The sequence below is a fragment of the Lepisosteus platostomus genome, chromosome 11 (assembly GCF_059453375.1).
Source record: "Lepisosteus platostomus isolate fLepPlt1 chromosome 11, fLepPlt1.hap1, whole genome shotgun sequence".
NCBI lineage: Eukaryota > Metazoa > Chordata > Actinopteri > Semionotiformes > Lepisosteidae > Lepisosteus > Lepisosteus platostomus.
This window is the reverse complement of record NC_142621.1, coordinates 12,948,725-13,020,813: the sequence shown is the minus strand read 5'-3', so window position 1 is coordinate 13,020,813 and position 72,089 is coordinate 12,948,725. Positions and strand designations below refer to the sequence as shown.

At 34.9% G+C, this 72,089-nt stretch overlaps 1 protein-coding gene across 2 annotated transcripts; it reads right to left on the bottom strand.

Moving 5' to 3' along the window:
• Window positions 1–24,388: 24,388 nt before the first annotated feature.
• On the bottom strand, window positions 24,389–48,228 carry LOC148652015 (BMP/retinoic acid-inducible neural-specific protein 3-like). Of its 2 annotated transcripts, none has more exons than XM_088598482.1 (8): window positions 47,640–48,228; window positions 46,884–47,158; window positions 43,033–43,223; window positions 41,102–41,286; window positions 30,919–31,024; window positions 28,817–29,053; window positions 28,227–28,449; window positions 24,389–26,796 (listed from the first exon to the last, which is right to left on the bottom strand). In XM_088598482.1, exons 1-8 carry the CDS (start codon window positions 47,661–47,663, stop codon window positions 25,680–25,682), a joined length of 2,358 nt encoding a protein of 785 aa, XP_088454608.1. In that variant the 5' UTR covers window positions 47,664–48,228; the 3' UTR covers window positions 24,389–25,679. The 2 variants fall into 2 exon arrangements, with proteins under 2 accessions (XP_088454608.1, XP_088454609.1); XM_088598483.1 differs by having other exon boundaries at window positions 47,982–48,228.
• Window positions 48,229–72,089: the final 23,861 nt, after the last annotated feature.

The following is a 72,089-nucleotide window of genomic DNA, read 5'->3' as shown; positions in this document are numbered from 1 at the left end:
AAACTAATCCTTCTATAATTTCAATGGAACATGATCTTTTTATTAGGATTGTGTGCTAGCCACCGCAAACTGCAACTTTAATTATAACAAATTGCATTTACAGTATATAGAGCTTTTTATCCTTAGTAATCCCACAGACTTCATCCACTACTAAACTATAGCACTTGTTGATGCACAGCATCCATTAAGCACCAATAGCCTGAAGTAGAGGTAAGAACGTGCTTCACAAATTAAATAAATGGAGACATTAAGTAAACCAATTTACGCAAGCCCTTAGTGGAACCAAGCATCATAAGGTAAAACCCCATAGCTGCCAATATTGATATGGAATCTTTAATGAAGAAGTAGTCGGGACCCTGGTTTAGCAAGCTCATCCAAAGGAGGGCACCTCCTACAGCACAGTGCGCACAGTCACCTTAATCAGACATTATGAAGAAAGGGAATCCTGAAGAAAGCCACCTTCTTGTCTACCAACACAATGTACAGCAGAAACATGGTTCTTCTTGTAGGCATTGAATTCTAGTATTAGGTCTGTCTCAGGGCATACAGTACATGTCTTTAACTGTATATTTGAATTAACATACATGTAGCAATCCAGTACTTTTCTGATCAATTGCTGCTCAGGTGATTAAAGAGCAACTGCACTATTGATTCTGCAGCCATATTCTGCACATTTCCATCTTAAATGCAATGTATTTTTCCAGTTCATTGTTTTATTTCCTACACATTGAGAAAGTATTTATTATTAGAGACATATCCCGTCATGCCTGATTGGACGCCAGTGATCAGTCCCGCATACAGATACAGGACAGTACACCTCCCGGTGCTGTTAGAAGACACTCGGACAGACTTTCACAGCAGGCAACTAATTAATCTATTACTTAATTATTATTTCATTATTAGTTCCATTTTTTATTAATTAGTCCCTTGCCCTTCACTCACTGCTCTGTCATTAGCTGAGCTACTGTGCATTTGCTACCTCCTACAGTAGTTTCTTTCCACCAGTTTTTTTCTCAATCTATTTGTGATTGCTTGCTTGTTTCAGCCCTTTCCCTGTTCCTTGCTACTACTGCTCTGCAGCCCTGAGTGATGGGTATATTTTTTGTCTTTTCTTTTGGCTCCCACTTTTTTGTGGCAATGTTTCCCACCTCACCACTGCCTGCTGGTGAGCTGCTTGTGAGCTGTTTGTGAGCTGCTTGTGAGCTCTCGATTTCTTTTTCACCTCGCCGCTACATTTCAAAATATTAATAGGACAGCAAAAAAGTACTGTACTCTATGTAACAGCCATTATCCCTTAGAGTCAATGATACAATATGCCTATGAAATATTAACAGAATATATAAGCAGACACTAAATATATCCAACAGGTTTCTATCTCACTATTTGCAAAGGATATTTTTCATATATCGTTCTTAATGTGTCAGTTCATAATTGAAGAACTTGCAAGTTATCTTTGTCTCTACCTTGTCAATGAAATAGAAAATAATTAAATGTTAAGATGTCCATTGCCGTACTTAAATATTAGAGAATGACATACTGTATGTTCTATAGGAGTCACACCTCCTTTCTGGAGTAATGGAAATATCCACGATTTCTGAGCACTTCTCAGACTTTATATCAATAACTTTATGTCATTATTATTAATTCTTTACATTTACAGTATATAGCACTTTTCTGGACATTCCACTCAAAGCCATTACAGGTAATGGGGACTCCCCTCCACCACCACCAATGTGCAGCATCCACCTGGATGATGCGATGGCAACCAAAGTCCACTAGTACGCCCCCCAAACATCAGCTATCAGTGGGAAGAAGAACAGACTGATGAAGCCAATTCATAGATGGGTATTATACATGCCATGATTGGTAAAGACCATTAAGAAATTTGGAGGAACACCCTGGGATTTTTAATGATCCAGAGAGTCAGGACCTTGGTTTTACATCTCATCCGAAGAGCAGCAACGTTTTACAGTATAGTGTCCCCATCATTATACTTGGGCATTAGGACCCACACAGACAGCAGTGTGAGTGCCCCCTACTGGCCCCACTTACACATCTTCCAGCAGCAACCTTAGTTTTTCTCATGAGGTCTCACACCCAGGTATTGACCAGGCTCACACCTGCTTAGCTTCAGTGAGCTGCCAGCAAACATTTAAATAACTATATAGCAAGAAGACAAAAAAAAGTTGTTGCCCTTTAATATATTCACAGTGTTAGTTTTCCATTGTTTAATTGAAGGCAAAATAAAGGACATGCAATTTATTGTTCATTTAGATGTTCTGTATGAGGTATACCTATACCCACATACTGTAGATTCAGTCAGACTTTAAAAAAAATGTGAGATATAATAAATGAAACATCTTTTAACTCACTCCTTTGTATGCCTGGACTCAGAGGAAAAAGCAGGCTTTGATTTATTATATAAAAAAATGCATCAAAAGATATGTATTTTCCTGACTACATAAATAATAAACTGAAAGATGTACAGTATGGATGTTGACAAGTTGTGGTATTCAAATTTACCTTATATTCTCTGGGTAAAAAATATAATGTGATAAGTGCAGGAATAAAATTAAAACGTTAAATTTTCCTACAGAAATCTACAGCATTTCTTCAAAATAATTTTAAAGGAAAAAAAATATTATGAGTATAATCTTCAGGAGATGATTTCATTTAAGACATTTTTCTGACCCAGCTATAACTATCAGGAACAACATTTCAAAAAACAGTGTTGTTCCTACAGTAGGAGGGGTTAGGAAACAGCATTAGATATGACTCTCACTTGTACCATTAGTTAAAAAACAGAGCACTTTTTAAGAAATGTTTTTGTCATTTGTCAGTCCAAAGTGTCTTCTCATGCTTCCAAAAAACATCAATTTCATGCGCTTGAGCACTGTCAGCCTTTTATTATCCTACATTCTCACATGGGAATCTTAGCTGGAAACTCACTCCCATCCCCCCTCACCACCAATCTTGTTAAACAGAGCCCACATTAGTCTAACTCTTTCCTCCTCGGAGGTTTGGAGGCCTGTCAGCCTTAAGGTTTAGTTAATCACTCAGTGTGTGAGTAAGTCCAAGTGTTCAAATCTCTGTCCCTAGTTGCTAATAGAGAGACAAGTGAGACTGAATCTGTAAAGAGCAGCTCGTTAGGAATCCAGGTATTTAAGGAAACAGTCTATTCCAATTGAAGGGATAATTTGTCTTCTATTCAACTATATGGTTTTGAAACATGCACTCACATTATTAGATTTCGTATGTGTACTTGGAACATGATGCCATTTGCTGTATGTGGACAGAATCAATTTATAGTCTAATCATTTTTCCCAGCGTTTAGACAGCATGTTTTAACCTCAGAATAAAATGTTTTGTAATGCTATGGGATCCAGCTTTCTGATCTCTTAAGAGCATCGAAAACAGAGATACAAGAGATGTTAAATATACAAATATTACAAAGGTATTAACCTATTTTTCCTTATACATTCCTATGTATTTAAGGCAAAAGAAAAGCAATGCCAATAGCTACTGTACAGTATATCAATCATAACCTTTTGATCAATTATAATTCAAATGAATTTCAAAGCCTTAAAAATATTAATAAAATGAAAGTGAAAAGTTCAATTACTAACACTAGCATTAAACGAAAAAAAAAGTATTTGTTTTACAGAAACAATCTTCAAGTGTGCTTCTTCACACTGTACCCATTACAAGTACAATCTCAGCTGTCCATCTTCAAGCTTTCTTTTTGAATAGTTTTAGACCTGCCTAATTTAATACTATAGTACCAAACAGCCATCTGTTATGATAGTCATCTGTTCAACAGAAACTTGCTTTTCATTTCATGAACAGGGAATTTCTTCTCCATCCATTTGTCACATTTTGGCAAGGACAATAGATTTCTAACAGAAAAAATACATAGTTGAATTTGTTTATCAATACTCAGAATATGCCTCTGCTTTTTTATGATGTCTTTTTAGCTAAAACTGTCACAGTTCCAGAATAAAACCCAGCATATCTCAACTTTTTTTCCCCAAAACTTCATGTGTGCTCTAAATCTGTACTGTTCTGTATTTGCAGTCACTTACCTCATTAGCTGTGGCATATATCAGAATGCAAATAATGAGGAAGTGCCGCAAGGCAGGGAATATGGATAAAAAATAAAGAGTTGTGAGTGAAAACCCAACATTAATTGGAAAATACCCTGGAGAACAGTCAAACCTCAAATGACTGAAGGAGTGAATAGTGACACAAATGTGATATCGTTTAGTTTTAATGTAGTGGCATCCCTTCCAGCATGATATGCCAGTCACTATGTAGCCCTCTGCATTTTCACAATGGTTGTGAGACAAAACGACAGCATTGCTATTAAATATTAATAGTTTACTCATGCTAGAAAAAAGATTAGATTTAGTTTAAAATCAAATTAAAAACACTGCTATTAAAAAAATAACCAAAAGCATTACGTTGTACATCTATAATATTCAGTACATGTTGGTACGGTATTTACTGTATGTATAATTCAGTTTCGTTTTGTTTATGACATCCAAAACTAGTATTGTACCATTATATACAAAGAGGTCTCCAGAGTGGCTCAGCTTGTAAAGATATTTCACTCTGGGCTAACACTGAGCCCTATGGCTTGAATTTCAAAAGGTCTTGTATGAGTAGCCAGCTTGTGACTGGGATTCAGCAGCTGGGGGCTTACAATTTACAGAACATGGCTGGGGTAAGGTGGTCATAAGCTAGTCTTGGCTTTCAATGAAACAGCACCTCCTGTGACTTGCTGGGCTCATAGAGGCTTGCAGTCAGTGAGAGATGGGTTGTTACTCCGAATGGCGCCAAAACTCTGAAGATGCACAGTTCCGGAACAGTATGTCTGCAGTACTGCTTACAGTGCAGGAGCTGCATCTGGCACTTAATTTTTTACCCTAAATTGGATAAACAAATAGTGATTGCAGTTTTCTAAACAAATATATTCAAAGTCTTTAAGGCAATTTAGTCTCTCCTTTTTTTCCCCTTTGCATCTAAGGAGACCATTTTTCATTCTTGCTGATTTCAAATCAAAGTACAAACTTCATAGAAACTTTCTTAATCTATTATGAAAGCTACTTACCATATGTGAATTGACTTGGTAGCCCAAGTGAGACCTACTGCCTCCACTTTGGATCCTGTTCCTATGCTTCCTACTCAATTTTAGTTTCTCTGTTCTCTGTGCCCATTGGTTACCAATCTCATCGAGGAATCCTTGAAATTTAGTCTTCTTCTTGTAGGCTTAAAGTTAGCTTCTATCACATTCTATACAGCTTAGAACCAGGCTAAGATTATTTTGTTGTTTTTCAAATATGTCCCATCTAGATAGCTGTTGGATTTGACATGAAATGAAACTGCAACAGAACCAGTTTCCAGTCAGTGTTTAGACAAAGACATACCACTGAAATTGTCCTTGTTATGGTAGATAATGATTTGCTGATGGTTTCTGGCACTGGATCATATAATATAATTCTCATTCTGGACTTCAGTGCAGCTTTTAATCAATTTAGTCAATCACAGCATTTTACTGAATTGTATGGAAAATGCATTTCATTTATTTTCTGTGAGCTTTACTACTAAACAAATTAATATCACCTCTTGGTCAAATTATTTGCCATCATGGACTTATATTTCACTATTATGTTTATGACACTGAGGAACTAAATCAGTTATTATAGCTGTGTTTTCTGCACTTTGTAACTTTTATAACTGTCTTTCTGATATAAGAATTTGATGCAACACAGTGTGAGATTTTTTGTTTGTTATGTGTTCGATACATAAATTACTGCATGGTGCCCTACATTTGAAAAAAAAAATAATTATAAAATATACATTTAAAAAATATTATAATCATATTTACAGTAATACTACTAGTTTAAAAAAATATATTTTTACCTGTCACATGAAGTGTCATTTGGCAGCACACTCATAAAAAAATCCATAGTTTTGAACAAGCAGAATGCTCTGCAAAACAAAAATAAACTAACAGAGGTTTTATAATATTCAGTAAGGATGTATATTAATGAGTTTGAGGTATGTGATTTTAGTAAAATAAGGCAACATGCTGTGATTTCCACTGACTTTTATTATCACCCCAGTCAAGAAATTAATGAAGTCTGAGTTCCAGATGTCCAAGTACATAGTCAACAGGCTCAAAACACTGCAGGCCATAAGCATGTTGAGCATATTAATTGTATCAGACCTTTTATTTCCAGCTTTGGCAAAACAAACAAAAGAATTAAAAATAATGTGTGTGAGATAATATACTGTAATGAACTAGTAATTATTTCAAGAAAACAAATATCTACATGTACTGTATTCCATATAAATTAATTTTCAGGCCCTATACACCAGATTCTTTAAAAAGGTAAACCTTTACGAAATGAACTAGTAATAAGGAAGATTTTAATAATAAAAACTTTGAATATTGCAAAACTGGAAGAAGTAAATTGAATACATCACCTTCATTTGCTAACAGTGGTCTTGCTGTTTGACCCATCCTTTCTATTGAGTATTTTTTGTCACATTGAATCTAAAAAATTTCAATTAAAATTGAAGATGAGTTATTCAGTCTGAAAGAACAATCAATAACACAGAGTAAAGGTATGTGGATTAAGAATGCTGTGTTCCAAAACCTTAATAAAACTCAAGGTGACCGAGGCACTTTTACCTCAGGGCATGGACACTGTTTTATCCAGAGTGTTTAGAAAATTGTGAAAGGTCTGTAGAAATTTAATCTGGGTAGTGTACAGCCTCAAGGGTCAAAACAGGCCCACTGGCCTTTTGTGAAAGATTGCAATCATTTTTAATGTATTGAAATTAAGTCTTGGGGTTAAATCTGATACTTAAACCTGTCATTATCTTTGACAAATTACACCATTTGGTGTGGCAAATGACTAATTTAAAAAAACATTTTTATGCTTTCATTGCAAAGGTTCTGTACAGCATGTTTATTTCTGTTATGTGTATATGTAACAAACTTGCTTACTTGCTTAACAAACAAACAAATAAATAAAACAATACATTTACAATTAATTCAATAGACAAGTACCAGTAAAGTAACTTCATTTAAGGCTAACAAACTTTGAAAATCATTTTTAGCAAATGCATATTTTCCACACAGCACTTTATTTTCACTGCATATTTAATAACATACAGTGCAGTGTGGTGACATTGTCAACCACATTTAGTTGGCGCTTGGAAGTTGTTTTATTGTAAAACTATGAATACATCTTGAATCCTTTTAACTTCAGTGTGGAAGTGACATGTTTTTATGTGTAAAAGCCTCTGAGGTCATTTCCTGAAACAAGGGTCTATCACACTGATTTCTGGAGATATTTCAAGACAAACAAATGTTGTCTTGTTGCAGTTCCTGGAAGAGTGATATCTGTATACACTTTGTATTTTTTCCACATGGAACAAAATCAAGATCATCATCAGTTCCCTCTGCCAAGCCCACTGAATAGAAATAATTTCATTTTTAACAATATTCCAGACTTGCCAACTTTTCTGAGTGAGTATTCACTCAGTACGTTTTGTGTACCCATCATTCATATGACATAATCCAATTTTAAGATCAATTGCTGAGCAGTTGAAAGTATTTCACAGCCTTAGCAAGAATTTGGGAGCTCACAGCCATCAGCTCCATTTTTGAAAGTTGCATCTGCTGCTCTCAAGCAGATTGCAATCTTATTTTATGTCAGGAAACTGTTTTCATTTTCTTCTTCTGGATGAAACAGGACTGGAGTCCAACATTCTTGTCCCCACTATGTGTGCTAGACCAGGGCTGGAAGCAAGATAAAAAGGGGGCTAGAAAAAGTCAGCTTTAACCTTGGATTTCCATCCTGGCGTATGATTCACTCTTGCTTTTCTTTTGACACTTTCCCAATTTGTAGTCAACAGATGCTAATTTCAGATTAGTGATACTCATACAGATGCAGCCATTCAAAATGCGCGGTACAAACCCGCGGTACGGTAAACTACCCACAAGCCACCGCGGGGTACCGCAGGGCACCGCGGTGAGTGATTGGCTGGCCAAAATGACCGACACGGGCACTCGTGGTGCATTGGTTGGTAGTGAAAAGATTTAATCATTTAATGTCTTTACTGTGCACATTTTAACCCGCTTAGTTTTGAATATTTATATGGAATTTTACCACTAAAGTGAAATTTTAGTAGCTGAGCATAAAAAGAAGAGGAGCATAACGCATCTGAAGGTCATAAACGATATTAATTTAGGAACATAAACATTACTGTATGTACGTAAACTGTACTGTGTATGGCTGGTCTTGGTAGTATAAAGAAAAAATACACACCAGTTTTCCATTTCTCCCTAAACATTTTAAGCATGAAAGTTTTATGAAACGGTACCCAAATATGCGATTGCTGTATAGAATGAATTTTAATTTTAAAAAATTATTTAACACGAAAATTAAGCTGTTTACATCTTCCGCCTGAGAACAGTCACCTGTTGCTACCCAACGCAGAAACACAGCCACTAACTAGCAAAGAGAGGACATAAGCTAGCCAATATGATAAAGAAATAAATTATTATTTTGTTTATTTCTTTTGCACATTTATTTGAACATTTCCATCGATTGTACAAGTACTTGGAAACTGTCCAATCCCTAGTTCATCATGCATTTTCTTTTACGCTGCGGGCATTCTCCCGGTCTGGCGCCGGTCTGTGTCTTCTAGGATATAATGCCAGCGAACTCTTGTTTTCATGTCCACTATAACAGACAATCTCCTTTGCTTTTAACCGAGCGTTTAATAATTTCCTAAAATGAAAATAATTTACTTTATTTCCCTCACGGGATCAATAAAAGTATCTATCATCTATCTAAACTATGGGACAGAATTCTGGGGTCTCCCCATACCAGAGATTATGGTAGGGCTTCAGAATGGTGATTGGCTGACACCGTCTGACACCCCTCTGATTGGAGAAAAAAGACATGCTGGTTTGCTATACATACTGTACCAGGAAGAGGATTTCTTTCTATTCGAAACATGTATTTTAAAAGTTTAAGAAGTAAAAACCTTACAGCGTACACAGATTTCTAAACTGATCAGGATCGTTATCTTTGTCTGATGCATAATAATGTTCACCGCTCTGTCCAGCAAATTAATAATAAACTTTATTTTATATAGCCTTTTAAACGAATAAGTAATTAGATTGCTCATAAACCTAATCACTTATTCTACATAAACACAGCGTAATTGCTCTCTGAAAATGCTTTTTCTTTTTATTTAGGCTCAGATTTCAACTATAGATCGTATTATTATAAACTTTCTTGGGAAAATGTATTTTATGTAAACCATGTTTGCTATTGTCATTGTCTTCCAATGAAAGAAGTGTTCCTTTCGCCGTAGAAGAGTTGACATTAGAAGCTTGCCACGCCCGGACTGTTACACCAATGCATTAGCACGTTAAAGCGATTTCATTGAGGAGCCTAGCTTTCTTAACTAGTAAGTACTGTACTTCCTTGGTTTTGGAGGGGGGAGGTGTCTTTCGCTGGAAATCTCGCCCCCTTCTACTTTGAAAATACCTGTGAAACCGGTTTAATTCGTCACAGCCAGCACTCCCGCAGAGAGGGGGTTTGTACTCGTTAATGTCTAAGCCGGAACACATCATTATATCTCATTTTGTATTTCTATAAAAAAATCGTTAAAAAAAACACTATTGTTGTTATTGTTTTTATCCTGTAAAGCGCTTTGAGGAGCAAAGCTTTCTCACCCCTTAGATTACTTTTTGATACCATCCTTACACAAAGCAGAAACCTCTTGTATTTTCCGATGACATACAACTGGAAAGATTACAGATTTTAATTGTCTTTTTTCTGAACCAGGGAAAATCTGATCATGTTTCTCTAACACAATAATAAAAAACTTAATTTTACATATCACCTTTAAAAGTGGCATCTCAAAGCAATACAGTAGATGTAAACCACAGTAAATACCCAGACAAATGCAAACGCATTTTTAATAAAATGCTTTGATTCATTCAGTAGAGAGAGAGCGTAAAACCTGGGCATAACAGCTGTTCCTTTTTCTGATCACTCGCTCTCTGGATAAACGTCTCTCCTGTCCTGTTCTTTGTTTTCCTAATTTGCTGATTATGCCTTCTGCGATCCACTCCTGCCCTCACACCTAAAGAAGACTATTTTAAATTTCTTTGCGTGGTCCATTGTGCAATTAACCCTTGTATGTGCTGTCCTTAAGGTGATATCACATAAGGGTGATATGTAAAATAATGTTTTTTATTATTAAATCAAAACGCGATTTAAATCAATATAAATGTTTATATTGTAATGCCTAGGTTACTATTCATTGTTATTAAAATGACTTAAATTCGATCATGTTGTGATATTTAGAAATATCAATTTGTTTGGTGCGAGTGAGGTTTTATTTAATCTCTGACTCAGGGAAACATTTAATTTTTTCAAAGAAATGTTTGTTAAAAAAAATTCATGGCTCCAGCAGGATTCAATCACAGACCATGTGATGTGGGAGTCAGGAACCTAACCCACAGCGCCACCGGCAAGGTCACATACAGAGTGCTGAAAAAGCACTACAGAAACATTATCAACAGACAATGTACAGCATGTACAATTCTTGTGTTGCGGTACATAAATATAATTATATCGTTATTAATTTCTTTAGATACGCGATTCCATATTATATTCCCTTTTAATCAAATTCTAAAAGTATGCTTGTTGACTCCGGTATCACGTTAGTTAAAGACTTCGATGCTTAAAATGTTTAGGGAGAAATAGAATACTGGTATGTATGTTTTCTTTAAAGTACCGAGACCAGCCATATACTGTATGTTTAAGTTCCAAAATTAATATTGTTTATGGCCTTCACACGCGTTACAGTATGCTCCCATTCTTTTTATGCTCAGGTACTAAGATTTCCCTTCAGTGGTAAAATTCCATATAAATATTCAATACTTAAACGGGCACAGTTAAGACATTAAATATACATATACATACTGTATACAGTACAGTTTGCATACGGTAATATGTTTATGTTCCTAAATCAATCTCTTTTATGAGCATGTGAAAGGCATGGTGAATCGATTCTCAAAAATTACTGTACTTTGCATGATTGGAAACAAATGTGTGATTGCGAAAAGCTGTGGTGTTACTTTTACAAAGACGGTCAATGAAAAAAAGAACGTGGACCAGGGCAATACTTTGAGTTTACAGCTTGTCCAAGGTCATTCATTATTAATACTATTAGTAATATCTTCGTTAAAGACTTTGATGGTGACAGCTCAAACATTATTAGCTCTACCTTGCGGAAATTACGGATACTATTATTTTACTTGCGGTATCATAGGAGAATTTACTGTAACTCGCGGTAGACTGCGTAAAGTGCACTGCAAAATAATGCGGTATTGCCTGCTCGTTTTGAATGGCTGCATCTGTACATGCATTGTGGGAATACAGCACACATCTAATTCTGAAACACCTTCTCCATGAGCTGTTTGCATATCTGTCAAGCCATTAGGTGTCATGCAAGGAGTTACTCTTACATTAAAATGAAATCTTGCAAGGGAAGCAAATCCAATACACTGTACTCTTCTTGTTTTTCCTGGAAATTCCCATTCTGTCATCATTTTGGAGTGAAAATTAAAAGATGAATTATGCAAAATTGATAGTTCCAGGCCAGTGAGGTTAACCATCTACTCTCCAGAACAAAGCCCATCACTCACAAAGGCAGACTTTCTCTGGACTACTCTGCTGCTTGTTGAAGTGTCCAACCTATACCTTTCACATTAAAACCATCTTCAATCCTAGTAACCAGGAGATCTTCATACAGTAGGTCTTTATCAATTTTACATTCAGATGTCAAAAACTGCAAACTTGGTGTTTTTATGGTATCTTATTTTCACTGTACTAACAATTCTACTCAAACAACCAACAAACCTGTCTGCTCACTATTTATGATGCAAATAACACTACACACTGTGCCCCAGGAGCTACTGATGTAAAAAATAAGACTGTGCCATTTTCCTGGTGACTCAGTCAATACTGTATATATAGGCTACATAATTTATAGAATACAGCTAGATAAAGGCAGGCATACTTTTTCAGTACACAAACAATGTTGCAAGAAACAATCTACATAAAAAAGATCTGACAGGTGTAAAAGAGCAGTTTGTTAATTGAATCAGTAACATTTTCAACTCTCCTGGGCACCATGGCTCAAAAGGAAATACTCAAAAGGATCTACTGAATCAAAAATTGAGGTTGGCAACCTTGGTGTGTTTAAAGGTGATTCTTCAAATGAGCATTGCTGTTCCCAAAAGAATGTTATGGCTTTTAATATCATAAGGAATAAAATTAAAGTAGACAGAAATGTACTCTCACAATACAAATGTAGGTTGTTTCACCATAGAACAAGCTGGGAAGTGGCTGGTAAATAGAAACAAAAAAGAAACAGCAAGAAACAAAACAGAAACTAGACAATATTACAAACTCAAACTTTAGAGGAAACAATTAAAACAAAAAATAAAAAAACAGTCAAATTCAAGTTCTATACTGTACAATACTGTGTCAGAATGAAAATAACATAAAATGTTTTCCCAACAACATTTATAATAATAATACACTTCTATTCAGTAATGAATTTTATGTAATGACAAAGTGTATTATTGTACATTATGGACGCCGATTTCTATCTTGTGTTATTTAGTACAGTATTTCCACCTTGTGTTTTTCTGTACAATGTACATTGCTTTGCAATTTGCCTGTCCCAATGGGTTGATGGCCATATGTTCCAGTGCTTCTAATAAAGCACAGTCAGTATTATAATAACACAATGATATGTTTAACATAAAGTATTTTGGTAAAGTCTATGGTAAAAGAAAAAATAACCAATTGTCTCATCACTCTTTCATCATTGTAATTTGGGTAATTAAGACCAATTTACTGTAGGTCAGTTATGTTCATTTACAATGACTTCACGCATATTTTTCTGAACAGGTTTTATTAATTTCTGATGGATCAAAACACAGGAAAATCCCAAAACAAAAGAAATATAGACATCATTGCCACCTTCCCTGGCCCTTGCCATTGTTGGTCTCTTTCTTTAACTTATACAGTAGGCCAGTTTATCCCAATCATAAAATTAGACAGCTGCAATGGATAAGTTATGCAATAAGGCTTTGACTTCATCGACAGTAGTACTCTGGCATTCCACCATTAATCTCTGTGATTTTGTGAATCTGTCTACAGAGCACAAATTTCAGCTTCTCTGGAATTATGTTGATAGGTTTTGCAAATCAGGTACTGAATTGTTTCCCATTAATTCCATTTCTTACAGATACTCCTGAACACTTCCTATTGTATTTGGACTGCTGGATGATAACTGACACTCAACGTTTTTTCTACCAGACTACATCATTAAATATGTTTGCCACAAAGTTATCAAAAATGTATTATGTACACTATTGTAGTTCAATCCAAAAAGGTATTCATTCAAAGTACAGACTGACCCGTTTTGAAGTTGATTGGTATAACATGATATTATCAGTTTACAGTACACCAGCAATGTCTGTGAGCATCTCTGCGTTTTCACCATATTGTCAGAGAGGTCATGGCCCAAGAACAATAATTTGATTTGATTAATAGCTGACATTAATATATATATAGTGTAAAAAAAACATGTCAATGCAGTACATAAATCTTGATTTTGCATATACTATACTACCTAAGTGTATATTATTATGATTCATATGGTATTGCCTCTGTTTTTTAGCTAAATATTAACACATTGTTTAAAGCCATTTAAATTGTCATCTTTATTGTATAAAAGAAATTAAGGCCAAGAAATAAAAACTAAGGCTAAGAATAAAAACATTATAGAAATGAGAATAATTAAGAAATGCTTATAAAGCAACAAATTGCAAAGTACAAATAAAAATGGCTTAATTTCTTGCCTAAATGGAAAAAATAGCCCTTTGTTGCACTTTTATCTATTAATCACAGTAATAGATTTTATACATGCTTTAGGTTTGTGATAAAACTTGTTTTTTTTCCCAGTTGCACCTGCAAGCAGGGAGAAACTATATATATATAAATTCAATACATACAAGGTTTTCTTGCCAAAACTGAATATTGCTTTTGCCTTTTCAATACAGAATTCATTTTCAGCAATATACAATTTCTGATGATGAGGCAATTCCACATTTGTGCTAATCCAATTGAAATGTCTAAGCTTTGATTGAAACTTGGAACCCACCAGTGAAAGATACATTTGCATTTGGCCTACCAAATCAATATTTTTATAGACCCTTTTCACAATTACATACTCTAGATGTTAATATAACTTTGAAAGAGATTTTTTTCTTTATGTGCTCTGATGCTTGTACTCCATTAATTTACTTTTATTGCCTCTAAATTAGTTTCACTTTCCCCCCTCTGGCAGCTGAATTTAATGTGCATAAATGTAATTTATAAATCTAAACATTTCACATTCCAGATATTCAGCTCAAGGAGTTATGCCTGAAGAAAGTAAATTAGTTTACAAACTCAAAATACTTCAATTCCCTTATCTCATCTAACTGGTGTGCTGTTCTGTAATGTGTAAACTGACTGCAACATGGTCAATATGGGCTTTATTTACAATTCCCATAGTGTTCATAAGGATTGCTACTTGTTAGGCTGTGTGCCTGTCTACCATATTGAACTTTACTGATCTTATCATCAGGTTTTTAGGAACATAACAGATATTTAACAGATTTTAAAAGTATGCATATTTCACCTTCTATGTATAAGATTTTTAATATCCCTCAGGCTAAAGGAACATTATGACAATGTGAGTTCACAATGCATTTTTCACATTTTTCACATTTTCTTTCCTAGGATTGTATTGTTTAAAGATTAGATTTATCACACAGTATTTTCAAAGTGTTGATTAAGTTGCCATTTTTAAGACAAATTTTAATAAGATTTTAACCTGTTAGCCTTAATATTATATATCCTTTTACACTAAGATAAAAATATGTTGGGAAATTATCACTTAAATGATAGCATATACAGTACATGGTACCATAATAGCATGTACTGTTCAGGTATTCCTACTTAAATGATAATTATCATTTTTATTTAAGTAAGAATACCTGTACATGCTATTATGATACAATTTAGCACATAAACACAGATACAAAGCAAAAAGCTAAATGTTTTAGATGGAGAAAGAAGTAACAGAGAAATAGGGCAATCAGAATATATTTCTCAAAAAAAGGCCTGTCTCTGGGTTAAGGCAGCTCTTGGAGCTGAACAATGAAAATGTGTAGCATTGCTACAGAATAATAGAATAATATCTACAAATTAATAACATCAAATATGTCTGTCTTTACCCAACCCTACAAGATTTTTTGGTTGCAGTAAAGCATTTACAGAATTAAGCTTATTCTTTGAAAGATATACAGTAGTTTCGTTTTTTAAATACAATAGGTGCCATAATAACAAAAAAACATGACATTTCAATCTTTAAATTCACTTTTTCCCACTTCTGTGAATACAAACATAATTTCAAACCTTTGGAGTGAATTTGAGATACTAGTAACTGCAAAAGTGTGAACAGAAAACCTACTGTACTTATGCATTGTAATAGAACAATTCTTTGTTAAACATTTAAAGAATTATGTTACTGTTTTTTCTGTATCCCAAACGAAATTATAGATACATTATTTTTTGCCAAATGATTCACGGGTAAGTTTATATGAACAACAATACATCTTAAAAAATAATTAATTATCTTTGACCTCACATTTCCTGAATGCATACAGCACAGTGAACACTATCATGATAAGATTTTCTAAATCTAAATGACAGGAAGTTTTGTACAGTAACTCAAAGCAAGTGAACATTATCAAAAGCAAGGCTTATGTGTAGCTCATTTAACTTGGAGTATGATTCAGTCTGTGATCATCTTTCCCAGAGGCAAAGAATTCTTCTTCTGAATGAGCATCCTTCAGTAATGTCCTTATTTTTCAATGATCCCTGAATAATGCAGCTTAACCCATCAAGTGCTTGCAGATTTTACATTCTGGAGCCATAAACTACATAGTTATAAAATTATTGCTATCACTGCTTATTAAAAGTTCAATTTCATTTCAACCAATGGGATATCTGTTGCTTGAAGGTCAACAGAAATCTCTACAGCTTGTGTAAAAGTGGCAGCTGCAGGTATTCATGCGAATACTCTGGAACTATAGGTGTCATGGAAGCTGGGAGCTAACCGTGGAGAGAGACTGGCGAGATGGTAGGACCCTATGCGTAGCGGTAGGAACGGAGCGAATGATAGGGTTTGTCCGGGCTCAAGGTATTGGGTGGAGTCGGGGTGAGACATAAGCCGTCATGTAGCAGACATGGGGTGACCTGGTGAGGCGAGCCTCTCAACAATCGATCCCAATGCCGAACAGGAAGGCGAGATCCGGAAATAAAAAGCCCCAGACACAAGACACACTGGAAGAACAAAGAAAGCACAGGGAAACTAGGAACAGGACAGAGCAGGAGTGCCCTCCAGCTGTGGAGGGTGTGACAATAGGCTCCTGTCGAACATTTTGACTTCCTGAACACACTCTCTTCTTAAAGGTTTCTGCCTCTGTGGGCAGCTGCACCAACTGATTATGCTGTGCATGCCTCTTCTTTAGTGTCCTCTTTATCAGGATGTAGTTCTGAGGTCCCTTATTTAGAAGAATCTCCATCACCCAGGGACATCTGGCACTAATGGACAAGGTTAAGGTAAAGCTGGGAAAGGAGTAATGGTCAGTTCTGAAGCCGAGTGCTCACAATTAGTCTAGGCAGAACGTTTTTTTGTTTATGGGATGACCCCTGTGTCAGGTGTTGCTGCAAAGTGGCTGGTTTGGACCCTGTGTGAGGTGGTAGTAGGTCCTTTTCCCGGAAGGGTTCCTTTAAGTACAAAACTATCCAAGTCCAAAACTGTAAGTGAAGCTGTAGTCGGGGGATAAAGCATGAGTTTCAAGAGCCAAAAAGTTGACGAGAAGAATAGAGTCTTCCCCAAAAAGGTAGGACACAGGTTGAGCTCAGAAGAGGGAACCTTAATATTGAGCAGAGACTGAGTGGAGTGAGAGGGTATTGAAAGGGAAGATCTTATGGAATGATAATTGATTACTTAGTGCGTGACTGTCTACGGTGAGAGGTGCTTGTGGGTATGCGGTGACATCTAAGTACTCATGTTCGGTTCGTGACACCCCGCCCTTGATGACTTTCCTAGTGTGATAAGGTAGCACCAAAGGAGAGTCTTCTTTTGAATAAACATCCTTCATTAATATCCTTATGTCATGCCCTCTACAGCTAGAGGGCGCTGCTCCTCCGTTCTATCCCTAGTTTTCCTGTGCCTTGCTTGTCCTTCCAGTGTGTCTTTGTCTGGGGCTATATATTTCCGGGTCATGCTTTCCTCCTCACTCAGCATTGAGGGTTCGGATGTCTTGAGACCTGCCTAGCACCAAGTCATCTCCTCCGCAGCCTAAGGGCATAGGTTTCTACCTGTTATTGTCTGACCAGCTGAGCCTGGGCTAACTCCTGTCTCACCGCTACGTATAGGGTCTTTTTTCGCTTTCCTGCCATTCCACCGCTTGTCCCTTCTGACATCTGTGACACCTTAATTGTCAATGATCCAGGTGATGCGGGAGGTAGAGGGCCAAATTCAAATTTGTGGTATAATTCTCCAGAGACAGAAATGAAGAATGATTGTAAGATCCATGCAGACAGCAGAAATAAGCAATTGTGAGTATCAAAACATAGAACAGAAGGACAGAGGCCAGGTCAGAGAAGCAGGAAGATTACTAAATATGGGCCTTATTCCCTGCCTTAGCAGGAACACAGGTAAACGAGAAGTGTGCATAAGCTGCAGAATATGTCTGTAGTTACCATGCTGCAGTGGGGCCGATTTCAGATTTGGGGGTATTTTGCTGGGTAATAATTTCTACATGAAAAACCATTACACCACCTAAAGTGGTATAGGACCACAGCCCTCTTCAATTTTAAAAAAGGGAATCATTGTCCAAGAATCTGTTTGAGGAATAAGGTAAAGTAATACCTTACATGAGAATTCCCATACCATGAATTTGATAGGAACAATATAAAAGAGGAGCTCAGGAAGAGATAGCAAGTTAATGTTTAGACCCACCAGATAGACATTTTTCTATGTTTTGCCTGAAAGCCCTCTAATGCCAGAAGGCATTTTTGTGGGAAAGTTTTTTGCAGAGGATGTCTCCAACGACCTCTGTACTGGGACACTGTACTGGTCTAGGCAGTGGAAGATGTATGTATGTCCTTTTAAAACTGATTTTCAAGTGGCAAGTGCACCAGTGACCTGGAGGACAAAGCTGTCTGAGCTGTTGATGCTGTGTATCAGTCAAAGGGATAGAGCTCTCAAACAGTTAATTGGATGGTGATACAACTCCATCTGTGAGTACAACCCTGCATTGTAGATCCACTAGCTTTGGAGTGGAATCAGCATCCTCAGATGGTGAACCATGTTCCCATTATATCTTAAATATAGCCAGTTATTGTCCACTGTATTTTCTCAATAAAGGATCAAAATTGCGTGTAGAGTGTTGACATAGTCATCATGTGCCAGAATGTTTGGCTGAATGTTTTCCTCCTGGGGGCTCTGTGAAAAACATCCTGCTTATTGTACCACATTGACAGTTATGTTAATTTATTTGTACAAGGTACCAATAGTGAGATTAATTCTAAACATGATAAATATAATTATGTTTGGAGATAAACTTTGTAAATACCTGTTTGAAGTTTTATCATATCACTGTTACTTTTGTCTGAGTTTTCTTTTTGTGCTAAAACTTGGATAACCTAATTTCTAACCTAAAACAAAATAAGACCATAGTATTATTAATACAGTACATTCTCAAAATCATCACAAGTTTACAAAATAGAAAGCTAATGTGAAATTTGAGGTTAGAAATCTAGAGGGTATTTATGAATTTGAGCTCTGAATCTCTTTTTTTTCATCTATCACAATGCCCTACTTCCCAGTATTACATCACTCAGTCATGTGTATAGTTTGTACAGAATGTGGCTTAATCCTGCTTGGCTTCACTGCACTGGCTTCCAGTACATTATAAAACTGATTTTAAAATGAATTTTATAGCATAATGAGCATCAAAAGAAATTTCATTTTAATTAGTTGATTAATTCATGACAGAGCTTGATTTACTCAAGGTACATAAATCAGTGTAGATTTGGCACAGGTGATGAGGTGATTTATCTTGTTGAACATCAAACCAGATGAAGATTTAAGAGAGAAAAACTAAAAGGGACCAATCTGCCCTGCTCATTAAGAGTGCAACACATTTGTGTCAATGGGATGTTGGGACCTGGACTAAGTCGGTGCTTTGTCACTTGCCATATGGGGTGTTAACAGCCAGCAATTCCTAATGTGGTGTAACGAAGGGCTGTTGCATGTCTTTCTCGCATGACCTCTAATGAGGTCTCTCATTCTTTATTCACTTAACTGTTTCGTTTTTGTTCTCATTCAGGAAATTGTGTACAAGCAGCCCATTATACAGTATCTTTGTATTTGGATTTTAATTATTGCAATTTTAAGTTCTGTTTATTTAATTTGACTATTGATCATTTGAATTTATGTCTTATCAGTTGTGGATCCACAGTGTTGTCCTTGTTTTCTGTTAGTTCCACCATTTTGAGTTGGACTACAAAACCTGACTTACCTCTGGTTTAAATGGATGCTTATCTGCCCATCAGAAAGGTGCGATGGTGTTTGGTTTTTCGTTGGTAATTTGATCTGTGTGTTTTTGTCATAGCAGGACTTGTGGTATAGTAGGTCAGTATCTTTAAAACCATTAGTGAAACATTCTCTGGTAAAACTACAGTTAAACATTGTGTCTTTTCTTTGCACTAGAGCAATTTGAGTAAATAATAATCACTGGTATTATACTATATTTTTGTGTCTGGCTTATTTTTCATTACTTATGTGACAGCCCCTCTCTGACTTACTGCTAGGTAGTTTAATTACAGTGACAAGATATAGCGGCCACACACAATCTCTTACTGAAAGGCGGTAATCTGGGAGACCACAATTCATGACAATTCTTTAAGATCGACACACCATCATCCAAATGTGATGGTCTGGGTAGTAGATTCTGATGCAACATCATTCCAGAAGGACAATGCACATCCACGTGGTGTTCATGTAACATTGTCTTTCTAATGAGATGAGAATGATTAAACATTAACATCTATGTTTGGCCATGGAAGCCCTATCTGACCACTTTCAGAGCTTGAAACATATTGCACATTTGCAGGACGAGCTAGTTCTGCTGAAAAATATTACTACAACACCACCTTTAAAGGATTTTCAGGAAAATCTAGACTTTTAACAACATAACCTTTGTTTTATATTACTTCCTTATATTTTCTAGAATTTTATTTTTTTGTATTTAAAGTTTTACATTTACAACACCTTAATCAAGTCTTTTTGATTTTTCCTTTGCACTTCTACAGCATTTGCTAATCTATCCATTATTGTGTAATCTGTATTATTAATAGTTATAATAGCTATGCATACCAAAATCTTGATCATTTATACTGTATAAATTAGTTACTACTACTGCTAAATTTATTCTGGATCCATTTATTAGGATATGCCTGTGTAAAGTCAGCTCTTGTGGGTGGCCATTTAAACTAAAACAATCTGATCCCAGCACTTCAAAGTAAAAACCTTTGAATAAATCCTGCAGCATATTAAAAAGGGACTCATTTAAAATGAAAAGCTATATAAAAGCATGCTACTTTAGTATGTAGTATGTTAGTATGTTGGTTGTTTTATGTGAACACTCATTTTTAAACACTTTTAAATTAGATTTGCATATACATTTCATGTCAGGTAAAAAATAATATAATTATAAAATAAGTACTTTACAGTACATCAAAACGTTATGGTTTACTTATTTTAATTTTGTTAGTAACATGCTGAGCAATGCCAAATTCCCAATGATGCAAAATTGCTTTATATATGCTTTTTATATTTTATACATACTAGATGTGTGTTAGTAAAAGGCTGTATTTTTATTTTATTTTGTTTTTAAAGGTATAGTGTTGTGCACATTACTAAGATTAGTATTACAATAGCCTAAATATATATTCTCTCATTTTCATGAACTTACACTCATGGAAATTTTACTTGTTTTCCTCTAATTGATTTAGACATTAATTTCTGATATTCTTATGTAAAACTCTGACAAATGTCCCATAGGGATACACAAGCCACATTCTTGATTAAAACATGTATCCTCCTACTCTGTTTTTGCATTAGACTCCAGCACTTTGTAGTTTAGTTTTTTCCTGCTAGGCTGCAAGTTTGAAATTTCCAGTTTGCAGCCTATAATGCAATAACAGGCCATATGAATTGGCTACATTACTCTTCTCTCCTCCCCACTGATAGCTGATGTGTGGTGAGCGTTCTGGCGCACTATGGCTGCCGTCGCATCATCCAGGTGGATGCTGCACATTGGTGGTGGTGGAGGGGAGTCCCCATTACCTGTAAAGCGCTTTGAGTGGAGTGTCCAGAAAAGCGCTATATAAGTGTAAGCAATTATTATTATTATTATATGCTCTTCTCCAACTCTATACTTGGATTACCTCAAATCTATCCAATAACTTTACAATTATTTTAAAGACAGTCACTGTTTGATCTTTAGACCAATCAATAGATCAGTGAAAAAAAAATCTTACCTTGCATGAATATCAAAAGTGTAAACATAAAATGGAACAGGTTGCAGAGCCCGGTGCTTTTCTGGTCTGCTCACATGCTGCACACTGTCAGTATGGATTGTCAGGAAACTAACAGAATTAACATTGGATACATTTTATATTCCAATATTGCATGCTCACACTTTTAACAACATGTAAAAAATAGAAGAAAATATTGTTTGAGAAGGGAAATCTGGCTAATGCTAGATGATGCTATCAGTTTGAACAAAAAAGTGTCCTGAACAAAAAAGTGTCCTGATTGTGTCTCATATCTGTTTGAATCACGTTGTTTAGGAAAATAATGAAAAACATTAGATTAGGAGATAAGGAGAATTTCAATTTCTTCCTTAAAATATAACAATATGTTTCTGTCAGTGTTGCTGCCCATGGGCTATATATTTTTATCACTTGTAGCTGCCGTTAGCAAAGGATCACAGTTGGTTGTGGGCTCAGAACCACAGTGTTGCTCCCTAGACAGAGGTAAAATGCTCTGGGCCAAAGGAAAGTATTTCCTGCCAGAGAATAAATTTACACTGCCCAGGTTTCAATGACGGAGACTGAGCTTTCCACATACATACTGTGGTAGTTATGTTGCATACAGTATATGTTACATATACAGTATACATTAAGTTAGTGGGAGATCATACAGTCAGATTCAGAAACCATACAGACCTGATGACCAACGCATCAGAATGAAAATGTTTCAAAAATAGAGTAGGCATAATAACATGACATGAATTACCAATTAAAAAGATTTAAGTTGCCTCAGTATAGCATATTATCAGCAGTATTGGCAATGTTGTGTATGATTTTAAGTTAAACATTTGCATTAAAACAAGCAAAATATTAAAATCTATACAAATTATCGGTAGGGTTTCATAGAAAATTTTAATCTGTTTTAACACCAATAAGGCCATACACCTTGTTAAGGACTTCAGCATTTAAAAAAAGCCATTAGGATTTTTCAGATGTGGCAAAATGTTTTATTTTTAAAAATACATTTTAGAGTTACTTCTTCAGGATAATATGAATTTTAAGCTACAAAACAAAATGCCTCTTAATATGTAGATTCGAATTCCATATGTGTGTTGACCAGAAATCTAGCTATCAATTAAATGAAAAAAGTCCACAGATTGTAACTGACTAGACAGTGGCAAAATAAACATCTCAGATAATAGACTTTGATACTCTTCCCATCTTTGTTTCTTCACCACCCATCCATCAGTGTAAATGAAAAAGACAGAGTGGGTTAGAGATAGGTTATTCTCTACCTGTCACTACAAACTGAATTTTCTGAACCTTCCTGACCTTTGGATAAAGTGATTTTCTTTTTATATACTGTTGATGTTTCTTCTGCAAATGTGAAAACAATAAGTTCTCAGTGGAAATCTCTTCAGTAGCTGTGTAAAAAAATGCCTACGTTCACTTCTCCAAGAAATATAAAATGTAACAGAAATAAGTAAATATAACTTCATCATTAAATGAAAATAAAGAACAATAATAAGACATGTAGGAATTTAATTCATATGGATGTGTTCTAATTTTAAATCTCACAACAGCTGACTACCTTGAATACAAAACAAAGTGTTCATTTCAGCATGTCAGTATTTCGCAACAGGTACTCACTGTGATTTAATCGTTAATTCTCAAATAAAAAGAAACAAAAGTACTTTATATTATTATATACTTATACTTTAAAGTATTATATTATGCATATAAATTAGCTCTAATTTTAATTGATATTGAAAGTAGCCTGATATCACTTTTATACTTTATTCAGTGTGCAACTCCAGTAGATATGGTAGATAAGGTCTAGCAGAAGGTTCTTTTCATGGATGGTAATTAAAATGAGAACTCTTAAGTAGAAGAATCTCATAATTTGTCGGATATACCATGTGAACAAATTTTTCTTTAGTATTTTAACTGTCTCTAACCCACTTTAATTGTTGTTAACCCACTCGGCTGAGGGCTAACCTCTTGGCTATAGGTCGAAGAGACTAGAACCCCCATGCAGAGTAAGGAGTGAACAAGGAGTCGCAAAGGTGTAGATGGGATGCAAAAGATGTACTGGTGTATGAGGTAGAAAAGGGGATTGCATTTACAATACTATTTATAATGTTTTAGTATGTAGAAATGTCGTTGAGTTGTCGTGTGCATTTTGACGCAACAAGGATTTTTTCTTCAGCCGGCTTGTTGCGGATGGGCTGAAAGACGACATAGACCTCACAAAAGTCACCTGCCGAGACGCCGCAGACCGTACGAAGTGGAAAAATCGGTGCAAACAAGCAGACCCCACATAAGTGGGAAAATGCGAAGAAGAAGAGTATGTAGAAGAAGAAGAGTATGTAGAAATGATGTCAGGGATGATTATGATTTAGGACAGTTGAGGCTGATTGAACATGGCTATTGTTATCCCTCCTAAACTCTTGTTATAAACTTCAATTATGCTAAAAAGTAGAAAGAATAAACAATGTTTCAGCCATTGAGCCTTCTGCAGGTTCATTTCACACTGAAAAAAAAAGCTTAATCCACAACATTTTAGCTTTCATTGTGTTTTTAAAATAGCTAGTTAACTGTTTCAGAAGAAGTTTAGAAAGCACTGTAAGCAGGGTTTTATTCACATTTAGAAAAAAACTGAAGTGTTACATACTGTACATCAGTCAGATTTCATTTACTACATCACTGATCCTGTAATAGCTATTTTTATATAACTTTAAGGCAGTGAATTTCTGTCTAATCTGTTTAATCCATTCAGCAGTAATCCTTTCTTGTATATTTACATGTACAGTACACTCCTGTGCATAAGTCTTAGAATTAAGGGTTACACTGCATGTGCAGAATGTTTTGAGCTGCAGTTTACTGAAAGCTTCCATTATTTTTTTACTATTATTACTACTTGGACTGTTATCACTATTGCTTAGTTTAAGTGAGAAGAAATTAATCTCTAATTAATTACTTAGCAATATTCAATATTCAAATAATCAGAAACATGCAAGAGTACTACGGATATATTAAAATGGTCAAATTACAGGTACCAATTAAATCTAATTTGACTCATTCTCTTGTGTCATTGATGCTAAAAGATTACAAAAAACTACAAACTTATCAGGATTCTGTGTTACTTTGAAACAAAATAGTTAAAAAAATAGAAGATCACTAAAGACTTACATACTGAGAAAGTAGAAAAATGCAAAAATACTTTTCACAGGTGTGTACTTTTCTGAATATCTACTAATAAAACTATTCAGGTACATAATATTTTCTTTTAGCGGTTTCTTATAACTTTAGTATTGTGAGTGCTGTAGTGTATATTTAACTTATTTTGTGGTACAGTAACTTAATGGTATGTGATATTGTATTAAATATACAATTTCATTTCCTTGACTAACTTAAAATATTTAATAATAAATAATTGAAATTAATTTGAAAACAATCCTATACCATCATCATTTCCTATAATTTTAGTTATTAAATAAAAACACCATGAAAAATTTCAAAATTGTGATTTTTTAAAATATTTATAGACTGCACATAAAAAGACTAGTATATTAATAAATTTAAAATACATATACTCTTCAGATTTTTTGCACAGACTGTATAGAGAAGGAAATTAGACAGCAAAAACTACTCACAAAGTGATTCTCATAAACCTTCTGTACAGTGGTGTACAATGACATTTTTCAAACATTATACTTACAAATATTTGTAAAAAAATATTAATCACCGATGACAATAACTTAATAATTCTAGATGTTGAATGTTTAAAGTAAAACTCCAGAAACAATAACTTAAAAAATTAAAGAACCCTCCGGCTATGTGAAATAATGCAAATAGCATTTCAAAATGTTTCCTAACGGTTATCCATACTGTATGTTTTTACTAACTACATAATTTGGTAGTTTCGTATTCCACAGGGAGAGGTTGCTTGGCACTGAAGGCCTGCAAAGCAGCTAGAATCCTGACCACTTCGCTTGTGGATAACTTAAGCCGATGACGAAGCAAGCAGGAAAACAAGTCCAGTTGCTGTTGACCAGGTGGTGAGAGCCTATTAACACGGTCTCTGATTTCCACAAGCTGCAGAAGTGCAGAATCTTGAGAACCCTGAGTATATGGATAGTCCAGCTGTAGAATCAGATCCTGAATTGCTTCGGGGTCAAAGTGCATACTGTAGCCAAATACCTGTAAACTGTTTATTTTCATATAGCCCAGGTTTTGTGATGGGTCCATAAACTCCAGAGGCTCATAATAGGTGGTATCATTTCCATGAAGTGGTGCAGACTTGATGCGGCTCCTCAAATAGATATGAACAGTTTCAAAAAAGGTTTTCCATTTGTTTCCCAAAGTCAATGTCCAGTTGTAACAGTCAAGAGGTATATCTAACTTAGTCCTTTCCCAGTCTGGGTAGTTGTTTTGATTAATGGGCATAAACCAACTTTCTGAATGGCTACCTCCAAATGGGTTGATATAAACAGACAGCATTGGTTCTAATGTACTGTTTTTGGTCAGGCAGATCTGAACAGACAATCCTAGGAGCATATGGACATGATTAGATTTGTATTTGTTGCTCTTCAATGTCAGAAGCATCCTTTTTCGCCACGTTGGGTCAAACCAGTTGTTCAGTCTCATGTCATTGCTGATGAAGATTGCATGGACTGCAATCCGGCTGTCACGTTTCTGAAGCAGGTATTTCAACTCCAGATCTTGTAAGTCTGTTTCAAAACCAATGTAGTGGTCAGTGGAATCAGGTACCTCATGCCTACACAAACCTTGACTAAGCATATAGCCAGAGTTACAACTTCCACATCGGGTGCGGTTTTCATATGAACAAGAAGCACAATGAGGGCCATCCCCAACTGTACATGGGATAATTCCTTGACAAGTAGGATGATCATAGGTACATGAGCAGCTTTTGGTTTCTTCAGAGAATGTCCCAATTTGATTGTTTTCACTGCAGTACAAAATGGACTGAATATGATTCAGCCAATAGTTTAGAGACCTAATCAAAACAAAACAAAAAGGAATTAAAAACAGAGAAAGATTGGGTTTCGACACTGATGAGGTCTTTGACATGATCAGACTGGAAATAATATGAACTTTTATCATGAATCCCTTTGAGATTTCTCTTGTGTAAGGCATTGTGCAAAGAGAAAATATAAGTAGTTTAACTTATAGAAACATCGAAACCATGTTTGCATAGACTTGATTACTATTAACGTTCAGTTGTATAATACCATATGCATCAGAGTGGATGATGAAGAATCTTCTTTGCTGAATATATTGTTGATACAATATAATTATCTCAAACTACCTGAACTTGTTCATGAACAGTGCCCCCTCAGTAAGGAGCAGGCCGTCAGTGATGCCAGAGAAATCTGTAGATTCTTCTGCTGGCACTAGGTTTCCACAGACTCTGTGGAGATTGTACCGTATGTACTTGTATTTTTTATAGAAGTGAGAATAATTCTTACTTTTATTATAATGGAGAAATATAAACTAGCTCATTTGGCTAAACTCTTTTTTGTGCTGTGATAATCAGATTTTTGTGTTGTAAAACATTTGAACAAATATTCAGAACCACAAGATCCGTCACACAAATATGGAGACATTCCTGCTTCCTCATACAACCATAGAACTCTTTTTCCAGTATGAGCTATGCCAGAAGAATATGTAAATATTCATTGAAATTTGTTCCTTGAGAGACAAGAGCTAAGCAAGTGGGTGGTAATAGATGAAATTCTTGCTGCCTGTCAGCATTTTTAAGTGAGAAAAAAATGAAGAATTTAGATATCCCCATTTTCAGGATATAAACTATTTTGTATATGTTATACAAATCTAAGATAGTGAAATAACTAAGTAGAATGTAATAAAAATGAATATTGAAAGTGCATGATATATGGCTTGTACAGCTGCAATGAAACCTTGATAATTCACTTAGCTTCCCCTACTATACCTTTTGCATGTTTTTTTTATTGAGGATCTTCATTCAGGCTACAGTATATATTGTAGGCTTTTATTGGATTCTGGAGATTTCAATATATCCATAGTGTATTCGGCAAAACATATGAACAGGATAATAAACCAGTACACAGAATGTCATGGGAGTAATTTCAAAACTATTACTACATGACATACAGTACGTATAATATTTTTACTCTTTAGAATGTAGCATAAAATAAATGGAAATACAGATAATCATCTATATTTAGATAGCATAAATAAAACATATGTCTCTTCTTTTACATGACAATAAGCATAGGACAGACACTTTTATTCCTGATTGTTTTGTCAAATTTGTTTGGTTTAGTATTCTTTTAGAGAAGATATTTTCCTTTTATAATATTCACAAAAAGTGTTAATGAGCTCAGTATTATAGGGCTACACATATCATTTTATAGAACCATAGTACTAAAATAGAATAATCCTTACCTTTCTCTTGGTACAACTACTTTAGGCTGCGAACGACACCTCTTACTTAGGCTAAAAAGCCTATTAACAATTCTTTGTGCCCTGTTGAGGAGCAGATTTGTACTTGACTCCAGCTGTTTATAGCGATGTTGAATGCTGGAATCTATCTTCCAGAAGTGATGAATAGCAGAAGTGTTCAAAGCATAAAATGTTGGTAGTCTTCTCACAAAGATTTTGAAATCATCTGAAAAAAAAGTGTTGACTGTTGCAGTCTTGTTACAATATATACACAGAGAGGAAGATGCTGCAAAACTACTGTCTCTTCAGCACAAATTCCTGTGTTGTTTTTGTTTAGTACAGTTTTGATTGTGGTGTAAAGCTATTGGGTCAATTTATAATATGGACAAACATAATTCGCAATTCATGATTTAAGATTGCTGTTGATAACAAAAGACCACAGATAATGACATAAAAATAACAAAAATGTGATTAAATACAAAAACAAGAAAATGAATCCATGTATCCTAATTTGCTATACACTTGTTCCCTTGAATGTAAAACTTTCTGGCTTTTAAAATTCTAAAAGTTTTAAAAACTGTCTTTATTCATACCTGATTCTTCAAATTCATTACTGGCTGCTCTCCATGCTTCTTGAATGTGCAACAAGTTCTGTTCCATTGCTCTGATGTCCATGTCTGGACAGTTACATTCTGGAAACCTGGTACTACAATGGCACCAGCAGTCATTGTTTTTACAGACAAATTCGCCCTCTGCATTACAACCAATGTAACTGAGAGCAGCTTGAACAAAGCGATTTCTCAGGTAGTCCGGTAAAACGACTTGTAGTCCTTACAAAATAAGACAAACAAAATCACTTCTTCTTAAAATAATTGTCATCTTCACACAAAATATAAATAAATAATACTTAATTCATTTTAAAAACAATTATTTTTATAAAAAGACAGGGAAAAGAACACAATTTACATAGAGAATACTTAATTTCACTTGCTATTCCACTATTTTTTACTGATTTGTTCAAAAAAACGTTCCACAGCACATTATGCCATCACTATGGATGCAAATTTATGCAAAATTTTGGGAACAAGTTAACAAAATGAATGGATAAGTGAGTCTACTTCATTTCTACTTCAAGTAGATTTCCCTACCTACGGTATTTACATTTAAACCCTAACACTATTTTCTGTGATACTACAAATAGATTCCCTAACATACACTCTGTGACATCAATAATATAGACTAACAATCAAAGATGTAATCGTGCAAAATTATTTGCTTTGAAAACATTTAGTTTTCAAAGCAAATAATTTGTTGAGTGTTGAGTGTTGAGAATAATTATTTAAACCATGCTATAGCCGATACCTCTGAATTTTCATTGCACATACAAATATTTGAGTTAGTCTTTGTACACAGTTCATATTTTATGTCACAAAAAACCTTTTCACATTGTACAATATCCAAGCAGTTAAAATATATACATCCATCCATTTTCTAACTGCTTGATCCACTTCAGGGTCATCCACTTCAGGGTCATGGATAAGTAAGGCATGGTACACCCTGGATGGGATGTCCATGTATCACAGGGCACAGTATCCTATATATATATTGACGGAAAAAAAAATGCAGCATTGAGAATACTATAGTTATAGCTTATGTATTTTCATTAAAAAAATGGTGTCAATTTGTATAAAGTCCTCTGACTGACAGCAATACAGCTTGTGCAGTGAAGCACTGCAAATTGCCAATCACACGAAAGCTCGTTACGTGCACTTTTACACAATGAGGTCCAGGTGGATTTCTGTGTAATCCATAATGCCTCGAATGTCACCAGGAGCAAGGGAGAGGGCCATTGGCATGTTGCAGGCAGGCATGTCATGTGCCAGTATTGCCAGACACTATTGAATAAGCCGCTCCACTGTGTCCTGACTGCAGAGGTTTCAGCAGACCAGCAGGACAAATGACCGTCCAAGATCCAGTTGCCCATGAGTGACCACACCAGAGCAGAACTGACACATCAGACTGGTCCATCTGAGAGATCATTTCAGATTGGCCACCTGAACTGCTGCTGAAACAGCTGGCAGACACAATGCCCGCATTAGTGACAGTGAGGCTCCGTGCTGTCGGGCTTAGAGCAAGGCGACCTGTCAGAGGCCCTCAGCTCACACCTCCTAGACCTCACACCTGACTGGCTTGGGCCAGACAGAGGCTGCGATGGACTCATCAGCAGTGGTACCAGGTCCTCTTCATGGATGAGTCATTCTTCAGCCTGTTCCACGCAGACGGGAGGGCCAGAGTGTGGAGCAGGGGGTGTTGCATTTCTTTTTTCCATCAGTATATATAATCTATTTAAGATATTTTTCTGGATAAGCACAGTTTTATTTTTCATTTATTTTCTAGTACTGTTCAAGATAAGAAAGCCAACCTACCATTACGTAAAGTTCATTTTGATTTTCAACTAAAACCTTAGCCAATATTATACTTGCCCTGATAATCTGGCTGTATTAAAAGCAAATTAGAACTGCTGGAGCAATGCAATCGAGCTTTAAGGAAATGGCCGACAGAGGGTGAACAAATTTGTAATTGTCAGTGTTAAACCCTTTATTATACTTCTTTATCCAACTCTTCCTTTGCTTTACAGGATGAGAATGAGTTCTATTCATGCCAGCAAAAAGTGCAGCCTAGGTTAATTTTATACCTTGTAAATTAATTTTGTTTTCAGGACTCTGAACCAGAACAGAACTGACAGAATCCAGGTTGTCATAGTTACTGCATCCAAGAGGGCCTGTCCTCGTTTCAGTCACCTAAAGAAAAGAAAACATAGTCAAGAATGTTAAAAAAGCACTGTTTCCCAAAAGCTCTGAAGTAATTTAATATGCACAACCACATAGTGGAAATCACATGGAAAAAAATGAACAATTTCCTTTGTCTTTCTTGAAACTAAAGAATATGGCATTATTGACATATAAAAGTATGCTGTTCCCTTTCTATCCTTGGTAGGTTAAGCCTTGTTGTAACAATAGAAGAATTCAATATGGAACATCTTTGTTCTGCCATTGTTCCAAAAAAGAACAAGATCAAGTTTGAAGTTAAACAGTAATAGGAAAGTTACTGAGTGATATATCTTTGTAATTGGCTATCACATATGAGATAATACTCAAAGAAATTAAAAATAAAATAAAAAAGTATCAACTATGTCAACAATGGACTTATATTTATATGGACTTTGGAAATACTATTAAGCTATCCCAAAAAAGCCAGGATACAATAGCACCTATGCCAGAGCCAATGCAAAAAAGTGGTTGTGTAATTGTGATAAACATTCCTATTAATTTGTCAGTATTAAAGCAAATGACCAATGGGTGAAGGAAAGAACTAAAGTAAAGCCTATTTAATGAACAATTAAAATCAATAAATTTGTAATGCCAGTGTGTGTCCTGAAAAAACGCAAACTACAAAATGATGTTAGTTAATAGACATCTGGGAGAAGGTCGAATTCCTGTCTTGCACTTCAGTTCTCCTATACAGTATATAAATATCCGCCTGCTGCACACAACTCTACACATTTTTTAAGCACCCCTCCCTCCACCCCAAAGGTACCCTTGCAGCATCCTCCCCGATTCATTCCTCATAAATCAGGCAAGGTTGTCATTTCCTTAGCCAGGTGAGTATTAACTATGCTATCCCTTTATATTCTTCAGCTCACTCCATTATTAGAACTTGCCGAAACTACTGAAAAACGTCAATTTACTAAAACGTTACCACTGTAAATTTAGAAATTGGTGTTTCCAAGAAATAAACATTATGATGAAACCAGAACTCCAGACAGTATTGACCTTCCAGCAATAACTGATGGGTTTGTAACAAATGCCAATTTATAAGAAAGGTGAAGGCCAACGGCAAAATAGGATTTTTTGGGTCTGATAATAGTAACTAGTGGTCCTTTGTTATAGTGCACAGTACTGACTATGCTAGTAATTGTGCTATAAATGCAAATGGATGTGAAAAGGGACCTAAATCACTCAAAAAAGAAGATACTTAAAAACCTCCAAAACTACAATTAAATGCACATTTTTATATAGCCCTAGGTTTAGGTCTATAACTAGATGCTAGAATTACCTACAGATACATACAACGAGTTGTAAAATAAATATTTCTTGCTTAATAGTAAGAAAACAATCATTGTACAATAAATACAGATAATGCCACAAAAAATTATTTAGATGCAAACAATACAAATTTGCTATAAAACAAACTGAATTCTTTAAGAAAGAATCTCAAAAATGAAAGTATCCAAATAATTACATCCTCTTACCCATTTCACAAACAGCAATAAAGTTTCAGCATTCAGTTTTTCCCCTGTACTACTTAAATACTCTCAACTCTCAAAAAAAAACAACAAATCCAATATAAACCTTCATAAAATTAAAATGAAAACCTTTAAGTTCTATTCTAAAGTTTCTGAATATTTCTAAAATCTAAACAGAAGAATAGTGATGGCCAGCCCTTGTCCTGGAGAGCCAGTCTAGGAAAGTTTATAAGACACTTTAATAATCATTTTGCAAAACCTTTGAACGCATGTGAATTTTTGATTAACTTAATACATTATTTGTTTCAATTAAATAAGAAATGGCAAATAGTGGTGACTGCAAATTACAAATTATTAGTGTTCTCATTTCACATTATTTGTACTTAATTGAACAAATCATCTGCTTCAGTAGTCACAATTAAAATATTCTAGATGTTTATAAATTGAGGACACATATGGGTGACACTTAAATGGGGCATGAAATCTGCTGTATTGTGCATCTCCAGGAACAGGACCAGCCAGCCCTATTTTATTAGAATAATTGATGTGTAAAACTACGTAAGATTACATACTGTATGTAGAATAACCACAATTTACATAAAATGTGTTACTTTGCATCAGTTAAAAATCTGTTTTAACAACTATTAGATCATTAGATATTAGATACAGTATTTACTAAATGTTTCCTGATACTCCACCACCTATGAGTGCAATTCAGACACAAAGTCAAAGCAGTGATCCTCCACATTAGTAATTACTTTGGCACAGGGATTTGCATTGACTACTCCAAAATGGATTGTGGTGAAATATCCATAAACCAGGAAATCTCTGTGGCTGAAGTCATTAGAAATATTATAGTTGTTATCAACAGATGAAGATGAGGCTTCATAAACGTCTATGGTCTAAGCAAAATGACAAAACACACAGTGACAGGAGCTTTGTTCTCCTTTTAGCATTGCATTAGTGTCTCCACAATCACAGGTCAATCATCCCTGACAAAGGCCTGATTTAAAACTACTGTAAATCAAGGTTACTCTGGCACATTAGAAGACAAACTGCCAGCCTCAGGGCAGATATATCTCTTGTTGTCACTTACAGATTATTCTCAGGGCTACAGTGCTTTCCTTCTATATTTCCCCACTGGGCCTATAAAAGTAACTGTATTGCCATTGCAGATTAATGATGTCTTGTACTTTTTTCTTTAAAAAGTCAGCTCTCCATTGTGTGCAGAAAACATAATTTTTTTAAAACCGACTGTAAGGTCAAAGCAAGAGAAAAACATACATCTTTGTTGTCTAAATTATTTTAATAGCAAGTGGAGTGATAGGATAGGAAAGAAATGACAGCTAATCAAGACATGTTTATTTTGAAAATTACGTAAACAGCTACATTTAATTATCTAAAGCACTGCTTATAGCCGGTTTATAAAATTTTAACAGTGCAATAGCTTTCAAATTAGAAAGGAAGATGGAAGCAAATCAGGATTCTGACACACACACTGCACACATTTACATTCAGTTTATTGATGCTTCCGCACAATTAATTAAATTCTAAGATCCATCTTTAGGGATCGGCAGATTAATTTCTAACAGACACAGATGTCCAACTTAAAGGGAAAATTGACCAAATGCAAATACAGAGATTAATTTTTCTTCTGCATAAAAATGAGACCATCTGCAACAAGTCTCCAGTGGGATAAAAGCATAAGTTGCTCTTTTTATCTAAACAAAACCCCAAAACACTGAAGTTTCCAGTCTTTTTAACATGCCCTGTTTTAGTGGTTGGCATTATAAATGTCCCACTTAGATATTTTGTGTTTAAATTAATATATTATTGAACAAACTATGATGTTATGTATTTTTAATGATAATTTTCCTTTAAAAAGCTTAACGTTTTGATGTACAGTACATACTTTACAATCAATGTAGAATGCATTTTAATTGAGTGAGATGCACACAGTAACTAAGCAGTGAATGTACACCACATGATGTCCAGAGGATGGGAACACTAAGCAGTCAAAGAGGAAGAGCAAGTTACAAGATCTCTTTCAAAAGACATTGCAGTTACTATGAAACCATATAATATAGTCTGATACTTTTAAATTCACTACCTTACTGCAAAAGGGAAGTATTTTGTGATAGAGCAGTAAATATATACAACCTAAGATGGCATTTTTAGTGTTCCATGTGCTTTATGATGGCTTCAATACTTGCAAATATAAAAAGAAAAAATATTAAGCATAGCTAAAGTAGGTTCACACCCAAAGAAGGCTCCACAGCAAAAACGTATTTTTCTTCTCTTTTCAGCATCGAATAAACCTTTACTTGTTCCTATTAAGTATACAGTAGCTACTGTATCACATTGACATTTTGTTTTAAACCCATTAGTTCAAAAGCCCAGATGTTCATAACTTAATCTATGAGGGCAATTTGTTGTTGAAGACATGGACTAGAATTTAAATGCCATGTGTCATAACTAACATGACAGTATTTTCTTGCTATTAAAGCCTAAATGCATTACAGTATATGTGGTACAGTTGACCTGTAGTTATTTAACTGCAGTGAGCATTGATGCCACTGCAAAGATATTCTGTATCTGTTAGGTAACCAATTTATTTTGTAAAATGGACTAACATTCTTTCGGGTCTTGACATGTTGGAAATTTATGAGCGAGTCCTTTGCATTTCCACAATCATTAGATTTGGAATACATTTGGTGACAGCTCTCAAGCTTTTCTCATTCTTTCCAATTTTAACATGTCAAACTAAATTTAATAAAGACAAGATATTCAAGTTGACAGTTTTTTTAGTATTCCTCCAAATTTATGCTTTCATTTCAAAAAGTAAATTGCTTTGACTAAGTTATTTTCTCTGTATTAAAATTTCACATGTTCTTGAGATATTTCCTTACAACGTTCCCACAGCATTTGGGTAGCCACAAACCTTTATTTCAGTAGCAAACAATTATTTTTTGTATAACAGTGTTTGATACTTTGAGGAGCTGGTAGAGGCAGGTTAGCTACTGTAGATGACTCCCACAATTCCCATTCTCCAGCTGACAGTGCAACAAGAGATCCAGGTCAGCAGAAGTGTACAGTATAAAGCTAAAAGATCTCAGTGAAAAGATCAGAGGAATTCAGTGTTTGGCATCAGAAGCTGTATGTAACGAACAGTTCTTTCCAGACCCTATGCGGAGGACACAATCCGAAGAAGTGGGGAAACACTAGGAAAAAGTCATGCAGGAATACGGGGATGAAAACAGGGGGGCGTGTCCAAAGTGCGCTGGTGCACGGGGAAGGTGTGGCCGAGGCAAACAATCCAAAAGTAATCCATAGAGGGAATCCAAAAACGCAAGAAAGTCCATAGCGAGGTGATCCATCCAAACAAGGAATTAAAAACACGAACCGGGTTGGAACCGGCGGACAAGGAACAGGAACAGAGGTTAAAACCTTAATGGGACCAGGCGCTTCCAGGTCCCGGACTCGCACGGTGCGGAAACTAGATGCAGAGCCAGGATGAACGTCAGCGCCTGGCTTTTAAGGTGGGATGGGAACAAGGATCAGGTGCACAGAATTAAGTCTGAAGTGAAAAGGGCTGGAGCACCCTTAAGGAGGAGGGACTATAATCGTGACACTGTATACAGTATATTGTATGGAAAAAGAGTTACGAAATAAAATGGGCGAGAAAGAAAAATAAATAAAAAATCAATACCAGAATATACCGTATAGGTGTTTTGATTAGATTAGTGAATAGTAAGGGACTAAAAGTGTTTAAGCAAAAGAGCTAGGCTTTTTGCTTTCTGCTTTGTTTGGTCTTTTTGTGTTGACATCAGTGTAAACAAATGGACCCCTGCACCAAAGATAAACATCTCCAATGTATTGTATCTTATGGCTGAGACCCAGCATGAAGAGTCAAACTGTTGTAACCATCAGCCCAAAATCACCATAAGTGTTTAAAAATGTCTATGTTCTACTGCAGGGGAAAAAAAAACAGCTTTAGCACTTGAGAGATCTTTGAGTTTGCTGCTCCCAAGAGATGTCATAAGACATTATTCAGTATAACCCTCTAGAAATTCCAGCAATATTAAATTAATGTAATTCTTCTCATGTCATAAAACAGGAATTCTGTTGTATGCTCTGTCTTATGTAAGCCACCTATGCTAATTTCTTGAAATGTCATTATTGAAACTCAAAACTAACATTTTATTCCACATTTAGATTGTTCTGTCATTCTGTCATCACTCCACCTTAAACTTGTGTTATATTTCACTGCATTAAGGTTATCCAACAATACTGCATATTTAAAAACCTGATGTGGAAGAAGGTTTCTAAACATTCAAATTAACATTTGATGTTTATCATTATTTTATTCTTTGGTCAGAGATCCACATATTACATCTAATGTAGGGATTTAAAAACAAATTTAACAAATCTTCAAAACTGTTCAGCATCGTAAAAGCCTTTGAAACAAATATTTTGATTTCCAGCCTTTGTCTCTAAACTTAATTTGTCTGCTTTCCTACAGGAATAAGGGGAAAAATGGTTGCAATTTTATTCCTTACAGCTTGTTCTTGAATTGCTTGACAGATGAGCCAAACAGACATTGTCAGAACCAGTGGCTATATGCCCTGCGTTGTAGCTTTATCATTTAGTTTGCCACTGTCTATAAGACATGTATTAATAGTTATTTTTCTAAACCCTACCTCACCACACATACATATTTTTTTAAAGGGTTATGGCACAAAAAGGACAGTTTACCATTCCAAGGTCCTCTAAAAACCCTTTTGTGTAAGTAACAAACTGATAGTAACATATACAGTAACACTTTCAACACTGTATTACAGTATCTGGTAGATATTTAGGATATGTCTGGCCTACTCCTGGAGTCACAATTATAACTACATACAGTACAGTATAGAAAACCTATTTTCATGCAAGAATAACTTACAAAGTGAATCAATCTTTATTAACCTTTCAAAACAAGATGTTTTTGCTGGCATTTTAATGCAAACAGATGTACACACTCTAGGCACTCTGGCACACAACCTTAGCAGTTTACTACTGTCTCTTTTTGTTCTGTCAGTCATAATTGTAGTCTAAACCATACTATATTTTATGCTATTTGTAATTTTGATTGACTCATTCATTTTTTCAACTTATGCAGTCATGCAATTGAGTCTCATTCTATAAGTTTTAGCAGAACTTGTATGGAACAGAAGAAGAATTGTTTTTGCCATTTTTACAGTACATACAGTACATGCTACTAATTACAAAATGTTTTGAAGGATATTCAACGGTGCAAAGAAATCGATATACCTGTTTATAACTGCTTACACTGCAAGTTTGATAATCATTTTCCATGATACATGTGACATACTTTAGTGAAACAATCATTTACAGTATATATATATAAAAAACAATCTAAACTAAAAGATAAGTTTAAAGTGTAAGTGTGATGTTCTCAACAGAAAACCTTTCACTTAGTGGGATTTCTGCCAGGACTTTTCATTTTCAGTGCATCTGAAAATGATGTAATCAGCATGATTTTCCTACATAGACAAGCACTGATGCAGTGAAGAGAGAGTTACTGGCATTGGTCCCAATGTATTTTACTTTTCCTACACCAATTATACTTCATACACCAATAAAACCTCCCCAAAGCACTGTGATTTGTAGTGTGTTCTATGTACTGTATCTGTTTCTTAGGTTTTGTCTCACTAACTGTTCTTATTATGGACATTTGCCATGTTTTCTAGAATATCCATCATGGCAGGCTCTTCTTCAGGCTCAAATAAGTCTATTTTGTTACAAAAATACTGTAGTTTCATACATGTTATAGTTAAGAGATTCTGATTATAGGATTTCATTGTAATTTATTCCCAATATAAAATACTTATTAATTTAAGGTGGGTAGCTGCGTCAGCATGCGTAGGCTGCAAAGGAACAAGTAATAGGTTTATTCCATGCTGAAACAAAGAAGAAAGAGAACACAACATTTCGGCCATGGAGCCTCACTTCAGGTGACACACCTAAAGAAGGCTCCACGGCCAAAACGTTGTGTTCTCTTTCTTCTTTTTTTCAGCATGGAATAAACCTATTACTTGTTCCTTATTAATTTAATACCCTTATTATTTACCCTCTAGAATGTTATTTACAGAATATAAGAAATGCCTGTCAACCCATTTACCTTGTTTGGCTACAAGCTAATTGATCCCAGGACAACAAGGCTTTTACAGCATGTCTGGGTAACTTGCTCCAAACCTAGTGTAAAGACGTGTCTCCTGTTCCAATTTTTAAGTGGACTTCTCTATAGCTTCCATTTCTGTCCTCTGGTTTATGTTTCAGGGTCAATTCTGAAGATTCCATGGGGCTGGCTTTGACAGTTTATTTGAGGATTTTGAATACCGCAATAAGTTACCCCATAGTCTCCTGTTCAAGACTAAAAAAATATTTTCACCTTTCAGAGTAAGCCATTCCACTGACACCACAAAAGTGACTGATTCAGGTGCTGCCTTATCTTTTTTGTAACATTCTAAATGGGGTCATACTAGTGCATTGTAGAGTCCTTTGCAGCTTTTATAATGTTTGCAAATCCTCTTATCTTGGTATCATCTGTGCTCTTAAAACCGTGAAAACCTTATTCTCATTCAGCTTTTTTCCTCAGCTTCTTTTGTTTTCACAGGAACCAGTTTTGTGAATCCATTCTCTTTTACTTTACATTTTGTTGTAGGTGAAATCCCAACTTTTCCTTACAATTTTTCTCAAACTATTTTTCCTTCTTATTACTATACTAAACTATATAGTAATTAATATACTAAAAATTACTATAAATAAACAATCATTACATTCCGTAAACCCACTTATTATACTCTGCTCCTATACTTTCTGTCATTCTTCCCATTCAGAAGAACTGGGCAATCAAATTTTACATTGTACTTCAAAGTTTCACAGATAGTGAACCCTGTTATAAGACTAGTTATTAAAACTGCATTTTAAAGTGATTTAGTAAGTAGAATTCCACCAAAATCTACAAATTGTATTTTCTTTAGAAAGGGAAATTAAATAGCTGCATAACCCTTTAGTTTACCTGGTACTGTATGTGCATTTATTTGTAATACAGTATCTAAACAATTGATCAAAGTCACTCTAATATGGAAGATTGGACGTTATCAATTTCTAACCTCGCTGCAATACCACCATGATCTCATCAGATCGTGGAAGCTGTGCAAGGCTAGGTCACATCACATCAGTCCTGGGATGGGAGACTAGGTTGCTACAGCAGGAAGTGTTGGTATACCAGTAAATAGAACTTTTCTCTCTGAACCAGAATGGTGACTGGGGACACTGTACACTATAGGAAGTGAGACATTAAAACTGAAGTCCTATTGGGTCATTAGAGAGCCCATGGCACATTTTGAAAGAATAAGGGTATTTGAGAAGGCACCATGTAAATGTATGAATTACTGAATAAATGAAAGTATTAACTTTATCGTTTTTATTAGTGGCTTATTATCAAGTTGGCACCATCTATTGGTTTAATACTTTCACAGCCTGCAATATTAACTAAAGAGGCTTTCACAATTCCTCATTTTTAAAACTTTTGTTCACAATATTTAAGATGACATAACCCAACTATACTGTGTAATTCATTCACCTAAAACATCTTGGTCAACTGCGCTAAACAAGAAGTCAGTGATTTAAATTTGGACTCAAAGGTGGAATAAGTCTCAATATAAATCAATGGGTAACTTACATTACAGAAGTAAATCACCTTTAAAAGCTCTAGTTTATGTCTGCCACCCCTGTTCGCATTTCTAGACTGGGGTCCATGCACACTGTTATGTTAAGAAATGATTTACTATTGGCAGTGCACAAAATTCTCTGCATAACTCATCCATTCATTAGTGTTTGACACCTAACTCATATTAGAAATGGCTGACAAATGAGGTTAGCTAGCTAAGAAATTATCGAGATGGAACAGATAATTTATCAGCCAGATCCATATTTGTAGTGGCACAATCCCATAATCATTTTTCTCTGCAGAAGAAATGTATAGAAATAGTGTAAACTATTTTAATTTCTCAAAATAATGCTTTAAAAAATCAATTCTCACATGACTGCAAAAAAAAACAGTGTTCTTTAAATACTACCCTGGTTTACATTACTCATGAGCAACCCGGGATTCCATTTTGATCTCTTCTAGAACTTAAATGTTGTTGATGACATGCATATTTTGCATCAGTCAAATTAACTGTCTCAAAAATAATTGCTCTGTAGAGGATGTTTTCCCCATTCATCTTAGATGAAGTGCAAAACATATCCAGTGCTATGACTGAAGATGAGGAATCACATTTACAAATGAAACCTGTGGGTGTGTACTAGTACGTAGTATGGAATTATTGTCATTTGTTCAAGTGAAGACACAGAAATCTCAATAGCAAGTACAGTTTCTAGAACTTATCTATGGTCTAAAAAAGAAAATTAAATGTAAAATAAAAGGTTTTTGTTATTTAATAAATAAAAAGCATTGGATAATCTATCCATCCATCCATTTAGATTTTTAGATTGATTTTACCTTAATGGCAGTTGAGGCAATCTGAATGTGGTGAAGCTTGTGAAGTGTACTTTCCCTGTCAATAAAATAAGAGGCTGCAAGCTGGTGAAGTGTCTCAAGAGTCACTGCAGTACTGTTGGAGTCCCCTACATCCAATTTCTTACTCAGTTTTCTCTTATCCACAAATATAGTCAAAGATTCTTCACCTGCAAAATCAAATGATCAATTAGTTCCTGAAATGTACCATATGCTGTATATAGCATTACTTTTAATATTGGTATTGTAATTATACCAAGAGGCAATAAAATGCAAGAACATGTTTTAAAGAAAAAAAATGTTCAATGGGTTTTCACTTTGCTTTTGCCTCCATACTGAATTAAAATTCCAGGTTAGAGGAGTGTTTTTCCATTTGAAATGCCATAGTTCAGACACTGTGTGCAAGGATGTTAAAATGCACATTCACTGTGCACAACCCAGCCCTACGAAAGCACTGCATTGTCTTCCAGACACCACAATTACCAAATATTAGAAGGACTAGACACCTGGAGTGTTCATGAATGTGGCAGTAGTTGGTTGTATTTCTATGTGCACTAATCAGCCATTAATCTGTCAGACTGCATTGGAATGACTGATAGCATTAGCGATTACCTTGCCCTAACACCCCATGTGTCAGCATAACAAGGTAATATGGTTTCAATTGGCCAAATCAAGAGGAAATGCTGTCATCAGGATTTGAAACAGGCCAATTAGTGACAGAACAGTTTGTGTATGGAATGCAGGTAGAACTCTAAGACTCAGTTCTTGAGAAAAGTGTGAGGCTGGGACATTTAGCTGACTGAAACCAGGATTCCCTAAGCATAACTAGACAGACTTGTTAAGCAACCTAGGTAGTTTTGGCTTTCAGCAAAACAGTGAGTCATGTGATTTTCTAAGCATGTGCTGTCTTGTAGTGACCAGTACCTCTAATCAGACCTAACCCTCCTGTAGGTCAGGACCTTGAAATATGGAAAAAGAAAAATGCCTAAATAAGTGGCAGATTAAAGTAACCTGACTGCCTGTTCCTCCGTCTTATGTATACAATGACTATGCTGTGAGAACAGAATTTTAAATTCGGCAGATCCTAAATATGACAACAAAATACGCTAAGTCCAAAGACATCTAGAAGACTATACAGTAGTTCTTGGTTCTTTAAGCCTTACTGTCATTGTAGACCTCAAGATGTCATTTTCTCTGAACTGAGGATTAATATGATACCAATTCAACCCCTTTGCACAGAGCTGTAATCCTGAAACGTATTTATTTAGTGGAGGAGGCATGATGGTGTGGGGTGTAATTAATGTTCAGTTTTAATCAAGGTACAAGGTACAGGGTTGTTCTATAGCCTAATTCAATGTGGAGAACATTTTATGACTAGTGCTCCCTTCATTATTCATGCAACTTTGGAGACATGTACAGTAAAGTTTCCTAAATAAAAAACTTTCACCACACATGGCCAAGGTTACATAGGCATTATTCAAACACAATTTTTAAGTACTGGATTTAAGGATTGGATTTACATAAACCCTGTAGAAATTAAACTAAACACTAAGTGAGATTTGTTGTGCTTTGTTGCTTTTGACAGTAGCATACACAATCACAGTCCATCACAACCTTGCAGAATTAGCATTTGTGAGACATCTGTGTTACCGAATGTCTTTCAGGTATTTTTTCAGGTTACAGGGTGTGTATCTAGGTTTCAGTATTTAAGTTATTTGTTATTCCACAGCCAATCCATGCCATGGTTTACTATCATTGTTTACCTATTTTTTTAAATTAATATATGCAATGACATATGTCATATGAACCTTCAATGAAATCAGAAAATGGCACTTGTTCAACTGCATGTTTGTTGCCTCTCAATATAATTGAAGTATTTGCCACACATTATGAACAACTAATTAAGACTTTTCTACCTCCCAATGTGGATGACATCAAAAAATGTGTTCCATATTTCTTGATAATATTTTCAGTGATCCTTTTGAGACTTGGTCTGCGTCCCAGTAGCCGGATATTCTGCATGAACTCTGGATCCAGAGGCAAAGAAAGGCCATTGTAGTCTTTCCTTTCAAGTGCCAGACTGTTGACTTTCCACCGACCAAATTCTCTAGAAATGAGATATTGATAAATATTAGAAATTAGAAACAGATAAATATATATATATACTGTATATAAGAAGGCTTAATGCATGTTTTTTTTTATTTTGAGTAAATATATAACATTCCTGTTTTTTACTTCAAAATTACAGCTTCCATACTAACATAATTACAAATTATAAATCTATTTTTTTTACATACTATCGATAAAAATGTCTTAATGTGCACTTCATTACAAAAATGTGAACAAGTAAATGTAGAGTTCACCACCTCCATATACTATTAACAAACCACCACTATCCCAGGTATTCATTGTAATTATACCTCAAAATTTCTGTTTTTACCAAAAGATCTGTATTTTTTCTTTAACCAGTTGACTGAAATCACCAAACTGCAAAAACTAACTTAAACCCATTTCTTGTTAAAATTAAATAAATAAGCATGTGTGACAAACTGTACTTAGAATTAAGTGTGGCAGAAGAATGACCTCTGTTGCTTAAGACTGAGTTAGTTGAAACTGATTATCATTTCAATCAAAATATCATGCTGCTCCAATCCAAGAATAATGAAGTAACAAACCCATCACCTATTGGATAATTACAAAATATCCCCTGATAATGATGGGCAATTACAGCCATTATACAACTTGTGTGTAAAGATAAAGGTAATTATAACTGATTTACATATCAGTACATAATAAATCAAAACTGTAGATATGGTATAGTTGTAGCTTTTGTTATACAGTTCTTGAAACATGAATACATACTATAAGCAAATTGTATACATACAGTATGCATTGCAATTATGTGAACTTCATATATGCAGGTGTCAAAAGGTAATACAGTACATGGACATCAACAAGTGAAATACAATGAGCCTTACTATAAATCTTAAATAATGTAATTGCAGTTTTATTCATGTAACTAAGATATTAAGATATAGTTCCAGTGACATTATTAAAATCCACTCACATTTAAACATACTTAACCAAATTAGAATATTAGAATAGAACAAACAGAATGCTCAATTTGAGTGATGTACTGAAAGAATTGCTGGCCTTTGCCCACTGATTTCTCAAAACCCCAATAATAAGCATTAAATGCTATAAAGCACTTTTTTCCAAATAAACTAATGCCACAGCATGGCAAAGAAGTCCACAGGGAAAAATAATATTCATAAACTACAGTATTCAAGCTCTGAAGCTGGGGTCTCTCTCCAGTAAAGTAATTATGATGACAAAAGGAGACCTGGTACTGTAGATGTGCACATACTATGTATAAAATTATTTTACAGGAGAAAAAGCCCAGATATGTAATGGAAGAGGAGAAAAAAAGTTGTAAATGTGGCTACTTCAGAAAAGCAAGACTAAAAGACTAGCTTTTCTTGCTAAAAAAAGATAAAGCTAAGAAAATCTAGTCATCAGACATGAAGTGAACAAAGTGCGTGCTGCTAGTGGTAATGAAAAATGCAAGGGTCTAGGCAAATTAACCAATAAAGAGTAAATGTTTGGTTAATTCATTAACCAATAAATGTATAAATGTAGTGAATGAAGGGGGTACAACAAAATATTGAAACAAAGCAATGTAATTTTAGTATCATGAAGATAATGTTGTGTGTCACTTATATGTATTTTTTACATAATTATAAAGCTGTTTATGAGTGGTACAGAGGTGATCAACTGCTTACAAGGAAACTGTTTGCTGATTAAGTTACTCTTAATCAAAAGCGACAAACACTTCTATTTAAAAACACTTGGAAAATGAATAATTGTTGACGCACTAACAATGGTGTCATGCTGTTGCATTTGTTGATCAAGAGTGTCTTTTTAATAACAAAAATGGCTTGAAAATGTTCAAAAATTGAATATTATCTAAAAAAACAGTTTTTCATCAAGTTTAAATGTAGTACAATTACATAGTATCGGTAACCATAAAAAAAGTAAAATCTGTTTTGAAAACAACTCTTGGCTCAGGATTTTAATGTTTTGAATCATTCTTCAGTCAGAAACAAACACATTAGGAAGAAGTAACGAAAACCACTGAAACGTGTTATATTTCAAGAATGATAGAATTAAATATCTCACTTATGCTATAACCCTTTTTGTAATTAATCACAGCTCCATTCAACCAAGTCACACAATTATGTACATCTTCTGATTACTGTATGTGTCACCTACATCTTAATGTTTTTACAATAAGACATTATAAAACTGCCTCCGCTGTACATGAATTGCACTTTTAGTCTCAGTACATTTTTCCTCAAAAGTCTAAAGGCATTTTTTTATTTAGAAAGTGTTCCACTCAATGATTTTATGAAAAAAGACAGTGGATGCTCACTAAAAGCATACATACAACACCATGGCACATAACTTAAGGGAACTGTCACAGGGGGTTTGATTCAATGATTTTTATGTGCATGCTGTATTTTAGCATTCTGGTATCAGGAAAACCATTGCTGAGTTCCAGAAATTGACTGACAGGCATTAAAAATGCAATAAACGAGTACTGGAACCAGTAGCACTGGTTGGTATTGTAATGCTTCTCAGTATAAACTGTATGAATAATACAAGTTATAAAACACCATATACCATGAAACTTAAGGCCACGTTGCAGCAGCACTGAATAGAATGTGTCAATGTCCATGACCTCACCAGAAGAATTACTGTAACACTTGAAAACTGCTGTTTCTCAATAGGTATAACACCTCCATCAGCTGCCACGTCAAATTTTGTGCACTTGTCTTGCATATTGCAGGATTATGACCATACTTCATGGATTCTTCTTGACCCCTCAGCTCAAATACCTTTGACTACCCTTGTGCAACAGGCATGGAATTTAACCTTGAGAAAGGACTCCCACCAGATTCAACATTTGGTTGACATCATATAAATGCAAAAGTGTATTCAGCTTTTAATTAGTAGAGGATGACCAGTTTTACTATCCTCTTTCATTCACCTGAAGGAGAATTTTATACCAATAAATATAAAATAATCCTTTGTATTTATCAAGCCTATATGCTGCTCCATTTATGTTGTCCTCTAAATAGAAAAATTGACTTTGGATATTAAAAAAAATATTAAAGCCATATTTAGTGTTACCAGTTTCATTTCAGCATGCCTGTAATGTGACTAAAATATTTTGATGCCGCTTCATTTTTTATACATTCTTAATTTCAAATATATCTCTCCACCAGAGGGCGCTCATGTACTGTACAGCAGGACTGGTTCTATTCTGTTGCACCAGACAAAAGGCCAACTGAGCAACTGTACATATTCACAGATGTAAAAGGGTTGTAAACAACTTCAGTCTTGTATAGACAATATACTGGCAGTCCTATATGGCTTTCATAAACTCAGACTTGCTGCAATTAAGGATTTGTGTAGGTAAATGTAAAAGTACATCTTACTGTAACTGTACCTGTAGTTGAGCATCAATTTCTTTTCAATAATGTAACAGAATACTCTTCTGCTACAATAAAGGAATTTTTCAACCAAACCTGCACCTATTGTTTTATTATTACATTTATGTATGATACTGGTTTGCTGTATTGGACAATAATTTAAAGTAACTTTTTTCCAGACAAAATAATTGAAATCAAGTGAAGTTAATTATTGTTTAAAACTGAGAAAGTTGAGTGACAAACGATACAATCATGATGGTTACGTAACTCACCTGTAAATCTTGTATTTGGTCGTAAATCCCTGTTGGTACCTTTCCAGAAATTCAGTGAATTCTTGTGAATGATGAAAAGGCCCTTTATCAGAAAGGAGCCACCCCAAGGATCCAGCAACATTACTGGAACTTGCTGCAATAGCTAAAACCCAGCAATGGAGGCTTAGTGTAATGCACTCCCATAGAAGCATTAGAAATACCAGTTTAAAAACAATATACCAGTAGGTCATGCTCCACCCTGGGATTCCACATTCTCTCAAAACGTCTCCTATTACCTACGATGATAAAAAAAACCTCATTATTACTCTTTAAAATAAAACAGTTGTCTAATGTTTGTAGCACTCTAAAAAAAGACTACTGTAGCATCCAGGCTTCAGATGCCATAGTGTTGTAGTATTTATCCTTTTATATTTTTATTTTAGATTAATAGTTTGGGGGGTTTTCCCCGATTAGAACAAAAATCGTCATTAGTACGTTATTTTTCACTCTCTCTACCAACAGCGCTTCATCGGTTAAGCACTTTTAGGAGTTTTTGCGGTTTATTCATACTCTTAAAGAATAGACTAAAGTACTAAAGATGAGTAAAAAAAAGTGAGTAAACAAAAATGATCCGCAAATTCGCGTTGTTATATAAACGCTATCGTTATTACTATACAATTTTAAATGCACTCAAGAAGGCTTATCCATTTTACCTCAAATGACAGTGTAATCTTTTTTGCAGTATAGTTTATGGTACTGTGCATATACAGCTCTTACCTCATTCGGAAGCAGTTTCTTCATATACTTTAAGGAAGTTTAGTAAAAACAATGAGAATGCGTTTTACCACTAACATCGTTACAATAACTAAGACCATGCATTGCTGTAAAACGCACTTCAAAGTGACTTCACGGAGCACACACATACGATTATTTGTAATGTATCAGAACAGTTTAGTTTTAAAACATAGAAAACATTAAAACCAAAAAAAAAGCTGCAAAAGTATTTTAAAGATGTCTTCGGAATGCCTGCTCAATCCGCTTGTATTTCCAAATTTTCATAGGTATTCCCCTGCTGACAAATTCATCTATGCAACATCCATAAACGTAGGTGCAACACACCTGCAGTTCATTGTCTCACAGAAGAGCTGAATATAATTCCTTTATAGTAGAACTTTTGATGATACAAGAATTAATATTAGGCTCAATTCCATTCGATTTAGATTAAGACCAATAAATGCTACTTCATGCTGTCTTAAACAGAAACTAACAATTAATGTCTTGATCCTTCACAGTAGTCTGAAAGCTTTTACTGCAGCTGCAAAAAAAACCTACTCCTGTGACAGTGCTCTCCGCGGCATGTGCTTCTGCTGCTGCTGGCTTGCTTTTTTTGCACTGTCAAACTTCCAATTTATTCCAGAGCTCTCAGTCCTATTGGCTGAGAAAAAAAAGAGAAGGAGGGCTTTTATGTCATATCAGGTTGTTTATAAGCAGGTGGCAAGCGGGGTTGATGGTTTCTCTTAATTTTAAAACTAAGATTGAAAAGTTTCTACCTACTGTACAACAACAAAAACAAAAACCTACAGTATTGCAGCGATCTGTTTAATGAATATTAAACACCCATTTAAAATGCATATTGACGTATTTTTGCAGAACTATTATTAATAAAATTGTACCTCAAATATGGGTTTTATTAGAACAGGGATACATAAATAATACCTTTCACTGCACTTCTAAAAAGAAACGAGTATTTTTTAGAAAACGACATCAGAATGGAGCACAAAGCGTCCTGGTAAATTCCATTAAAAGAAAATAAGATGAAACTTCAGTATCTAGGGAAATTAGTTCACTTTCCCCATCCCCATCATATACTGTATTATTTTGTAATCAGCACAAGGTTTGGAAGACAAAATTACATTAAATACCATTCAATTAGTTGTACTGTAATGACATACGTCTACGATTAATTAAAAAATGTTTCAGATTTCAGAGTTAAAACAGTTGCTTTAGGAATGAGGCAGATTAAAACTGACGCACACTGTCAAGTCAGGGATTTGCTTGCTTTGCTGCACAAAACACAACCATCCTTGGGCATAAGTGCAAAGAACCTGAAGTAATATAGGGACAGTTTCCATTGACATCATCTCAGGACCAAGGTAATGTTTTCATATTACTGTTTTGCTAGGCGACACGCCATTGTTCTCCTGCAACACAATTTGCTAAAGTCTTATTCTGTGTCGTATTACATATTGCGATCAACATCTGTTTTCTCAGTGTTCCTTCAAACAAATGTGGAAACAATGGTGTCTGGGGGGAAATGGAGGTGAGAAGAAGTACCAAACTGTTCAGTCTGAATATACAATTATGAGGATCTTACTCGACCACAGGAAAGGCAAGACTATTGATTATCCATTGATTGCTGCAGACTGACAGCGAAAGGAACAGAAGTAAATGATATAATCATTGAAGAAAATCAAAGCAAGTGTCCAAACAAGATTTTAATCTGCAAAGAAATAAATAGCTGATGGGACTGAACAATTTATTATGAGCAAGCCAGTTGGGTGGAATGGGAATTGTGTGCTAATTTTGTAACTGATTTCCTATGCTGATGCTGAAATGGGGATGGCTGGTTAATTGGAAACACTGAAAGGAACAACATTTTGTCATCACCGTTTACTATCCCAGAGATTCAAAGTAATTCTGAAAAGTAAATGTTCACATAGGAGATAGGCTGTTCATTTTTTGTATTTTGGGGAAAGCATAGTGATAATAATTTAACCAGCATGCAGCTTGACAGTTGCTTTAGAACTTAGTGAAGGAAAATATTTGAATCATTGAAAGCATTCCCTCGTTATATTTATCTGAAATAATTGATTGTTACAAAATATATCAATGTTTATAACCATGCTAATAGAAGTTTGTTTTTACTTTATTAGTATACAGAAAGAAACATTATACACTTATATTTGAATAATGTATGAAAACTTAGTTCTTCAATTAGTTCTCTACAGATTTATAAACGACAAGAATCTCCACAGTCACCTTCTTCATAGGATCACTTGATGGCCAATACAATTTTGTCATCTTGGTTCTGGCATTTTTTAAACAACACAGCATTGCTGAGTGCTACATCACCATACCATTTTTTAGGCTATTAATTATTATTGGCTGCCAAATATTTCAAGCTTTTCTGTGCATGTCACAGATTTCCCTGGTTCTGGAATATATCACCTACGCTTTAATGCATCCAAAATAATGACATCCTTCTGTTTTTTCTTGCTTAGACATATGCACACAACACTAATAAGCAACTTCAGAGTGAAAAATAAAGACTACTTGGCTTTCAGTTGTCAGAAAACATCCTATGCATTTCTTTCACTGCAGTAGATTACCCTCTATGATTAAGCATTGTGCTTTTAACTGTAATTACGTTTCATTATAATACTTAATATACTTTGTATCAGGTTATTATACTGTGTATGCCTTAGCATGTTAAATACATTGTATTTAAGATTTAGCAGATTATTTTAGTCAGTTCTGGTTTTATTACAGAATATATTTTATTATGATAATAAGAACAATTCTGGAAGACTACATTGCACTTTTTTTAATTCATTTCTAAGTTAAATTGTATCTACAAGAAGTTTTAACAAGTTTAATGCCAAAAAGGAAATGTGATGAAAATGTGATGGGAGGAGAAGGATATTTAGATAGAGCTGTATCTGAGCCAATATTTCACCAGTTGAGTAACTTTTTGCATTCCAAATGCCCTCAGCTCTGTATAGCAGGCTGTGCAATCTAATTAGTTGTTAAAAGTACATATACAGTATGTGTTACATAACCAACAAAAATAGTATTTATAATAATCAGGCTTTTAAATTGTGCAGTTAAATCTCCTCTGAAATCTTTTATACAGACATTTTGGGTATGAATGTTAATTATATTTTGTGGTTCCAATTGTGATACAACAAATGTGGTATCTGGAACCATCTTATGACTTCTTATTTTGTCATTTGTGCATACAGAGTTAGCAGCCATAGACAGTAAATACAGTAGCTAACTGTGACCACTGAAACTGTTGCATAAGAACATAAGAACAGTTACAAGCAAGAGGAAGCCATTTAGCCCTTTATCCCTTTTGATAGTAGCTTATTGATTCAAGGATTGCATTGAACTGTTTCATGAAAGGAAGCCATCATATCGGCTTCAATAATATGTTTGGGGAAGTTGCTCTATACTCCCACAGCCCTTAGCTTAGAGAACCGCCTTGTGTACCCAGTTTTCAATGCACTTCCATGTGGTTTCTACTTGTGTTCTTTAGTTTGTTTTTCACCACTTATTCTGAAGAAGTCCTTAGCACTGACTTTATCTTTGAGGATTTAGAATATTTGTATTAGGTCCCCTCTTAGACTTCTCTGTTCAAGATTAAAAAGATTTGGTTCTTTTGCAGTAGCTTTTCATTGTAGAACATTCAAATCCAGGAACTGATTTCACAGCAGCAATATCTATTTTGAAACAGGGTGATGATGAATGTCCTCAATATTCTTAATTGGGTCTTTCACAATTTTAACATAACATTTATTGATTTGAAATCTACACCTTTGGCTTTACATCCAAACATTTTGTCTCCCCTCATGTTTCTTATCCACATTCACTACAACACGATAAAAATGTGTCATCATAAACTTTTTGTTTCTACAACGTCAGATAGTCTGGTGTTATCTGCAAACCAGAATCATTGATATAAAGTAAATTATGAAGAGCAATGGTCACAGTACTGAGCCGTGTGGTACTCCACTAATTTCATTACTCCAATTCGAGTATCCCCTCTTATCTATACTGTTTTTTAATTATTACCCAGTCCTAAATCTAAATACTCATGGTTTCCTGAATGTCTACCATTTGCAGTATAAGAATTTTTATGTGGAACCTTATCAAAAGCCTTCTGGAAATCAAATAACCCATATCATATGACCTGTGTGTAGCCACTACTTTGACAAACGTGTAAGACAAGACCTACCTTTTCTAAATCCATGTTGACTATTCCCTAGGATAACATTGCCATAGTGGTGATCCTCTAGTTTTAAGATTTTTTTTTGTATACACCACTAGGCTTCATCATTGATTAACAAAAGTACAGATTTGTAGAAAGTCACAAGAGGACAGGGCAATAAAGTCCAGTTATGGTAATAAGCATAACGGTATTGTCAAACAGCCGTAATGAATAATTCGTTCCTTGCCACATGAACAAAAACATAATAAAATAGAATTGCTGTATAATTTAAAGATAATGTTTTTCAGTGTCAGGCATAGTTGCTCTAATTTCTAATTTTTCTACTATTACAAAAATCCACATTTCATTTTTTGTACCATTACGGGAATCATAATAGGCCGTTTAGTCAAAAACACCATTTTATGATCTTGGTTTCAGAGATACCTTTATGTAGTGTGTAATGTTGTTTGTAAGATAAATCCTCTGCAAATGTAATTTTGAACAACGAACAAAAACTATTTCATTCATGGATGACATTAAACATTTTCATTTTTCTCCTCTCCTTCTAGATGTTGTTTGAAAGGAGTAATTCTCTTTAAATGACAAAATTATTATATTTCTATATGATGATAGATATTGTAAATATATCACTTCAAATTTACTTTATTTTGGTCAAAAACAAGTACTGTACCTATCACCTCGCAGGCAAACCAACACTTTTGGCACAGTTTGCTGGTTTTGGAGGTGCTTGTATGCTAAGGTTCAGAGAACCTCGATTCAAAACTCTGTGCAGGACATAAACTTTCAGCTTCATTACAATTGAGGGAAAGGTGTTTCATAGATACATTAATTTAGTTATCATAATTACTTTTGCCATTTAAGAAGATGTATTTACTATTTTATATATATACTGTAATTAATTCAAATTGGCTGATTTGAATTTATGTTAATTAAATTGAGTTCATTTTAAAATGCTCTTTAAACATTTTTTTTTGCTCTGTCATTCTGTATGTGAGGTCTTACAACAAAACTGGTAAGGTAAGACATTTCCTAGCATTAGAGGACTTAGAACTACTTATTAAATTTTAAAAGAGTACCCATCCTCAATATACCCCATCATTTACTTTTAATTTAGACATTACCGTTAAAAACCAGAGCTCAATTTTTTCCTCAAACAAATACATTTATGAATGTTGTGTGGGTTTTGGAACTGGTTAACCTTAGAGTATTATTCACCTCATAACAAGCAATATATTACTTCAAGGCATTAAGGCATTGTTTCTTAATTTGCATAAGCCTAACTGCCAGTAGATTTATAAAAGCGACCCACTACAGAACGCAGAAGTAGGAAACACATCACTTTTCTATGTTGGACCAGGTGCAAATCCACTGCACAAAAGAAGGAACAGAGAACCCAGTGTTCCTTTAGTACAGAATGTTGAAAGGTTTAGAAAGCTGGAAACAGTGAAGGTATTTAGAATCCAAACCCAGCAAAGGAAACTGCTATTTAAAGTTCAAGTGAAAAACTGTGAAGTAATGGGAGCAATCCGTACAGAAAGGGCCTTGTGTTTATAAACAAAATTTAGCTTTCTTTCTAGTTAACGAAATTGAATAGGTTTGTTTTTGTGTAAAACATGTATCAGGTAAAGGTATGCTACTGTAAATATGAAGTAACTGTTTGAATAGTTTATTTGTATCAACAGTATTTTACACAATAGTATCCAATTTTTTGTGGCGGGTTATATTTGTGAATCTGAAAATAAAGTTGAGTGTGTACTCAAAACACTTGAAATCAACATCACATTCTGGGTGTTGAAAGACAGATTCTCTTTGTTGTTTTACAATATCTATTTACAAAACAATAATTAGCATTCCAGAATCATCAATAGCAGAAATCTCCATGTCTGCGGCATGATCTGTATTAAATTTTATTTGTGGATTTTGAGGTGACTAAAGAGTCCTATTTTTAAATGGTTTGTACATCCAGAGACCAGTTGCTCCTTCAGGAAGAGAACGATGGGATTTTATTCAATTTTCCCCTCCATTCTTTTCACTCTGAAGTGTGGATATAGTGCTGTTCTCATGTTATAGGGTTGGTGGTTTACCACCAGAGAGGCAAGCTTCTCCCAGTTTTTTTATGTTATAGTCTGCTCTTTCAGGGAAACAATAAGAGTTAACAATTTTTTGCCTAATTTGTATACTTTCCTTCATCATTCTAAATACAACGTAAACAGTAGGATCTCCACATTCACGAGGTAATAAAGGGTTCAGTGAAGAGAATAGGTCAATTTACCATAATCTCCTACAGTACATATGGATAAAAGACATAAGTAACCCTCCCTTACACTATAATAAATTTAATAATGGTGGCTTTAAGCTAATTAACATAACATTGATCAATTAAAACAACAATAATCATAAATGTATAGTAAACCAGCTAAACCTTCCAAGCTATTTATAGTACCTGCTCCTTGATTAGCAGCCCTAGTGTAATAAAAAGGGCAATAAAACTGTCAGTGAGACTGTAAATTTGTCTCCAGTCTGTCATTCTCTTTAGTCCCTGACACAGAACCATAAGCATTCCTTACAGAAGCAAGATGGACGCTGGGTAGTTGGTACTTGGGCAGTGGGCAGGAATTGACTCACTGACTACCTAAGACTCATCTCACAACCTTAGTCTATTGCAATTTTTAAAATTGTGTTTGATAACCTTGATAGCCCCAATTTCATCCTGCTATGGTCTTCTTTCATCCTGGAACTGTTCAGGCAGACCAAATTATGAATAAGCTAATTTTATTTTTGCAGACGTCAACATACTACTGTATACTTTTTTTGGTGATTCTGTTGCTGTTTTCTGTGTTGGCAATTAAAAATGTGCAAAATGTACTTGGCTATGCCACCTAGTATCAGAAATATATCTAAATAAATAATGAAAAACCACAGTGAAATTTTATATGTCACTTACTGTATGAAAGCAAAAAACTATTCTATGTCTTTCAAGTGTGAGCTCTTAAAGTAATAATAATTTGGTCAAAAGGAACTGTTACCTCTTTGAAATTTGAAATTATATTTTTATAACAAAATATTTGTTTGAAATTCAGTCAATGATATTGCAAGGCAGATTTAAAACTCCTCGGCTCCTTGGTAATAACCCTAGCTCAAAACCTAGTGTAAAAATTGGGGAGCATGATTGATGAGCTCTCCTGCATCCATTTAAGGAATGATGTTGAAACCAATCTCTTCTACTATGTCTTGAGGAATACAAACAATTTTGCAGATAGCAGGTTTCTAAATTGCTGCCTTCAGAATGATTAGTCATTTAAGAACAGTACTGTGAAGAGAAGTATGTAACAAATAATCAGTGACATCTGTTCATCAAAATGTAACCAAATATTTTACAGCTTAATCACTTGATTCACAGCCAGTGAAATATGTAACAAGGCATCATGCTACATTAAAATCCCTTTCCCCTTAATGCTATAATTAGTCCCATAGGTAACATGTAAATTATTCACTTTAACCCAGGTAAGGACCTGATTCATGTTATGACTCCTAAAGTTAGCAGACACTAAAGCAATGTATATCTGCAGGTACAAATCTATTTTATTTTATAACAATGAAATTGTGTTAATATTATATAATTAAACCACCCAAGATGTTGAAATGAAATTTATTTTATGTTAATCTCTTTTAATTCACATTATTACAAGGGTACTGTAATAAAAAAAAAAACATACTGTAAATAAACTGCAATTAAAGGTATTAAATTTTTTACCTCCAAGTATTAACATTTTTATCATTTCTGGCTCATTGACCTACTGTATGTTCATGCAATGCTCATTCTACAACTTTAACTTGTAGAAGTTTCTATTGTAATTTAACTATCAACCATAGTTAATCATGAATAATAATAATACAAATAGACAGCTGTTGCAGCCTTTTCTAATGTTTTATTATCAATAAATGCAATATATTCCTTTTGCATTTACTCTGTTGACATTAAATTGATTAATGTATGCATGTGAATTAGAATGTTTTCTAGTTTTAAAGCAAAGAACACTGAAAATCTTTAACAATCATTGTCAGTAGGATTCTTTGCAAGATATCAATTCTGCAGGTGTTATTTAGTCACCTTGTATGTCTATGCATAACGAGATGCCCAACATCAGAGAATGGCATTTTATAATCGCATGTGGAAGTTTATGATGGCTCATATAACACACAAATGTGTTCTGCATTATTCCCTGAACCATTATTTGTGTATGTGGAAAAACAACAGACCAAATGAATTTCCCTTCAGGCTAAAGGCTGAGGTAGTCCGCTGTAATCTGGACTTTTGTTGTCATTGTAAATAGTAATTGAAATGTTTCTAAACCCCTGTGCCATTTCTTTGTGGACTGCTCTGATTTACAATGCAGCTGATGCTGATTACTTGTGCTGTAATCATCTCCTGGAATTCAGTCTCAGTGACTGCAGGAGGATAAAGCCATGGGCATTTAATACAAACTGAAACTGGGCTGCTGTTATTTGCCTCGACATTTGGTGTGAAAATGATGTGAACATTATGCACAGGCTTCCAGACTAGGTGCCTAAACTAATCATGTTTAAAAGAATGAGTTTTACAGAGGATGAGGTATTGGAGGGTGGAAGTGTACTGCAGTTATCTGTTTTCCACAATGTGCTTTCTTCTTGGGAATTTCTAACAAAGAGAGCATAGAACGTTTATGCTTACATTTTTAATATAAATATGTTACACAGTGCACCTAAACTTCATTTGGCGTACTTACAGCATTAGTTATTTGGATTAACAGCACCACTCAAAAAAGTGGCCACAAAGACTGCTTTAAGGTGACATGCAGTACTATTTTCTTTAGTTATAAAAATGTGGAAGAAGAGAAAATGTCAAGTTTAATCTGTTGTAAGACTTGCAAAACCTGTACTAAAAAAAGACATATTTCTAGAATAAGCTAAACCAGGGATGGGCAACTCCAGTTTGTGGGGATCACATGTCTGCAAGTTTAACTTTTAAATTAGCAACTGGTTCAGAATAAAAAGGCAAGGTGATCTGACTTCTCATCCCAATACTTCAATTTCACAATGAATAAAAATCAAAGAATCATACAGCCTTCAAAGAGTGGAGATGCCTGTCCCTGATCTAAGCACATTACATATCATTTTAAGTATGATGTACAATAGAATTCCTCAAAGAATTCCTTTCAGAGCTGAGTTAGAAGACTTATAGCAAACATTAAATGACAGTAAGAAATAATACAATTATTTGTTGTATAACCAATTCAAAAGCTTGTGCATTTCTCTAAAGTGTTTTCATGTTTTTTCTTTAATTCTAAGAATATGCAATGCCAACTGGAAGCAAAAACTGTTAGAAATAACATAAGCACTACTACGTATATATAAATAAAGGAAATCATCATACATTAAAAATAGATACTAGTAAAGCTGGCAAATAGTATCTTTAAAGGGTAAATTTAAGGGATGTTGCTAAATAGGCCGGACTTGAACATGTTAATAGACCTGTGCATTGACAAGTACTTTTAAAGCTAAAAAATAGGTAAGAACATTAAAGGTGAAGGGAGAAATAAAAAGTTCTGATTAAAGATTAACAGAGCAGTAGGAGGAGATTTTACTCATAGAATCAAGCACATAGAATTAAAATGCACATAGAATTGTCTATTTTGCTTAGACTTGTTTTATCCAACAGTTTGTTTTTTATGTATCTTAAATTCAAGCACATTTAAGAGGTTTAATGTAGTTGATTTTTTTTTCCCGTGACATCTGTCATCTGCTACTGTATTATTATAAATGGGTTAGCTATCCTCCACCTATAATAATGGCTGGCTTTTCTGTAACTCTTGTTGTACAACAGAAAAACAATTAACAATTTTTTGCCACAGAATTTTAATATTTTAAGTCAAAGATCACTGCATTCCTGTTGACATGAAACATTCCATTTCATATTCCTCATATTTTTTCCATCTTCCCCATATTCCAGTATGAAGAAAGGGCTAATAAATGATCACCAGTGTGATAAAGGCGCTAAAGAAATGAATGACTGAATTTTTTTATATTATAAATAAAGTACACCTCTAAAATTGATTAATATGTTGTTTATTAATTAAACATGGATAAACAGCAGAAATGTGCAAATAGTATCATGACAAACAGACCTGCCTGTTAATCAGTATATACAATATCTTGGAATTGCTTTTGTCAGAATACCACTTTAAATGCAATTTCAAGAACACAGATAAACTATTATGTTAACTAATGCCAACCAGAGCACAAAGTACATTTGTATCTATGAGATGCATACTGATGCACAAAAGAAATGCAACTCTCACATCAAATGGACTGAACTGTGTACATCAAACAATCACAGGGAATGTGAACAAAAATACAGATCAAAGAATCAGGATAAAGCTTCTGTATGAAAACTGAAACAGTCTGTCAAGTACAACCTGTCGGAGAATTAGCAAAATCATAGCAGCTTTGACATCTAGACTTGATCAAACTCTTGATGGACTGTTGTTCAATGCTCCTCCACTCTTCCTGTGTATAATTCTGCCAACTTCTTAAGGTTGGCGGTCATGGTTATCTTCTGTTGGAGGCATGGGTGAGTTAGGCCTATAGATGGACAATTTGACTGGGCAGTGGGCAAAAAAAAATGTAATAGTAATATCTTGATCATTTTGTTTTCCATGATAGTGTGCAGCTATACTCTGTAGTCTTCTTGCTTTGCTTACCTCAAGATTTACTTTCAAAACAGAAAAAAAAAACATTGGCTCAAGGAAACTATCAGTAGCAGTAAGGCTGTCTTCAATGTTCACCAAATTCTTGTGAGAAAGGAGACTGCTTGGACAATGCAAGAATAAGTATGATGTTCCCCATGATGTCTCCACACACATTGTTTTCTGTCAGGTCTGTCAAGGGCAAAATGGCATTCACTGGTGAATAAAGCACTCTAACACTCTCTCTGTCACCACCTCAGATGTTATCTGGCCCGCAGAGAATGGCAATTGAATCTCTCAGCTACAATCATTATCACTGATGGCCACTAGGCATGCAGACCATTTTCACTAATGATGAGCTACAGTCATTCTGTTGTAGAGGTTATTTTTTCCTGAAATCTTTCGGAAGGTAGCCACTCTACTCTGAGGTTGATGGATCGTCACATCACATACATAGATGGATCAGATGGCTGTGGCAAACCTGCCCTGGTGTGGCAATTCTCTGACATGCAGGATATAGCGTCTTCCTCACAGAGCTTCTTTTCTGATTTCATCCTACTATCTGCTGACTGCAGGCTAGACCTTGCTGGTCTCAAAATCGGGGCAACTTCTCTGACAAACAGGCTCCCTTTCATAAACCCAGTAGCAGCCAAAGCAATCTTTATTAGTCAGGTGGGGAATTTTCAGCATTGTTTTTGATTTAGCTTAATTCCTGTTTTTATGAATGCGTATTTATACAGGCTGTTACTCAACTGATTTTGGCAATATTATCTCAACTCCACCACCAAACACTGAGTATGTATCTTTTTTATTAAATTAATTGACTCAAGCTCAATATTTTGCATAAATGTTAGTCTATATCAATCAACAAACCTCTCTGAGTACTATCTACTGTAATCATTCTTTGCCTATATAGCAGTTTTTATCTCAGAGGATCTTAAAGATTTTAACATACAGAATAGGTTCCATTTCATCCATCACTGAAATGCAACAAACTCTTGAGCGATGTGTCGCAACCGTTATGTTCCAGCAGCCCTAGTACAGAGCAGTCAGATGGAGATTTGAGTGATTGTTTCAGCAGTATTAAGAGGGACATTAGGAAGGTTATACTGTTCAGAGTGAAATTTAACCAGGACACTCGGGTTAACAGACTTTGCCATCGGACTTTGCCATCGAATCTAAATTTACCTACTGTAGTCGTCATGACATCGATTTTAACATCTGATCCCAGAATAATGCCATGTAGGATTGGTTTGTAAATTCTGGTTCCAAAGAAAGAGCACACTCTAACATCGACTGCAACATCACAACACATCACAACTGCAACATCGCTTTTTCCAAGGTGACAATTACTTCAGAGTATAAATCTCATTAACTATGAATGTTAAATATAAAAGACTATTTTGTTTTCTTTTAAATTCTATTTAATCTCTGAACCTTGTTAATTAAGAATTAATTGATAATAATTATTCAGTTTAATTAGATTAATTGTATTTCATATATGGAAATATATATGGATATATATGGAAGATCATAATTTCTTTAACTGAAGTTTCTGTATCACTCTCTTAGATGAGGGGATGAATTAATTTAGCTAAATGATGTAAGTAATATAATATAAAACACTACGTAGACTCTTATAAACTTGCAACTAAAAATCATATTAGAATAAAATTCCTCTTAAAACTATTGCAGTACCTAGAACATAATTATTATCACAATTATAAATACTTCCAAAATTCATAGAGAAGCTTCAAGTTGAAGTAATCTGTTTTGTAATTATTTAGTAGTGCGGCACATATGAGCTCAGTGATATTGCTTAACATCAAGCCAATTTTAAGATGATTTATTTGAAGGCCAGTAAACAATTTAATTACGGCTTTTATTGGCTAGGAAAAAAAAAGGCAATTATGTACATCAACAGTGCAAATCCCAATACAACTTAACTACAGTATATCATAAAGGGATGTGGAGTTTATATTTAACCAACTGAATATGGAAGGGTTTTATATTCTTGTTAATAATAAAGAAAATCATAATCATAATTACTATCACAAGTTATGTTAGCGGCAACATCTTGTTACTTTACATATACACCCTGAACCTTGGATTTATTCATTTTGAAAATTAGATTTATTTTGGAACATACTGTATCTTACCTTCATTATAATCAACAGAATAACAAGATGGTAGCATTTCCTTTGTAAATTACAGAGCAGGAAAGCAGTTAACGTGAAATATTTAGCAATAACTCAGCACAGAAGACGTGAAGGTATGAAACATGTATTCATTCAGCATGTAAATTAAACATTTAGAGTTAAGCCTGTATTGCCTTTGTAGCGCTAAGTGGTTCAGAAATAAGATGAAATCAGTTCACAGGCATTGTTTAGGAATATCTCCCACCAGGAGGCAGCAGAGAATAAACTATTTGTAGGAAAAGGTTACTTTGGACATTCTTTTACTAAGTGTGAAAATCATAAAGTCCCTGAAATGATAAGATAACATTACCAAAAAAAGCATCTTTATCTTTTCAGCCCTGCAGACTACCATACAAAAAACAGGAATGTAATTCTTCAGAATCACTGAATAACATTACTGTTTCAGTGGTAAAAGCTAATACAAATGGGTACAGAAAATATTGTATCACAGATGTATTTATTTATTCGATTATATTTCTTGCAGCAACTTCTACAGCTCTGAACTGCTGTGCATTGTGCTAGTAATCTTTGCTTTGCCAAGACAAATTGTCTGGTCATACTTGTAAGGTTATCAATTACATAATAAGCCTATTCAATCCCACAATTTAAGAAGGAGAAGGGAGTGTTTGTTTATATTTTTTGTAACCCACAACACTCTTTGGTCATTTCAACAAATCTTTGGTACATTTCTGAAAGATGCAGATAGCATTTTACTTGTTAATGACTCGTATTCACAGAAATCAAATGGCAAATCGATTTCAGTGTTCTTAATGAGTTATGGTTGTATCCATTCATCCATTTTCTAGCTTTACCCAGTACAGGGTTGTGGGGAGCTGGAACATTTACTGGGACAAAACGGGGACAGGGCAGGATACCTCTGGATGGGGCCCAGGTCCATTGCAGGGCACACACAGACACAGACATATACTCACAACAGAGCCAGTTTTTCCCAGAAGCCAATTAACCTATCAGTATGTCTTCAGAATGTGGGAGGAAACTGGGGCACCCAGTCAAAACCCACATGTACCTGGGCAGAATATACAAACTCCACACAGATAGCACCCCATGTCTGAAATTGAACCCACATCCCAGCACGAGAGACAACAATGCTAACCATCATGCCACCAATGGTTGTATCTGTAATTGAAGTTTTATATTTAATTCAAATTAAATTTTATTATTTTAAATATAATTTATATTTTATTTCTAGATATTGTTTTAAAAAGTGAAACAGCAATGAGGTAAAGTTTGTCTTTGATTGCTTTCTTGCAGCTCTTCAGTGTGTCCCAGACCAATACACACATCTATGACGTTTGTTGATATCTTTTTTGTAGGTAGACTGACCCAGTTAATTAAATGGATTTGCAAAATATGGAAATGAAAATCTCCAGTAATCAGAGTGTTCTTTGAGGTTATTTATAAGGCTGGTTTCTGATACAAAGAGTAATCTCTTTTGAGGTTTTTTAAAGGCTCTACACCAAACATTGCCTGCTCAACAGAATATTATTTTTTTTCCTCCAGGTATTCTAAATATCAAAATAATTAAAAGCAATATTAAATGGCAAACAGTAGCTATTTATACACCATGCTCAAATGTTTATTAATACTTTGGGATAACAGAATGTTTCTGATCTACAGTAATGCTATTTAACATAAACAAAACATTATTTTACTGTACATCATTTTATGTGATGACCTTCTAAGAGTCAGTAAGAAAGATCAAATGTTTTATAATTAAATCATGTAGTACTTGCTTTAAACACAACTTAAGAAATAATAATACAACTTTATTTGTAAGTACTTAAAAAATGTGTTCTACAATAGCATACACATGAAACTAATGACAGTTAAGAGCAAAACAAAAAAAAGCATGTTCGGCAAATGAAATCAATAGATGTCAGGCCCATCCTTGCGAGAGTGGTGCAGAGTAGGCTAGTTCTACTGTGGCAGCTGACCACACCTATTCCACCTGTATGTCAGGCCGGTTTTTGTGGAAATCAGAGAGGAAATTTGTTTTACCTGTGAGTAATTACATCCATCCTCATCTCCTGGTAATGCAGGGTATTTAAGGTCTGACCGAGCACTGCTGGGTGCTCCATTATTGAGTTTCATGTTTTGAAGAACGTTATAGAGTTCTTCTGTGTCTGTGTCTGTTTCGGACTCGTACTCCTCTCTGCCTGGCATCATTGGACTTTGGCTATCGAATCTTTTGTCCTTTACTGTGTCTCTCTAGAACTGTGCTTCTTTCCTGACTACCTTTTCTGGATGGCATTTTTCCTGCTCGATATGCTGCTTACTGCTCTACATCCATCTTATGTGCCATGGACCACTGTTTACAATTCCACCTTAAGTAGCATTACGAGAGTAAAACAAAATTGAACATTAAAAGCTATAATGAAAAGACAAGTCAGTAAGTGAGTTTAAAATAATCACTATTGTAGAGTTTTATGTTTGGGAAGTGAATGGCACAGATGTTGTCATGCACACTAGATGGCTTTATCACTTTTTGGGTGGAGTCTGATTTAGAGCAAGAAGGCATGAGTCAGCAGATGTCAGATAAAGTCATGATCTTAAAGACTCATGCAGTAAGTCATTAAGATACCCTGGAGTTTGATAATTCTGCGGCTTATACAGTATGTGAGCAGGAGCACCTTTTTCTAAAAAATCCAATCTAAATTTCACAAGGAGCTAGTGCAATTTACGTGGGATTGTAATTATATGCTGATGGATAGGTTTAAGTAAAACAGTAGAGGTCCTTGCACAGAACTCTGTGGAACACATTCAGTACGTGAGACAACTTAAAATTGAACAAAAAGACTCCTGGTTGCCAAACAGGATTGACAGTGAAAAACTCTTAATCCCTAGTTAACTTTCTATGCAACATAGTAGGAGGCTGTGATTAAATACTGAAATCCTCACTGCAGTCCAGAAGGAGAACACTATTAAGTGACCCAGAATCAAAATCCATTTACAAATCATTAACTACCTTAATAAGGGCTGTTTCAGTTCTAAACCCCTACTGAAAAGGTTCAAGGAATTCATTAGATGCAAGCCAATGAGATTGTAATTAAGGTGCCATTTACCGTTCCAGATTTTTTTTTTTTAGAAACGCCAAATAGGAAATAGAAAAGTTAAATACTTTAGGGTCCAGGTTATTTTTTTAACACAGGTGTGATAGTAGCTGGCTATAATGCTACAGGAACACGGACAGATTTCAGGTATTCATTGATGAGGGCACATTACTAAAGCAAAGAAGCTAGCTATTATTAATGTAATAGAAATTGGTTCCAAGACACAGGCCATTGGTCACATTTTAGCTACCAACCCATACACATACAGTAAGCATTATCAAGAACAGTGAAAAGAGAGAAGTTCAAAATTATTAAAATAGGACTGGGTATTGTTGTCCTGACTGTGGGAGGTGAGGTGAAAGAAGTGGATGTATGTGTTACATTGTTCAGTAGAAGATGGAAAACAGGCCTATTTACTGGATCAAGTAAATTATCCAGTATCCAGTAAGTGATCCACCATTTATTAATGGTGAAGAAAAAAACAGAGGTTTGCAGCAACTCCACTCAATAGGGTGGAAATACAAAAAGGATCTAGCCATGCTGATGTTGATCACAGGCTCAAGCTGAACAGTCAGACTCTTCATTCACACGTCATCCTTCTTCATTAACAGAATGTAGTATATTTGTGTACAGAATGAAGAAGAAGCAAAAAATAGGTTATCACGTTCTGTATGAGGTTAGACTATCAATAACTTATGTTAAGGTGTGATTGAAAAGAGCAGCATAATCCTCAAGCAAAATAGACTGTGTTATACTAACTGGAGTGTTTCTTCACCAAATTCAGTCTACATTTATAGAAAGTGTATAGACTTTTTGCTATTAGCAAAGGAAGGAGAAACTACCAGGTTTTGTAGGAAAGCATGGTAAGCAGAGATACTGAGTATACATGCTCATAGGATAGAAGTGTTCACACCGTAAGAACTGATAAGATTTTGGAAATGTAACAGCAACTTTAGATTCTATAAATGGAAAATAAATAATAGTTATTATAGATTATAGCCTGTTTCAATGGGCTTCATAATATTAATTCAGTCATTTTTGCTAGTAATTCCTCATACAATCATTTATTACCTCATCCGCTTTTCAGAATAGTCTATATCACTTTAAAAAATGTTACACACCAAAATCAAACAAGTATTTAATTGATTTCTTCTGATATTGACTCTGGAATACTAGTCATTAGATATCATGTTTACATATACCCTTTCACTGTTAGTTTCAAATTCATGTGTAAGCAACATTGTCTTCATGAGGATAAGTATAACCAAATTAGAAAGGCATAATTGAACCAAACCATTTTCTTTCACAGTAATTACAGCTTAGTTGATGTTTTGGGTATATATAGACCTAATTTCTCATTTCAATGTACTGTATCAAAAATCTCAGTTATTTTGTGAAGGTTTTAGGGAAACATTTCAATTATTCCTAATTTAATTTACCTAAAACAACATGAAAATTTCAAAATAAAACAGGTACATTGTACAGGACATGTACTGTACAGCATACATACTGTACTGTTTGCTACTTTTGCATATCATATACTGTATGTATGCACTAATTAAATACTTTAAGCATCCTCTTGACAAGTGGAAAAAACACTGCATAATTACAATTTGTTTTTTGTTATCTCCTCTTTTATTTTTTGCTGGCAATTATATACCACAGTTTATACAGTAACTGTTACCATGAATGTAACAGGTAGTCTCTTTTGAGGATCTTTGGAAATTACATGAAAGATAATAATTATGTGGGTGGCCTGATGGTTAGTGCTGGTTTTGGATCCTGGGTGCACTGTGGCACATTTTGTATGGAGTTTTCATTACATCCTTTGGAGCATGTGAGTTTTGCAGGACAGTCCAGTTTCCTTCCACCTCCCAAAGACATGTTGGCTAGGTTAATTGGAATGTCTAAAACTGTTCCTGTTGCTTGCTTGTGTGTGTGTTCTGAGGTGGATTACTGTCCTTTCCAGAGCACAGTCCATCCTTACACCTGCTATATTGAATATAGGCTTTGGGTTGACATGAGCCTTAATAGGAATAAGCAGGTTTCTGATGATGGACAGATGCTTAATTTTTTTGTGATGGATAGAATTGGAAGCCAGGAAAGTGAAATAGACATTACCTGTCATCTTTAGTTTATTCTGGTCTGTATCTCATTTTCAGTGAGTTTTGCACCTTCATGGCATGCCAAATGTCTTTTTCCTCAGGGCAATGTATTGTATCAACCTTTCCAAGGATGAACATAGTATTTCTGCACTGCAAAGATTGTCATTCCACACTCAAAAATTGGAAAGGATAATAAAAATCAATGCATTTATGGGGTCCAAATTAGGTGCTACCTGCACATCATACTTCTTGAGAGTGATACCTCAACATAGGCATAACTGTACGAGAGAGATCATTCAGAAGGTTCTGGAAGTTGATTTTAATGTTCAAGAAGATCTACAGGTAGCTCAAATAATGCTTATTTGGACCAATTTAACCTCCCTGAAAAGGTCTGAACCTGCTAATCATTAAAGAAGACCTACAAAACTTACTAGCTCTTGAGAAGCAGACCTGGGCAACTCTGTTATCATTTAATATTTATTTTAAAAAGGGTAAGAATGTCATTGTTTTTTCAGTGTTGTGTAAAGTCTTTGGAATATGGATGAAGGTTGAATTTTTCAACATTATAGCGACTCAGTGCACAAATAGGTTGAACCTTACTGAGCATCATAACAAATTTATTGCTGTTTTCAGAAAAAACAAATGTGTTTAGATTTTGGATACTGATCAAATATTTTGAGATTTTGATTAATTGATCATGTATGATTGATTGTGATACATTCAAATGACTTTTGAATTATGCAATACTGTACTACTGTGGACTCATCCAAACATGACAACATTTCATTGGGGAAATGCACATCCTTATTCTGGTCATGTACAAAAAGCTTGCTTACTGTTTTCATCTCCAATAAACATTTGTGTCATGACCTGAATGGCATATGATATCTACGGCTCAGAGACTATTGAATACTGTAGGTACATGCTTGTTCAGGCTTTATGAGGGTAATTGAACATAATCCCATAAGACAGAATCTGCAATCTGGTGCAAATCATGCATCACACATGTGCATTGCTTCTAGCAATGGCCCCACTTGCTACTAGTTTGTGACTTTCACAATATAGCCCCTGTTGATCAGCCCTCTGAATGACAAATGTTGCATACTGAAATTACCTTTGTCATGTATGTTCTATAAAATATCAGTACACCCTTTACAATAAACATTGGAATTGTGAATTTGTTGTTATACTGCAAGTGTTGATTCTATCGATGCTCAGTCTAGATTATATAAAATCTGATATTAATAGCAATTCACACTTATTATGGTTTAAGATTGTCATAAACTAAGGAAAAGAATATAGTCTGTGAATGAGATAAACATCCCTTGGAAAGATATAGAACCTTTTGCTTCTTCAAGGATACTGGAGGCCAAAATAAATTACACAGTATAAAAAAGTATATACAGTAGTACAAGAAACATTAATTAACCATTATATTAAGTGTAATAATTGTGTTTCTATTCTACATGTATAGAAACCTAAATCTAAAGAAACAAAATTTAACCAGGATAAGTCTAAGTAAAATTATTTAATCCTGAAGGAAATTATAACAAATTACAACAATAAAATATGACAGAAAATAAAGAAAGTAAGTACATATTATATATATTGACATACTGTAGCAGTGGAAATAGTTTGATGGTGCACCATGCTTCCTGGTTATTGAAATGTAAATACTACAGTTCTTTATGACATGCCAGCTTTGAGAAATACTAAGGACTTCCTTGTGTTGGGAACTGCATATTGAATGATTATGGGACAAGACAGGACCCTGTCTTGATGATTTAAAACATCAGTTTCAGGACAGGAACCTAAAATGTATTGTAAGAGCTACGATTTAATTTGTGACTTGTCATTAGAGCTATCAGTTACAGTGTTGCAGGAGATAGAGTTGGCCCTGAGGCAATGGGGTTAGACTGAGTGAGGAGCCAGCAGAATAAATTTTGGGAAAAGGAATGGTCTCTTCACATCAGTTGGTCACCCAAGGAAAGGTCAGTAGAGCTGTGCGAGAAGATAGCTAGGGGCATAAACTCTATTTCATTGTCGTGTCCTCAACAGCAATGTAAGCAGTAAGTTACCTGGAGGTTGGTCTATTTTTTTCTGCAAAGTAATAGGAAAATACTTTGTTTCAAAAAGACATACTACTGTATGTCAGATACTTTTCTGACCATGTTGTCTTCTCCCAGGTATTCTCATATATATACAGTATATAATTTCTTCAAAATACCATGTTACTTACAATTACAATTTTCATTGTTCACAAAATAGACACATTTGTAATGTTTAACATTTTTCACCGTGTACTCACGAGTGTACTCACAGCAGGTCGTTTATCAGAGCAATCTGACTGCAGAGTGGTGCACTTTCTGAAGGGCACAACAGCAGCATACCACATGAGATTCAGTCCCATGATCCTTTGTTCCAGCGTCAGAAGTCGGAAGACTACTACTCCACACTCCATCTTAATTTTCTGTATAAAACACAGAATGTATGTCTGACATAAATCGAACTGAACTGCTTAAGGCGTATAAGATAAACATTTAATTGGTCATAACTGCTCATATCTTTAATACATGTACATAACGGTATACCTGTCTATGGTCTATGAATATAAACAAAAAGTACTGAGTGAAAAGAAAACATTGAAAAAATGTTATTCAGCTTTTAATAGGTTGAAGGCCCAACCTTAGCCTTTTTGAATTAGATGGGACCCTTTCCATAATCTTGTAATAGTTGACAATACAATTTCTAATACATCAACAGACTATGTCTAGACTTATTTTTGTTTGCCATTCCAGTTTACCCCAGAGGTGTTTTAGGAGATCACTAGGACTGAAGTCTCAAAGCAATGGTAATATTATTTTAAATGTTACAAATTTGTAGATGTGAATGCTTCATCATTAAATTAAATCAGTGTTGTCAGAGATTAGCACTGTTCCTCACACCTGATCCTGGACAACTACAGCATCTGCTATATTTTTCAGCCTGAATTACAGCTGTTTCCAAACCTTTAGTCATTTAGAAATTTGGGAACCCTACAAAGCTTATAACACTAGGCTGTCAAGGACCAGGAGTAGGGATTCTTGCTCTGCATTATGTGTCTTCATTTAGCTGTAGTTAACATTCTGTTATTTTGGGGACATTATAGAAATTTCTGCATTCACACATGAAATACACATGAATGAGGCTAACCTGCCATGATAAATTCTTTTGAATAAAATTCCCTATGTATAACATACAAACTTAATGCGTGCCTAAGAAATTACTGATCTCCTGGATGATTGCTAGATCTTTAACCAACATTTTAGTGCTTATCAAGATCGGAAAATCAAAATTTCTAGTCTGCATATCGAAATGTACTGTACTTCATCACGTTTGCACTTTTTTTTCACAAGTTTGCTCATTCATGTGGTTACATATGATCATTCATTTTTCATTATTATGATGCAACCCTATGGAAAGGTACTGTAGCTTGTTATCAGGCTCACAAGCCATATTTACATTCAGATTGTCTTTACATTTCATTGAACTATGTTGAGAGAGTCTCTGTGAACTTTGTACACACTTTTCTTGCAGAAGATGCAACATTTTCTAAGGTGGACATTCAGAACTGGTTTGAACTGGATTGGAGAATGCTGGACACAAGGGAAACTACATTATACAGATGGATGCTGCACATTGGTGGTGGTGGAGGGGATTACCCCTGAGTGGAGTGTCCAGAAAAGCGCTATATAAGTGTAAGCAATTATTATTATTATTATTATGATTATTATTCTATACCATTATATAGGAATGCGTGCTACGAACCTATGTAACCAATTGTTTTAAAATAAATTATCTTTAGCAAACAGGGAGGTAGGAAGATGTGCGTGATTTTAGAACACTGCCAATCTTGTAAGCACAGGGAAGGGTGATAGATAACAGAAAAATATTTAAAGACTGTTCCAGTTTAATTACAGTACTTTGAGAAAAATACACCGAGCATCTCTGTGTGTTGAGCTCCCATGCGCATGAAATAAAAACTTATTTTAACTTTTGAGACGGACTCCTCACTGTATTTTAAGCGGAAGGGGGAAAAAATTCTCCAACAACTACCATACAAGACCGCCACATGGCATACTTTGTACATGTTTTATTTACATTCAGTATCAACACACAAAAATACACCATCAAGGGAAAGTCAAATCAAGATGTGAAATTTCAGTGGTTTTTTTACTTTTACATTTTAATTTCCCTTATGAGTCTAGTACTGCTCTTTGATGATGTCAGTTTGGTTTTGCATGCAGCATGTGAAAATATCACAATACAGACTTTTTTATCTGTACTTCCTAGGAGGCATACACCTACTGTATCAGCTTAATGTACCAGGAAATTATGCATGAAAAAAATGTTCCTTTCCACTTGATATGGCTGATTTATTATACATTTCTCCATTTAAGAGCACTGAAAATACATTCAAACTAGCTGGATTTCAGGAATTGTAGGATAAAAGTCAAATGCATCATAAACAAATCTGTGACTCTTATTTAAGTTTCCCAGATGCATCACTGTTTTTCAGTGCAGACTAACTTTGCAATTCAGAACATAAAAAAATACCTTATTCCCAATTAGAGGATCACAAAAAGGAAGGACTACCATAATAAGAAGCATTATTTGGGAACTGATTTTGGAATTTAAGGATTGTAAATTACAGAATGTGTTCCATGAAAAGTTTTTCATGGGTAGTCTTATAACTGGCCAGCAGCCATATCACTCTGCAACTCACAATGGGCAACCCACTGAAGCTAAGCAGGTGTGAGCTTGGTCAGTACCTGGATGGGAGACCTCCTGGGAAAAACTAAGGTTGCTGCTGGAAGAGGTGTTAGTGGCGCCAGCAGGGAGTGCTCACCTTGCTGCTGGAAGAGGTGTTAGTGGCGCCAGCAGGGAGTGCTCACCTTGCGGTCCATGTGGGTCCTAATGCCCCAATATAGTGAGGGGGACACTATACTGTAAACAGGCGCCGTCCTTCGGATGAGATGTAAAACCGAGGTCCTGACTCTCTGTGGTCATTAAAAATCCCAGGGTGTTTCTCAAAAAGAGTAGGGGTGTAACCCCGGTGTCCTGGCCAAATTTCCCATTAGCTCTTACCAATCATGGACTCCTAATAATACCCATCTATGAATTGGCTTCATTACCCTGCTCTCCTCCCCACTGATAGCTGATGTATGGTGAGTGTTCTGGTGCACTATGGCTGCCGTCGCATCATCCAGGTGGATGCTGCACATTGATGGTGGTGGAGGGGATCCCCATTACCTGTAAAGGGCTTTGAGTGGAGTGTCCAAAAAAGTGCTATATAGGTGTAAGCTATTATTATTATTATTAACTCTTGTAATTTTAATAATATTGTTACAAACTGGGGGTTACAAAAATGTAAAAAAATCAGGAATAGACCAAACAATTTAGTTAATAAGTAAAATGAATGATAATGAACCCCAACTTGTAAGGAATTTGACAGAGTGGTTGGTTGTTGAATTCTTTGTTCACATGAATGAACATGAATTCTTTGTTCTCTGGTGCAGCTTTGTTGAAAAGAGTAATAATTCAGAGGCGGTTGGTTAAACAAATATTTCTTAACAATGTCAGTGACACACACTAAACATCACTTAATATACTGTAAACATACAACACACGAGTTACTATATTTACAAGTTTACAGACAAGGCAATGCGTTTTAGAGATCTACGTCTAAACCACGCAGAAAACCAAGGCTGCTATCAAGTGCTTGACTCTTAAATAATAAATTTAAGCCTACTAACCCAGGACCATATTAATGACAAAAATACAATTGTTTGGCATCAATTATACTGGTAATTACAAGTCAGTAAGACTGTAGGTCAGGTAAAGCTGTTGCATTTTGATACATTAGTGATGTATGGAATATTTCTAGTTTATTGTTGTAATGTTGTAGATACAGTAAGCAAACCAACAAACAAGGCAAGCTGATAGGACATATCTTCTTTATGAAGTTCAAATATGTAACTGTGTCAGCATGCCTAGGCTACAAAGGAACAGGTCAAGGTTTATTCCAAGGTGAAAGAAAAGAAGTTAATGAAACAAGCATCAATGAAATCAATCAAC

Bases quoted from the DNA above. Each gene is read 5' to 3' on its own strand.
- LOC148652015 (XM_088598482.1), bottom strand. From the start codon at position 47,663: ATGAAGAAACTGCTTCCGAATGAG. The intron at 31,025-41,101 runs GTAAAATCAATC...TCTTTTCTTTAG, and splicing joins TTGCCTCAACTGCCATTAAG to GTGACTGAAACGAGGACAGG. The intron at 29,054-30,918 runs GTATAAAATTAA...TTATTTTGTAAG, and splicing joins AAACAAAATTAATTTACAAG to GACTACAAGTCGTTTTACCG.